The sequence below is a fragment of the Empidonax traillii genome, unplaced genomic scaffold, assembly GCF_003031625.1.
Source record: "Empidonax traillii isolate 1590-97213 ecotype Southwest subspecies unplaced genomic scaffold, ASM303162v1 scaffold67:size1865537, whole genome shotgun sequence".
Lineage (NCBI taxonomy): Eukaryota > Metazoa > Chordata > Aves > Passeriformes > Tyrannidae > Empidonax > Empidonax traillii.
Window position 1 is genome coordinate 1,569,424 of NW_020955260.1, and position 71,386 is coordinate 1,640,809.

At 39.8% G+C, this 71,386-nt stretch overlaps 3 protein-coding genes across 7 annotated transcripts in view; 2 read left to right on the forward strand and 1 right to left on the reverse strand.

Moving 5' to 3' along the window:
• Positions 1-20,922: 20,922 nt before the first annotated feature.
• On the forward strand, positions 20,923-43,327 carry ANXA11 (annexin A11). 2 transcript variants are annotated; one of them, XM_027880302.1, is made up of 15 exons: positions 20,923-20,995; positions 29,931-29,991; positions 31,064-31,176; positions 32,504-32,845; positions 33,362-33,449; positions 33,855-33,949; positions 34,393-34,506; positions 35,641-35,731; positions 35,848-35,927; positions 36,114-36,170; positions 37,064-37,157; positions 37,951-38,046; positions 40,682-40,740; positions 41,316-41,438; positions 42,572-43,327. In XM_027880302.1, exons 2-15 carry the CDS (start codon positions 29,940-29,942, stop codon positions 42,629-42,631), a joined length of 1,464 nt encoding a protein of 487 aa, XP_027736103.1. In that variant the 5' UTR covers positions 20,923-20,995; positions 29,931-29,939; the 3' UTR covers positions 42,632-43,327. The 2 variants fall into 2 exon arrangements, with proteins under 2 accessions (XP_027736103.1, XP_027736104.1); XM_027880303.1 differs by having other exon boundaries at positions 32,504-32,830.
• Positions 43,328-44,257: 930 nt separating this feature from the next.
• On the reverse strand, positions 44,258-57,497 carry PLAC9 (placenta specific 9). The gene is made up of 4 exons (XM_027880304.1): positions 57,302-57,497; positions 46,764-46,861; positions 45,782-45,902; positions 44,258-44,441 (listed from the first exon to the last, which is right to left on the reverse strand). Exons 1-4 carry the CDS (start codon positions 57,357-57,359, stop codon positions 44,431-44,433), a joined length of 288 nt encoding a protein of 95 aa, XP_027736105.1. The 5' UTR covers positions 57,360-57,497; the 3' UTR covers positions 44,258-44,430.
• Positions 57,498-68,490: 10,993 nt separating this feature from the next.
• The window catches only part of LOC114055813 (L-threonine dehydratase catabolic TdcB-like), a 31,224-nt gene continuing 28,328 nt past the window's right edge, over positions 68,491-71,386 (forward strand). For 2 of the 4 annotated variants that reach the window (XM_027880305.1, XM_027880308.1), the window contains exon 1: positions 68,491-68,666. In XM_027880305.1, coding sequence (XP_027736106.1) covers positions 68,566-68,666 — 101 coding nt within the window. In that variant the 5' untranslated portion in view covers positions 68,491-68,565. Of the gene's footprint in view, positions 68,861-71,386 lie in introns of all 4 variants that reach the window. The other 2 variants (XM_027880306.1, XM_027880309.1) reach the window with 1 other exon arrangement.

The following is a 71,386-nucleotide window of genomic DNA, read 5'->3' on the forward strand; positions in this document are numbered from 1 at the left end:
TTGCATTAGCTGTTAACTTGGGGATCTCTAGGGACTCATAAGGGAATTCATTATTCACATGACTCTGCATGAACTAATTTATTTTTTTCTTTGCGTGTCTTGAAAATAGTCACTCGTTAAAGCTCCTCAGTGCTACAAAAGCCTGAAATTTTAGCTATAGATTTGAAACATTGCTAAATTGCATAGCTGTTGAGATGAAAGGGGGTAAGTTAAGCGTTTTGAGCGTACATGTCAATGGAGGCTATGTCTGGGCAGAATAGCAAGCCATATATATTTATCCTTTGGGCAAGGATTGGCCACAATGCAGCCTATATAGACAGAAACAGAGCAGATTTTTCTCCAGTCAGCAAACCACAAACCTTGGTGTTACTCTATAGGACCACACTTCTCCAGTGTGAAGAGGAAATCACGTAATTGTAACAATGTTTGTCACACAGCGTCCATACAGCTGTATGACTGTAGCAAATGAATGCATGAGCACTTGTGTTTTGGAGTTTTGACCACTTACTTTTCTTAAAGTATCTGTTCTTACCCTTAGGTACAGTAGAAAATAGTCAATGAATTTCTACATTTAAATACTTTGGCCAGAAATGCTGCGTCTTTTTCTATACCTACCTTATTCTACATCCTCTGTAAAATATTTCTTGATGTAGTACAAACCTCTTATGACTTGCTGATGTGTTCTTTATCTAAGAAAGAAGAAATTTCTCTTACTTTTTACTTTGCTGTCGAAATACAAGTTACTTATATTCATAAGCAAAACCAGAGTGAGTATAAATCAGTAGTTATATATGTTAAGAACTGAATTTTGGTGTCACTACTCTTACAGTGGGCCTCTGACAAATGATTGTCAGTGTTCCTAAATGACTGCAATAAAAAGAAAAATCCCTTTGCTCCTCTGCAGGGTGTTTTAAGCATTTTGTGTTAGTAAAGCCTGCTGTTTTGAATGAATTTCATATCAAGACCAGAAAATATGTGACGTGACTTGCTTAGTTTTGCAGCAAGTCAGACTTTGGGAATTGTTAGTGTTATCTTCTTTGCACCTGGGATAGCTAATCTGCAGGGAAAAGGCTATCTTTACCTATTTCAGAAGATTGTTAAAACTCCAGATGTGTCACTGTCTGTAAATAAATGTGAGATCTTGTAGGAATACTTTTAGAAGTTTGAGTTTTCACAACTGATGTTTTGGCCACTTTCCCACTTATTATTCAGTGCCCAAACTTCTCTTCTTTAGGGAATTTATTTTCACTGCTGCACCTACGAATCTTTTCTTCCTCCCACTGCCCCAAAGAGCTTGACAAACTGAGAAATTTTAAACCTTTCAGCAGCTGAAATATCTTCTTGGAAATGAAACTTTGAAAAGTATGTTGCTGCTTGGATTAAGAAGAGCTGCATTGTTACTTAGAGAGCTCCCATAAAAGCTGTATGGAAGCATCTCATAGCAAACAATGGATACTGCGAGGGAAATTAAGTGATCCATTGATTTCTTACTACACTTCTGAACTGTTTGTCTGTTTTCAGCTTGTAAATAGTGAATCAATACACAGCAAAGTCTTGATCTCATAGAATGATTGCTGGCATGCAGCAGCATATCTTGTGGTGAGGGAAATAAAGGGGACTTGGGAAGAGCTGTATTCCTATTACTTGTCCAGTCACTGAACTGCTCTATGACATTAGAAAACCCCCTTCCCTTCTTTCTGTTGACTTCCTTTGTCCATTTTGATATTTGGTTAGATGGTGTGGACATTTTATCAAAGGACTATACTCTGTTCTGTGTTTTGCCAAGCTCAGCACAAGGCCTGCCTGTGCTGGTTACATCTTTAGAGATCCATCTCCCGTGTCCATTGCTATAGTCCTATAGGTCAGTTTCTAAGAGCAGCAGTGATCATATTATGTAGTTAGTTTGGTGCTGATAGGATATACAAGGTTTGCCATTCTCCTTCTTGCCTTGAACTTGTAGCTATTTCTCTCGCACTTCGCTTTATGATGAAGAGTAAAGTGCCTCTATAGTTTAAATTTTCCTCCCTACCTTGTGGCTGGACACAAAGAGTTCAAATAAGATTAGATGTTTGGGAAGACCAAGCATAAAACCTGTCACTGAGAACATTCCAGTTTTAAATCAACTTTATATCTACAGTGCCTAAAAGTCATAGGCAAAATGCTGTTGTATATTATCAGGTACACTGTTAACAGTCTGACTGGACAGGCTTAGAGTGAAACAGGGCAGCTTTGTGGTACCCCACTTCAGGTCAGAGTTGTTGTCAGTGAGCTCCAGCTATGCCATGTGGCTTGCAAATACTTCTTTTTTAAGAAAGAGCCAACTTAGCTGGGGGGATTTTTCTCATGTGCAGTACATGCAGCAGATATTTCCTAGTGGGATCATGATTTGGAAAAAATGTGTTATGAAAAGCAGGGAAATAGGTTTTCTTCACTCTCATGTTGGTTACAGTGCAGGGGGGATAGAAGGCAAAAATAAATTGCTCTTTTGAATATTTTCAGATTAATCCCTTGGCTTGGCAAGTGATGCTGAGTATTTTTATGGTGTTTGAAAACAAAAATCTGTGGTGAAGAACACAAAAAAGTCAGAAGTGCTCCTTGAAAAAAAACACCAAATAAAACCCCACAGTCAACAAGTAGAAGAATCGAGATTGGAAATGGAAACTAGAAAAATATGGTGATCAAAAGAAAAAGGGAATGCTCTGTATTGTACCCAGAAAACACAGATGTTTGCCTTTTGGTAGTCAAATGTAGGTGTTCAAGAGATGGCCATCACCCATATATCTTTCTTGCCACTCATATGGCTCTTAAATTTCTTAGAGAAGATTAGTGAAGAAGTTTCATGATGGAATCTTTCCTAGTCCCAACCTCATATTCTTAATTTTTTTTAATCTTATTTTGCTCTGTCTCAGTATTATGTAGCTTTGTGAAGGCACAGAAGACCTGCCGATTAAGGATTTGATAGTGTGTTTTCTCATGAGTGTTTTTTGGTGTATTTTGTCGATGTGTGGGTTTATTCCCATTCAATATACTCAATTTTTGTTGAAATGGACTACAAAAGAAAAAAATCCCTGTTAAATCATAGTCAGTTGTCTACAAAAAGACTTAACTAATTACATGACTACTAAGCCCTACAGACATGGCTGGGACATGGCTCACTTCCCTTGGGCTTGCATTTTAGTACTGGGTTTAACTGTTTTGTTGTGTGTGTTCATATTTCTTGCCTTCTACTGGTGTGAAGTAGCAACTTCATTAAAAATGTACTTGATATTACTACATATCCTAGTGGATAAGAGGATTTTCTGTAGAAAAGTGAATAAAAGCCTCCATCTCAAAATGTTGTGAAGGTCTAACCCTTCACAGAATTTAAAGCTGGAAGAGACTATGGAAATACTCATTCTGATCAGTCCTAGTAAGCAAGATATTCTGCCAAGAATTGTATAATCTTTCTAATATCTTTGGCTAAAAATATCTTCTTGACCTGAAAAACACCTCTGCAACAGACAGGGTATCAACTCCAATGTTTAGTCACTCTCTGGATTAAAATTGTCCTTAGCTGTTAGTTATCAGTTTGGGGGAGGGGTGTTTTTTTTTTTTTTTCCCCTGCCAAATACCCTGCCACAATCCAGGCAAAGAGGGATTTTTTAATTACATAGTGCTTTATTTCTATGGAGGCTCTTTTGTTCCCTAATCATATTGCCTTTTTATTTTGTTAGACTAAATAGTTTGAGGCCATTTATTACTAAGTAAAAAATTATTTCAAAAGCTTTTTTATTTTAGTTTCTGAGGTGTTTTCTTGCTGTTACCCGGAGTAGTCGGAGACTAATTCACACTTCTCTAAGCTGTCTGAGTGGATATCCATAGAAGCAGGACTTTGCCTAGATCTTCTAACTATTGGTTCTTAATAGATTATCAGAGGTAATTTGTTTGATTTTTGTGGAGTATTTAACTGGTTGGGACAGGAATACTGGAAAATGTAATGCAGGGGGAAAACATGGTACCACAGCTGTGCAAACAGTGCTAAGATGTTCTTCATACCCTCTCCTCACTGATTTGCATCCCCACCCCCCTCCATGTGGTCAAAGAAGATGTGCAGAAAATAGATACACTTCTCATGAGGTTTATTATGGGCATAAGTTATTAATGATTGTTTAAAGAGCACACTGAGACTTGTTCTGTTATAGCCCTCAGGGCATCAGCGGTAGTTTGAGTGTCCAAGAGGATTCTCAACTATGATCAGCACGACACATACCAGTAGGTGTATCTTCAACAGAGGAACTGCCATGGGGCTATTTTTAGTGTTGGTATCAGATGTCCTAGGATGGAAAATTGTAGAGCTCTGTTCCAAAAGATCCTACAAAGCCAGACAGGATGACCTCAAAAATATAAGTAGATTTTTAAGACTGTAGCAACCATGAATGCATTCTCAGAAGGATGAAGGGGAATTTTTGCTAGTTGTGCGTGAGAGAGAGGGAGGTGCCTTCCTTAAACTGTGGTAAATCATGAATTCTTTAAGTTTGTTTCACAGGTTGTTTCTTTTTCTCATAGTTCACAGGGTCAAGTCCTAATATCTTCCTAATTTACACCTGCGTCATGTAATCCCCTACCTATTTTAAGCCTTGGCTGTACAGACTGAGCTGGTACATTACTGCCACATAGAGTTCAGTGCCAGCTACTGAATGTTTTTTATTAAAATTTATGCAGTCAGTGGTAATCAAGAGATCCTTACATAAGACTGCACTCACTAAACATGCAAATAAATCAGTGCCAATTATATGCGTGTTCCAACCACTAAAACAGGATACTATTACTCACGTGCAGCTAAGGCTAAAATAATGACTCCGATAGCAGGTTTGTATGTTAACAGCCACATTTGTTTGGGACACAGAAGGCACATGCATATGCAAATGCATAGACACGCACTCCATGTAATTACACTGAATTGCATACTACTGAAGAAGCATATGGTGAAGACTGTAATGAGAGAAGTAACTATGCTGCAAAGCACGACATGTGGCTTCTCGTTCTTAATTTTAGTAATACCTAATCTCTCCGTGGCAGTAATGCAGCAGCTCAGTTTCCACAGTCAGGTGTAACTTCTTGTTAAAGCCAGGCCTGATTACATGAGAGTAGAAAAAACCCTAAAGATCTTTCTTTGAAATTCCTTCCCAAACTCATATAAAAGCATATGTGAGAATGCTTGCTTGGAATGAAGAAAAATCATTATTTGAGGACAGAGCTTTAAATAGTCTCTTGCTTCACCAGTACTATGTAATTGGTTGTATTGTCTTCAAACATTCTGGAATGTGCTGGTGTACGTTTTCTGAGGTTTTTCTACCTATCTTGGATATGAAGGAAAAAAAAATTAACTTTGAAGTCAGAGTCGTAACAATTGAGTGGCTGCATAATTGTAGTTCATCGTAGGAGTTTTAATAACTTAGCCTTGTCATTTTTATGCAACAATTGATACAAATTTTATTCTAATCCAGGAAATGATTGAACAAAGCTCAGATGTTGGTGAATGGCAGCAAAACATTACCTGAAAATGTCTGTAGTCTGATACGTGTGCATCATGCTTTACCAAATGGAATCTGTGACTCTATTTTCTTCTGTTTACAGACAATATTCCATAAGGGTGCTTGCAGGTTGGACTGTGGAGCATCTTAACTCCAGTTCATGAGTTACATTTTTTTACTACTCATAGTATTAAAAGGGGTTACAGGATTGTAACTGTTTGTTTTATAGTCTATCTGGGCCCTCTCTGAAAAATCAACATTTTGAATGTTGATGGTAATGTGATCTCCCCATTTCCTGTTCAAAATCTTTTGCTGTGCTCCCCAGCTGGAATTTCTGGCTCTTTCCTGTTTCAGGGTGTTCTGTGTACGGTGACTGTTGGCATTTTTAAGTCTGCTGTTCCCTGCCCTAAAGATTTTGTTGATAAAATGTTAGCACTTTTCTGTTGCCTAATTTTCTTCCTTCTCCTTTGGCAGCTTTCCTCAGCTATTGGCAGTCCCAGCTCTTTGTCCAAGCTGTCCAGCAGCAGATATTCTCATTCTGGGTACATTTCTCAGAAAGAACAACTTTTGTTGCCTCTCACAGAAGCCCCATAGAAATCCACACAATGTTTCCTTTTCAACTAACAGCCTACATAAATCCGTAGGTTTCAAAGGAATCTTCCTGCTATTAAACTGTAGCAGAGGTGAAAGTCATCTCTTTCACCTTACCCTTGACCTTTCATTACACACCATGTTAAGCAGTTAATTATCAATTTATTGCAATTACACTGAGGACTGATATTTTTTATTTAATTTTTTTTTCTTGCCAAAAGTGCTGTGCCCTAGTCTTGAACTGCAGACATTAGATATCCTGTTCCTCAGTGCTTGTGGAATTATTTCACATATAAAGTGGCTTTTGTACCTAAGCAGTAATAGGATCAGTAGTTGTGTCAATTTAAATGATAATTTATTAAGGACAGGATTAGTAAGAGCTCACTTGACTTTGGGAGTGGAGTTAGAATCTTGCTCAAAATCCCACCTAAATCTTCTGTGACTTCTCTTTAGCCTGTCCTTCTTTCGTTGTGTTCATCTGGTCGTTCAGCAGAGCTTAAAATTACACACAGAGTATTAGGCTCTGAATTAGAGGTTTTATTTTTTTTAAGTTACTAGTGCTTGCTAGTCCCTTGTAACTTTCAAGCTGTCCTGCAAGAACAAGTGCATTACAATTATAGTAGCAGCTGCTACTTTCTCTTTTTCTAAGCATGAATTCTCTGCTACTCTATTCCTATCCCTTTGCATATTCAGTTTCCAAGGGAGAGCCTGTTAAAGGGTTATCTTGAGGGGAGATCTCCCCTACTTCATTGGGCCTTTCCTGACTGTAAACTTTCTTCAAAAACATCAGGAATTGTTTTATGGAATATTCTGAAGCAAGTCCTCTTACCTACATAACTCAGCTTAGGTTTAGTGTGATTTGATCATGTCAGTCTATTAAACACTAGTAGCTAATATGAATGCTAGATTGCTTTAAAAATAAATCATGTCTCACTCCTAATATATCATTAAGAAGGTAAGTAATTCCTGTTAATAACTTGTATCTAGTAAAGTGGCTGCACCACTCCCCCTACCCCTCCCCCCACATCCTGGAAAAAGGATTTTGAAGTTGCTAAGTTCTATTTCTGATCACATAGGTAGAAGTGAGAGTGTAATTTGACACAGATGTTAAGTAAATGGTTTCTTAAGCTTCTACTACTAGGAATTTAGAGTTTCAGTTGATAAGCTTCAAACAAATTTTAAAAGCCTAGAGTATAATAAATTTAGAGTTGAACTCAGGGTTAGAAACAATAGATTGCAAATGCAAGGCATAGTGGGAGATAACACTGAACAAATGTTTATTCTGTTTTTTTACTCTTGTGTACATAGATGAACTATTGATTTTAAAACAAGAATTGAAAGTATATCATGAGCCTACTGTAAAAGAAAATAGGAGCAGAATACTAGTAAAATATTCAGATAGCACCAGATTGATAGGAAATTGTAAATGTTAGAATGGGCTGAGAAACAACTGTAGAAATAAGATGCTTGAATAAGAAATGAACAAAATTGCTTTGCCATAGGTCATGCAGCTTATATGCTGTCATTCTTTTACAGAAAGATAGTTAGGAACTAAAAAATACAGGAGAGTCACAATAATGTCACAGCGTACATATGTTTATTCAATGTTCTGGCAAGGAAATACATATGATGCAAGCTTGGGTTTGTAGGTGCAGAAGGTAGTGATCAAAACTGGTCATTGAATTGTTATTCAGTATCCAGTTATTATATTTGAATAATATGGACAGACTAGGAAATATATGCAGAGCAATGATTAAGAATCCAATTAGCATTTTATGTTATGCATTAGTAGAGCCATGAATAGGGACTGTAGTTTTTTCAAACCCTCAAAGAACTGAAGTCTCCCTGCAGAGAATTCATAGTAAATGCCACCAAACGCTTGATGCACAAAAACATTGGTGAGTTAAATGAGTAATTCAACAGTGGTATAAGACAGACTATCAGGTTGTAGTCAAGAAAGAGAAACTTCTCTGCTGATGGTGAACTCTATTAGACAGCAGAGATAAAAGTGGAGTAATTTTTTCACAAAAAACAGTAGTTTGGTTTAAGCATGCATAAATTACAGTTGAGATCAGTCTAGGCATGGAATACAACTAGATGAAGCAATGATATGTCTTCCCCATCTATGTCACTCCTTTAAAAATACCTCATTATAGGAAAATAGATACAAATCTCTCCTTTGATATATTTCTTCAGTGTACTCTAGGGGTGGAAAGTCACCTTGCTGAGCTGTCAAAGTCCTGGAGAGTAAACCCTTTCCTTACTGTGCCTCATGGGTGATGGCAGACCCATGTGTGCTGCAATGGTAATTAGGTTTTCTAGCATGTGTCCCTTTATCTTTTTACAATCTCTTGCCAGAGCGTACTATTTTAAGAGGTAAGCATGTGCCTGCTGAGGCTTGATCTGAGCTCACTAGCTGGGGTCTTGCACACTACCAAACAGCTGTCAGAACAGAGAATTCGGCTTCAGTCCTGTACTGAATTTCATTCAAGCAGTCCCTGCACAGTGTTCATGGATATGCCTGCACTGAGCTCACTGAGGGATTCAAGCAGGCATCAGATTGTTCCCTGTAGCTGTTTTGCATTGTGTGTGAAGTGAGATGCTCCATCTTTGAAGCTGGAACAGGCTACTGGCTTACTGATGAAATACTCTGTTGCTGGGATCCTCAGAAATACCAGAAAGAAATTATGATGTTTCGATATATTTTCCTCAATTCTTCCTTTGAATTGGTTTCCCAAATGTTAAGTTTAGAGACTAATGTCCTGCAGGATGATGCACTGTTTCTGGCTCATCTTTGTCAATGCTTTCCTTTCCCGATTTTTGGAACAGGCAAGCCAGACTCCTCCAATGCAGAGCTTCCTCTGGGACAAAAATAGCTCAGAAAGCACCGGCAGGGAGGGAGGAGACAGCAGCCTTTACCCTAGTCCCAGTGTGCCTGGGACTCCCTGCTGCCTGAAGCTCCCAAAAACGAAGGCTGCCTTTATCCCCTCCTGCTGTTCTGTCCTACATACTGCAAGAGTTTTCTCACAGGAAAGAGTTTTGTGAATTATGCATAACAGTCCCAATTTTGAGACTATAGGATTCTGTTGATTAGTCAAAAGTCCTTCTTTATATTTGTTTCACGTAGAGAGAAGAACATTATTTCAAGATCATGTCAGGGCAAACCTGACCATTTCAGACAATTTCTTTCCTATTTTTGAGATGCTCCAAATATGCTCTGTGGCCAGACAGCAATAGAAATGTGCATGAGGGATTCATTGTTCTGTTTTGGACTGTGATTCCAACAGTCTTGGAAAAAGTGAGATCTATGTCAAGTCTTCAGGTGTAATTTCAGTGATACTTGGCTGATATAAACCATCTTAAAATTATAACCCTATCCTCAGTTTCATAGATCACCATCAGTTCTTTCAGATGGATGTCTACATTGCATCTCCAATTGAACTGATTAGAAAACCCCAAAACTGTCTTTCTTGATGGTTGTTTCCTTTACACTTCCATTTGTAATTTCCATGCTTTTGCTGTTCCCATCTCTTTAAAAAGATCCTTTTACAATGCAATATCTTAACAGAAGACTCTTGTAGATGTTAGTTCCTTTTCAAACACTATATTTTTCTTCAATACAGCAGAGTTACTGTAAATCATTGGACATTGTTCAACCTCTATATATAACTTGGAACTTTCAGAAAATTCTTTGGGATGAGAAGCAGCCTGCTGATTTAAGCATAGATTAAGTAGCTTGTGGAAGAGGAATAGTGATGCCAGGTTTTAGCAGCTGCTTCAGGAACTGTTGCCTGAATACCTCTGGGTTTGTTGGAAAGGATGTGCCCATACTGAGTCTCTGGTAAATTCATATTACCAGAGTTGATAAGTGCTAATGCAGCTACTCTGACACAGTGAAAATTGACTTGCCTAAGCAATGACCAAAAGACAAAACTTAAATGCTATATTTGATCCCTTTACAATTAGGGATTTGAAAACCCAGTTTAAATCCTGAGTTGGTCACTCTTTGAATTCTACTTGTTTGAGCTCAAGTTCTGAAGGATTCAACAGAAAGATGGCAAAGGTTTCAGTCAGGAGTTCTTTCCTGTGGGTTTGTACTGTCTGATTCTCGCAGCAGCACAGTAGTAACTCAGCTCAGAAGGCTTATACATACAGCTTGTGTCTTTGAAAAAGCTTAGTGTGTTGTCATGTGCAAAACAGGAAACGTGTAATGGTATGATCCCCAAAGGAGCCAATCCAGGGCAAACTCTTCTGACCTTGCAGAAAACACAGCCAGACGAAACTCAGTGAAATGGAAACATACAAGTTAACCACAGAAGTGAAGAAATATCCTCATCTGCATTGTATTGCTTTAACGTGGAAAGTTTTTACATTATAAGCTGAGCAATGAATAACACAGCCTGTGAGCTGATGCCCCTCTGCAACTCTCTTCATGCTGTTTTTCTTCTTAGAAGCAATATTGTACCCCAGCTTGTTTTCATTTTTCAAGCAAAGTGGTATTTTGGAATGACTGGCTTACTTTCAGGTTTACACACTATTAGATATTGTTGCTGTCCCCAAAGAGTAAGAAAAATCTAAATACGGAGGAGAGACATGATTCAAATTAATCTCAGCAGGTGAAAGCTAGATGATTATTTATAACTGAGTAGAGATTTGACTGAGAACAGATATTTTGCTCCAGAAATTCTCTCTTCTGGACCAAACCAGTTCTCTGCTCTAAGTAGTTTTGTACCTGTCAGGGTGGACTCTTGTCCTGCACAGGTACAATAGGATCCAAACCCTGTTCCTAGCAATATCTCAGGCCTTGTTCCTTGAAATACAAGGCCAAGGATATATATAATATTAAACTAGAATTAGAGGAGGAATATACTACTTGAAACCCCAAAATCTACATTCTACTTTTCATAGCAGCTAAAAGCTATAATAATTCTTTTCAAAGGGCCTGGGAATAGATTTAAACTTAGAAACCTTGTAAACTGTGGAAGCTTTTATATTCCAACTATAAAGCCTACTACATAGAAATGTGTTAAATATTTATGGACAGACTAGTATTAATATCTTCCTTCAAAATTTTGGTTATTTCAGTAGTGTATGTCTTCACCCACTGATTGAAAAATATTACTTTAGCAGCCTTTCTGTTAAATACAATGCTGAAGTTATTCACTGCAACATAAACATTTAACTCTGCAGTTTAGTCTGTAAACACTTGAAAGATTGGAATGTTTATCTAAAATGGCCAGACGTCCAAAACTTGCAAAGCTGATCTATTTGCAGTGTTAACAGAGAGCAGAAAACAAAAAGTTTTACTTATTAGGTAGTGAAGAAGAAAAAAATCTCAATTTGACTCCCATTAATAATTACATTCAATTTTGTTGTAGTTTCCTTGGCCGTGGTTTGCCTATCCTGAACTCTTTTCAGAAGATAACTGGTTGGGATTAGGACTGCCATTGGAATTTCAGTGTAAACCCAGGTCCCAGTGAAATGAGGGGAGGGTATGGGATGATGCAGGTAATATTTGGTTTGTATTTTTATTTTTTTAAAGGCTCAGTGAATATATCAAGATAAAAAAAATTAGAGGTTTAGGAGTTGCTTCATGAGTACTTCAATCTTAACTACCATAAAAATGTCAAATTCTGTGAGAAGGGAGGAGCTACTGTCCCAAAGATGTGAACGTAACCTCATATTTTTGTCCTTATGACACTGCTAGTAAATCATCATACCTCTAGGCAAGTAAACAAGATCACTTCTTAGTTCTTGGTTTGGTTTCTTCATATTTCACACAAAACTCAGCTAGACTAGACAATATATTGTAGCTGTAAATTGTTTACTTGGTGCCTTTTTTTTCTTCCTTAAATACACTGAGATGCTGAGTCCAAGCTAATCTGGAACAGGATTCATGTCATCATCAAATCAGCTGTTGAAATCCTCTCATCAAGTCAAAAGGGAACTGGTCACTATACGTAGAGGGTAAGAAGCAGAAACAGTAACAATCCAAACACTGGCTCCAAAATACTAAATTAACATTTTCATAATTCACAAGAAAGTTTAGTTTATGCTGTAATGAAAGAGCAAGTGAAGTTCTGAAGGTCTTACTGTATAAAAGTTAGTTCTATTCTGATAAAAACTACATGATTCTTTAATGAAATTACAATGTAGAAGAAAGATTTTTTTTTTTTAATTATTATTTTTTTTCCCTCTAAACCACAGCCTGAATAGTTTCTGTTTGGCAATCGATGGCTGCAACAACAGGAAAGAACTCAAAGGAGTGTTATAGTTAAACATTGATTTGCAGACATAGGGGAACTATATGTTTATCTGGCATAATTCTTCTCAATGTATTTAAAAGTAATTACTCTCATAGATGTTTCATAGCTGTACCCATAGATATAATTGCTGTAATAACACAAATGGCCACTTGAATCCTCCAGTGCATTTCTAGTGATTAGATGTCTGATATTACCCCACGTTTTGATCTGCTAAATACCCTGAGGTGACTTTATTTTGCAAACCTTTTTCATTTTTGCTATTCGTGGGATGATAGCTGCACAGCAGGGACACTGTCATTATTTGAAACGTCTATGAATATTCACTTTGACAAAATTCTGGTAGACTGTAAAAGGGCTCCCTCTGTTGGGAAATCTATGTGTAACTGTGAGATAAAATGAGAGTTATTGTGTGTGTGTATCTTCCTAGGATACTTGAATTTTGTGAAATCTCAGCAGTTTGATTAATGCTGTTGTGATCAAACAAACAAAACCAACTAGCCACAACTGAACTGTAAATGTTGACACTGCATAATTCTGGTCTACTTACATCTGAGTATCATCTTCAATATTTCCTCTTGACGCATTCTTTTTCGTTCCCTGCTGTAGAAGCAAATCAAAATTGAAGGAAGCAGGAATGTCATGGCTCATATTTGTCAGTGTTAAGTATTTCTGAGGTGAAATAGCACAACTATTTAAAGAAAACAAAAAATACCTTTCCTTATTTCTAGGAGAGGGCTCTGACTCATCATGAAATGTATTAAAATAGACCAAAGTTCTGAATCTTAAATGTTAGCACTGAGCCATCATTCCTTTGTGCTTTGAGCCACCTTAGATAACAGGCTCTGCTCGTGGCAGCTGCTTTGTAGAAAACATCTATTTCTTTTTTTTTATATTGCTTCTAAATATGAAAATGCAAGCCTCTAGTTCAGGATTCAATGAGGCTCCCCCCCTTAAAACTTCAATCAAAAGAGGTTTGCAGGGCTTAAAGTAAGGGGGAGGGGTTGCAAAACAAACCAACCAAAAAGTGTTCAAGGTCAGTTGTAATCACCTAGGACTGGCTGAGTTGGAGAGGGAAGGAAAGAGAATACCTTGGCAGGGGTGAATTACCATTGCACCTGAGCCTGTGTTTTTCACGTTTCCCTGGCTCCACACACAGAGCTGCAGTGAAAGGACACGGTTGGGGTGCTGAGTGCAGCTGCAGGAAGGACTTGTGTGGTTCAGCAGGGCCACCCAAGGCTGCACAGCTGTGCACTCCCACGCCACCAGGAGACTCTCGCTCCCTGCAGTTTAAAGGCAAGTGAGGAAGTATGTGCTGATTCAAGGTAACAACTCAGCAGGCCGTGTTTTTTGGAAAAACTCTGAATTTATCGTCTTCTTCCTTTTACACAAATGCTGCCTCATCGCTGTCAATACCAAGAAGGTAAAATGGATTTTATTCAGTATTTAGTTAAATACTGTGCCATCCAGCTCTCTCAGGATCTGATCCCCAGACTGTGGTTAGGGTGCTTGCTTTTCTTAATGGTTGCAGAATATTTTAAGCAATCCTGGTTAAAAGGTCATCTGTGCCAAAGATGGCTTTGAATGACAGGGTTTTCCCTAAATGTGGGAAAGGCTCCTGGTGAGTCAGGGCTGAGTCACGGGAAGATTATGCTCCTTCTATATATGAGACCTAGTTTAGTATGTTCCAAGAGTTATGCCCCAAAGAACTGTTTCACCACAGCAGGACACTGCTGCAGCTGGAGGCAGGGTTTGAAGAGGTGCTGACCCATATCATTAATTAGGTAAAGGAGCCCCTCAGAGCTTGCTGTACACAGATGACCCCCAAAGGCATTAGATTCAATAATCAGAAGCTCTGACAAGTTACACTTTTATCTACAGTTTCTACTGTGTTTTGGTAACCTTGAGAATTTTTATTAGGCCTTTCAATTTTGACTAATATTTACATAGAAGTGGTGCACATGCAGGATTTTTATGTGGTCCTCCTGGTTTTTATCCTCACATTGAGAACAGATTAATGGTATTTATCTTCAATTTTAGGGAAGGATATCCAAAGAATGGACAGGATAAAATCACCCAGATCTTGATGTTCACCGAGTGGTCACATTTTCAGCTCCATGATTGTTTTGACATACTTAATATATGAATAGGCTACAGGCACTCCTTTTCCCACGGAATCACCACACAGATATGACAGAGGGGCATATAGTAGATGAGGGAAAACAAGGATAGTTCAATATGGTGTATCCTGACACTTAAAGGTGAGGAAAGAAGAAGAGAAGATAGGGGAGAGGGTTCAGTTCTAGTAAATAGCACAAGAAGAGTGAGCAGCTGTGGATGCATGACCCGTGACAGAAGGAGCTAAAAGGTGTCAAAACCAGAATCAACTCTAAATGGAGCTTTGTAAGTGACTCCAAATCCCACCTTCTTTTTTTATCAGAAATGCAAAGTGATGAGAAAATAAGGAGGAGGTAATAATAGAAACATTGCTTTAAGATGGGAGTATTGAGGAGTTACCTTGGAAGCAACAGGATATAAGAATTGAGGTATTTGTTTTCCAAAATTGTTTCCCAAACTGTATGGTGCGATGGCCACACCTGCTCTCAGTTAATGGTACATCATTTGTTGGCATCACCAACAAAGAGGTTTGGCTGAAGCCAGCCCTCCTGTGCAAACCTTGAGAAATTATGCTAAGCTGTATCTTCTCAGGAACCTAAAGAATTTAGGTCAGGTCTTATCCGGAGTTAGGAGGACCAGCCCAAACTGAGACCAGACAAAACTGCTACAGCTGCACACCTGCACATACATCAGAGAGGAGTTTGACTACAGACCAATGACTTTGCACTACAAATATCTGCAGCCCCCAGGGCCTGTTGAGCTCTCCTGCATGGCAGTGGGCTGCACAATGATCTCCCCAGGAGCAGGAATGCTTTTCAAGGTTGCTTCTCAAGGGCAAGAGATCCCTTACCAGGCATCTGATATCTACAACAAGGTAAGTGACATGTTAGATCTAAAGCATACTGTATACAAAGCCAGCTTAATTATTAGAAGTGTAGTAACTAGTAGAGTGACCACCTTTTCATTATTGTTTAGTCATCATTAAATCGTTGTTTAATAACACCTTTTGGTTAACCCTACAGTGATGACTCTCTTAATAGTTCACCTGCAACATGGAAATCATGGTCAGGTAAGAGGACAAAATGTCACTTGCATGACTTCACAAAACACTGGCACTTTTGTTAATAACTTGTTCATGTTTTTGGGATAGCCTTTTTCTTCTAAACCTCTAGAAATAGGGAGCATGGTGTCTGTAAACACAAGGATTGTGAAGTCTCTGATATTGTAGGTGTATGTACTTGTAACAGTTCACATTTTCTCAGTTTATGTAGAAGTCATAATGAAAGTCTTTAATACTTTTATCTGCATTTGCAGATAAATTTGTGGAAAATCCCACAGACATGGGTAATGCTTAAGTAATAGGAAAAGCAGTGCAATACTTTGCCATTGAAAAAAAATGGAAGACCAGTAGTAAACAGAATTAATCTAATCTAATACAACATCTAAACCGTAGATGTTGTAATCACTGGAGTTACCTGCTGCCAGCCCAGAACAACCCCGCTGCCTTGTGCAGACTATAATATAGAGTATAGGAAGTGCTAGAAAAACTGTCTTTATTCAAATTTGACTTATATTTTTGCAGAAATTCTGCTGCAAGCCAAATATTCTTCAGCTGAAAATGCAAATTTTGAAACATGCTGTTGAAATACAATATATGGTTGGGTAAATCTCTTTAGCTTCCTGTGAATTTATCAGAGAACCTTGCCCTTCTTCTGCCCAAGAGAAATCATCTGCTCAACTATTGACCTAATTTGAAAACTCTTTGATTCTGCTGAGTGTTGGACTGCCCAAACTGCTTCACTCTCTACTTCCTGGAGATGGAAGATAAAAAAAAAAAAAAGGTAGGCATGTGTGCTTATGTCATATAAAGCTCCACCCAGAAACTTTGTGGGGCTGGAAAGTCATTTACAATGATGAAGCAAACAGTTCAGAATGTTATTACAAACGGCCACAATTGACACATAAGAATAAATGGCTCATCTAGAACCCATTCAGATGGGGTTCCCAGTCACGCAACTGAATTGCATTCAGATGTACTTTAAAAGGCAAGCAAATATTTATCTATTTCCCCATATTGGGAGCTTGAACTCTGCAGGTGTAGGTGGAGAGTGTGTGCCAGGGCCAGCTCAGTTGGTTTCTGTGAGTTCCTTTTCCTGTTGGCTAACTCTACTACTTAAAATTAAATGTTAATTAGAGTTCAGAATTCAGTTTTACACAAGATACAACTCAAAGCAGAAAATCTAAACAAATGATAGAACATCTGACTTCTAAAAGGCTGAACTAGTGACTTACTCTGAGTGTGTGTGGCAAAGTATCAGCCCACCAAAGTAAGCTGGGTTATGCCCACCAAGCAGTAAAACACAGAGCTGTCCAATTGTAATACTGTAAGGGTTTAATGACAAGTTTCTGTTAATACAAAATAGAAACTAAAGCACTCCCATCTGCTATTCCTTGATGAAAATGTTTATTTCAAGGCTATATTCTGCTGCATGTGAAGGGTAATTGTTTACATACAAATGCATGCTCAACACTCCATAACTTGCACAGCCTGGAAAGTAGAATTCATTCTTATCTTAATGTGAATGCTTTCAGTAATAATGGAAGGTGCTCAGATTGACAGACTCAGAGATCAAAGCTCACAGCATGATTGTTTTGGGGAAAATGCAAGATAAGTGCAAGCAAATTATTTCAGCATAAATCTTGTAGGCTGAAGACCTACACAAACCTAAGGTAGATGCCCTTTGATAACGCAGCCTGTACAGTCCACCACAAGTTCTATCACCTTTATTCCAGACTAGTGGCAATGCAGAGACATTAAACATTGCAGTCTCCCGTTGCAACACCAATGCACCAGGGACTGCAGAAGTCAGTTCAGCTAAGCTTGCCTCCAAGCAATGGATTTTAAGCAGTAGAATTTTCTCAGGAGCGTAACACCGATTGAGGGTAATCTGGACCATTCAGATTCCAGGCTAGAACTCCCAAAAATACACCACAGGCTGGCTGGCTGGTACTCAGCAGTCCTAGGTTGCCTGAAAGACAGCATTATAATTCTTGCAAATTTTATTTTATTTTTTCTTTTGTATTTTCTTCTTGCTTTTATGTGTAAACACTCAGATTGTTTTTTCTTGAGTTTTGGGGTTTTTTTGAGTTTTTACCAGTGGAATATTTTAGCAGTGGAAATGAAATACTGTAAAATTAATATGGAAAAAGGGAAGAGAGTGTCTGTGAAATCGGGAGTGTTGATGTTGGTTATTGTACTAGTTTCCATCGCTCTGTTCTGGTTTGTGTCCTGTTATGGCACAAATCCACTTGGAAATGTACAAGGTTGGAACTAAAGTTTGGAAGGGGCACTAGGAAAATGCAGTGCTCGCAGGAAATGCTGCTGTGATTTTTGTGGGTTCTCCCACAAAGTCTTCTCTGTTTGAATTGGTACTGAGCCAATATCAGCACAATGTCACTATGACTATGCTTGTGCTTGAGATGACATGCCAGCTCTCACCTATCCCAACACCAAGGGTTCTAGGACTCATTTCTGCTGTCTTATCCTGATTGTGGCATCACTGTCCACATGCATTTGATTTGAAATCCTAATACAGTGACAGTTTCTAATATCAGTAAAAATAAACCTCTGTTCAATTGCATGGCACGTGAGGTTTGGGTCTTCTATTGTGGTTAAATGCCAGTTTAAATATTGAACCTCAAAAGGCTGAAAAAAATTAAAAGGGTATTAAAACTTGCTGGTAGGCTTCTTGTAACTTTAACTGGTGAAAAATATCCTTGTTTTCCTCTCTGTATTAGCTGCACAGCATGGCTGCCACAATTACGTTAGGAACTCTGTGCTGCAGTGGTTCCACTTCCAGGCTGGGTTTAGGATTCCTAAACTGAACTGATTGAAAACCAGTCTTAAAAGGTATGTATACAATATAGATATAAATACATGTAACACTGTATGTTATACTGCACATTTCTGCACTTCTCCTCTTGTAAACTCTTAAGGAAAGTGCCTGCAGTTACATTATGCTCTAGAGAAGTAGTCAGTCCAATTGTGATTTAATATTTATCTCACCAGTAAACTGTTCTAATGTACTTTTGAGATTAAATGTGTTACAAAGACATAGAGGACAGCCCTACTCAGAAACATTAAGGCTCCTAGATCTACCCTGCTGGTAGGAAACCACGATACAGTTAAGCTGATCTAATAGGGTCAAAGAAAGCCTGGCTGGAAGTGAACAGTGGAAAGGAGAGGGTGACCTTGTCCCTTTTTGGCAGCAACTATTCCGTGAATGTCTCTGTGGGAGTATCCAATGTAATGCTGCTGAAGATGAGCAGAAGTGGGCTTTATGCTGCCCATAACAAATTTTGCAGGGAGAGGGATTTGCTCAAGCCAAAGTTCCCAAAAAGCGTGGGCTAGGAGGTTATCATTCCTGTGGAAAAATTTTCAAAAATAAAATACATTAAGCAAATGCCTCATTCCCTGACTGTCTAAAAATGACAGGTAATGAGGTTTACGTACACTGGTTCCCTTGTCAGAAGAATATTCCATATGCTGCCATAGCTAGTCCAGTTTTCCATTTATGAATGCAGCATCAAAAGTGTGGGACTTCCAGTCACTGAGGCTGGATAAATGGAGGGATTCATAGAAGTAAGCCAAATCTGGACCTTGGTTAAATCCATGGAACATGGCAATTGACTTCAAAGCGAGCACAACCTGGTCTGGAACGAATACCAGGCTAGTTGCAGCAGTACAAGCTTCTTCATACATCCCTTTCAGCCTAGGCATGATACTCAAAGGGCTTTTCTACATGAAAAAATAGCAGTACTGAACTTGCAGAAATACAGGTTTGTTTTTTTTTTTCTTATCCTGCTGGAAGAAGAAGGAACCCTTTGTGTAGGGTCACAGTGTCCTCATCCAATGGGAGTAGCAGCTCCCCTGAATGGCTCCTAACCTGTTTCAGTCAAAATTACTCTGGTTAACAGAACTCTTCTGTTACAGCTCATGTGGCCTCTTTTGGCTAACACAAGTGAGAGGAGTTAACTCCCAAGAGAAGCAATACCAGCATATTGCGAGGACAAAGATCCCTGGCCTTCATTCGATGTGAGCTGCTTTGTGGGCACGTCTTCATTTTTCCATCTGCATCAAAACCTATGTCGATGTTTAGCTTTGCCTATTAATCAGAAATGTATTTAGATCAGTAAAGCTTAAAATAATCTGGGTATAACATCATAATTCGTGCTAAACCACAAAAAGCCGATGTGCTGGTTTTGTCTGAGGTGGAGTTTACATTCTTTCTTCACAGTGGCTAGTATGGGGCTGTGTTTTGGATTTGTGCTGAACACACTGATAATACAGAGATATTTTTGTTTTTGCTGAGCAGCTCTTACATAGAGCCGAGGCCTCTTCTGCTTCTCACCCCACTCCACCACCGAGGAGGCTTGGGGTGCACAAGGAGCTGGGAGGGGTCATGGTTTAGCTGACTGCAACTGACCCAAGGGATATTCTGTACCACATGGGGTCACACTCACTATATGAAGTGGTTGAACAGCAGGTATGCTTTGAGAAGCTTGAACGCATCTATCCAAATTAGTTTCATTCTAAATGAAATCACCTGTTAGAACGCATACGTATTAAGGAAGCAAGTGTTGAAAAGGAGGTTCTGGACCCTGTTTGCAAAAATCCCAGCTGCAAGGACAAGTTCATTCCCCACCCCAGTTGTATAATGCTCTGATTCAGTCAGATAATGCTGTGCTTGCTATTTTGATTAGTGTCTTGGCAAGCAAAATGTAGTTGGAAAATGTTAGTCCTTTTTCTTTTTCCTTTTTCTTATTTTGTTTTGTCCCTCTAAATGCTTCCATGTGAGCAACTTCACTCATCTTGAAAGAATGCATGTAGGAAAAAAAAGATGTTTATTGAAGCCTTTAGCTAGCACTGCTTGTACTAGAAAAGGTCAACATGAACGATCTCCTTCCTCTAATTTTTTTGGTAGAATTTTACTCAAGGAACGCGTAGATAACATATGACAAAACGGGGGTTTCTGTCCCACCCTGCCTGGAAAGCATGTTTTCTGAAAGGTCTTATGAATTCCTGGTGAGAACGGTCCGGTTTTGGGTTTAAATGCGATGTTGCAACCTTGACTTGAACCGTAGCGTCCTTGGTTTCAGCCGTGTCACCTGGTCCCTCCGGCTACGCTGTGCCCTCAGGGAATGCCCAGGATGCCCACGGGACGGGTGGAGCTCCTTTCCCCACCAACCCTCCCCCGTGTGTTTTGTTTCTTATCAAACGGGCCCCTCTCCGACCTGCTCTGCTGTGTTTCCAGTTTCCAGCCGCGGCCCGTGCCGGGCGCCTCCCCGGCAGGTTCCGCACCGCCCGCCCTCGCCCCGCGGCGGGGAGGGCGAAGGAGCCGAGGCCGCTGCGGCTCCTCCTCCTCCTCCTCCTGTCGCTGCCGGCCCCGCCCCGCAGTGCCAGCGAGCAGCCGGGACGGGCGGCGGCCGCAGCGATCCCGAGAACCCGCGGTAGGTGCCGACCTCCGGGCCGGGAGGGGACAGGGGGCGAGGGACAGCCCCCCGTGTGTGCGGGGCCGTGCGGTGTCCCCGCAGGGACGGGGACCTTGGGGCGGCAGGAGCCGGGGCTGGCTCAGGGGCCGTCGGGGCGTGCTGGAGCTCCGCGGTTGGTGGGAGACGACTCGTGTTTCCCAGGGAAATGGGGTGGTTTCGGAGGAAGAAGGGGTGTTTTGCTGTTGTGGCTGCAGTTCGGTACTTTGCCTGTGCCCGTATCTTATCTCGAGCTAGTAATTTTGATGTGTACAGTTAGAAAGCAGCCTAAGATGGTAGGCTGGATATTACGCAATGCCTTTTTTTATTTTTTTAATTTCTCCCCCCTCCCCCAAAGGTCCCATTCTGCAAACTGTAGAACTTTACTACCTCTTGTACTTTACTACTTCTTATACGACATGTGCTTAGAGTGCTTTCAAGACACTTAAGCGTCTTAAAACCAAAACTCTTCAACTCCTGCTACGTGTGTGCAACAGAAAAGCACACAAACATCTTGAAGAAAGGTGAAGTTCCTCTCTGTCCCCATCCTGTTTCTGGGCAGTAAGGGAATATTTTCGTGGGGTATGTCTTCCTTTTTTTCATAGATTAATGGTAGTTCCTGGAAGCTGCTTCCTGATAAGGAGGGACAGCTGAGGGGCAGCGTTCTAGAGGGAGTGGCAGAAGCACGTAAGGCAGCTCAGCCTAAAACGGAGCCAGATGCACTGGGGCAGAAAGACTGAGCTAAAGGTGTGGAGAGAAAACAGAGAGAAGAAAAGTGCTGGTGCAGTGTGTTTGATGAAGGAGCTGGTTATTAGGATTTATGCATCTAAACGCCTGGCCACCATAGCAGGTGGGAGGTTTATTCTCTTGACAACCCCCAGCACAGTTATTTTCTGTTGAGTGAGTCAGTGCTTTACTGGAGTACTCGTGGTAACATCAGAAACGGTGCAAAACTAGTGTGAGTGTATGGCTTGCTGTAAAATGCTTCCCTATAGCTTGGCTATTTCTATAATTTCCTGTTTTTCAAGCTGCTGTGACAGTCATGTGGACCACTCTCCTCCCACTGATGCAGCAGGATAATTTGCACTGAGCATTGCTTCCCGTTTCACCTGTGGCCCTGTTCCACTGTATTTCTGTTGAATTTTTTTCTTCCTGAAAGTGCTTCTGTAGCTACTTCTTGTGACTTTCCTCCCCGCGCTCCCAAAGCACTGGGAGAATTTGTTGTATAGAATACCATAAAGATTCAGCAAGATTTTGAAGGGCGTAAAGATTTTATGTCAACAATATTTATGCATCTTTCTCTTGTCTGACCTCATACCTCAGTAGGTACCTTATGAGGTCAGAGGCCAAAATGTCTCTATGAATCTGTACTTACAGTTTCTGGAGGAGCCATCACATTCATTCATATGCTTTGTCTCTTCTTTAGTTTGTTCTCTATAGTCCCCAGAAGTTTTGACTCATTAGACTGGAAGTTCTGTGAAATGTCAAAAGTCACTAAAAGATATAATGAAACCAGCAGTGGGATGAATATACTTCAGGGGGGCCTTTATGCATGCGAAAAAAAACATTGTAAAGATGTAGTGTTAGGTAACAACTTAAAATACTGAAATTGATCTACTACAAAAATTCAAGCCGAGAAGTCTGTCTGCTTTGAAGTTAACAGGAGATGTGTTTCCTAGACCTCCAGCAAGTTTCAAAAGATGGAGCTTCCATAGAGTCTGTTCAGTAATATTGCATTAATCAGAGCTTATGTAGTTCTCGTTCTGTGATAGAGATCTGCGGATAAAAAAAGGAAGCTGAAGTTAAAGCAGAGTTGTAATTGAAAACAGCAGATGGTTTAATTGTGGCTACAGAAATAGCAGGGCTTTTGAACAATTTGAAAGTTTCATTTATATTTAGCAAAGGCTCTGTATAATCATCTATAGAAACTTTCCTGTCAGATTCAAATTGCAGTTAAAGGCTTCCATTACATTAAATATACAACTGAATAATGGCACCAGTGTAATTTCTTTTTTTATTTCATACATTTATGTCAACTACCTTAAAACATGTTTCTTATTGGATATATTTTAAAAATGTATTATGTAAACTGTTGGAAATAAGGACAGAGACTCATTAGCTGTATGTAGCGACTTTTGAGTTTCTCTTGAGGAATGTGGTAAAAGACTTTTTTGGAGGAAAAAAAAGAGAAAAAGCTGCATGTTTACCCCTCGGTGAGCAACACTTTCATCTGTTTAAAACTGGAGTTGTTGTCACGCACAGAAGGGAAGGTCGTCCCTTTGGTTTTGCCAGTTTATTTGAAAGCAGGTGTGTCTGATGTAAATGCTGAATTTACTTCAGGCTTCCTTTCCAGCCCAAGCTGGGAAGAATGTAATGCAGTGGTAAAAGTCATAGATAAGCAAATCAAAGGACAGCAATAACAATAGAGCTTCTATTGTTGCTCCGTGTTTGTTCCAGATTTTATCAGAGCTCACTGCATAATCTTGATAAGAGGTTAGATCCTGGGTGGGGCAAGCCTGGAGTTACTTATGGGTCAGAGTAGGTAGGGACTCACTGGTGTCCATGTAGGACACAGTTTTTATTATGTGCTTGTGATGACCAAGCCACCAATCCTGCCTGTGCTTAACAGCTGTTTTTTTGTTTGTATGTGTGAAATTGTATCCGTACTGTTCAACTGTCATAGGTGCTGAATGTGGACCAGGCTAGTGACTAGATTGTATAAAGTTAGACTGAATAAAACAAACACAGCCCCACTACCTGTACAGTGCAGAGTGTCAGTGCTGTCCGAAACGTTCTTTTCTAAGATACACAAAGAAAGGGAACTAAGTCCCTGCCAGATACTGGCTCCTTTTTTCCCCTCATGGTTTCTCTGATGGAGAGAGGAGATACTGTCTTAAAGGAAGGTTAAAAGTGGTTTGGTTTTTTGTTGTGTTTTGTTTGTTTGTTTGTTTGTTTTGTTTTGGTACAAAGTGTGGGTGGTGGGATTTTTTAAGGGCATTAGGGAAGTGTCACTGATAGGTCATTCAGTTCTTTAGCTCAATTGTTCTCTTGAGGAAGCACAGGACTTCACCACTTCCTTTCTTTTTTGCAGTCATTCATTCAGTTTATCTGTAGGAGAGGTGAGCATCTAATTCAGGCTTTTGGATCTTAACTTCTGGCAGTCTTAAGAACTCTCAAACAAGCCAATCCCATATTAAAAATCTAAATGAGTTTTAAAGCTTCTGAAGGCCTCTGTTTGTGCTAAAACTTTACTGTAGACATACAGTCAACATGCATGTGAAGTGATACTCGCTGTGATTAATTTCTGCATCCCAAAGACCTTTGCCTTGGGTAAAAAAGCATATTAGTTTCGAACTATGGGCTTGCTAATTGCTCCAGATTAGGTGTTCAAGTTACCTGAAGCAGATAGCACGAATATCCCTGTTATTGTTGCTAGAGATAACAACTTTAGACTTGGAACATTGCACTTACTGTGTAATCAGTGCACCCCTCTATATTCTGAGTAACTGGTTATTGGCTGTACTCGGCAGTGTTTTAAAAATACTCGGTTTTCTACTACCTAGGAGAATAAATGCATCTTACAAATGTTAGGACTTAGAGGGAAATACTTATTTTTCAGTAGTACGCTTTGAGGCCCAAAGCATGCTGATCTCAAGTACAGACTGGGTTTGAAGGCCATTGTCTTGCTTTCTTTTCACATTGCTTGCTTATGGTTGTTGTGAAATACCTGTCTTTCTCTTTTACTACCCTAAATTGGTTTTTTCTTGAATAAGTCTGTTCCTGGAAAGAATTAATGAGCTGTAAATCAGTAATTCCTTATAGTGTGAAATGAACCGGGGCGTGTCCATTTGCTCACTGATGAGTAGTAATCTTCCTGGTGTTGCTGGACAGCTGCGTGTGTAAGCCTTCCTTGTCTAGAAAGCATGAAAGCCATCGCCTTTAAGAAAAAGTTGATGTATTTGCACACTCGTATTTACCTCTTTTTCATCTGTGGCATCCCGAGTCTGTCAGCCTGGTGTGGGGCGTGGAGGTTTTGTGCGCAGGGTATGGTGCATCCATACAGCCTTTAGCTAAGGTCCTGTGCAGATCCTGCCAGTGTGCCTGTCTTTGGGAGTCGTCACTCAGACAGCTTACTGTTATTTGGCTTCTTCTTTGCAGCCCAAACAGCGTAAATATGGCAAGTATTGTCAGAGGACTTTTGTTGTCCTTTTGTTCTGCTGCCTCGCAGGGCTGGGGAACGCTGAAGCCCCTCCTGCTTTTGCAGTGGGGCTACTCCCTGGCTCTGTGATTCAGGCTTGGGCACAGCAACTAATTAAAAATCTTTGGTGTGAGATGAACAATCAGGTGTTTTTCTAGTAATTGTTTTAGCGAATTGAATGTTACACTGCTGCTTTAGTTCACACAGTAATTGGTATGTACCTATTCTGACTTGCACAAATGATGTAAAAATTTGTTCTGGCATGGTGTAACTTAAAATAGAGCATAAATCCCTGAGGCGTTAGTCAATTGGAAGCATAATTCAGACTATTTATAGCATGACTGGTTTTTGCAACAAATTATTTCTATGACAAGTTATGAGTTTGAAATAGAACAATCTCATTCCCTTATTTCTTAAAACATTTCATAAACTTAATTTGGTATTATTTCTTGCTTCTTGTATTGTTTGGAGAGTATATTTGTGTTGTCATATATTTTTTTTACTTGTATTGTAAATATTCCAAGAGCAGTATTGCAGGAGTGTGCTGCAAAAGGAAACACTTGGATCAGGGCAGAGTAGGAAGCCAGAGTGAAATCACTCTCTTGGAATTAACTCATGTTTTTGCTGCACATGGATATTGAAAGTCCTTGCAACTCGATTAGGTTCCTTGGGTTTTGTTGCCTTGAGCATATGTGTAGGACTTCTGTCACTGAAAAGGTTGCATGAGTGTTCTTATTTAACATTTTTGTAGCTTGGTTGTGGTTTATGTGTCTGTCTTCGCATACAGCTTTTCTTTGTTGGACTGGCAACTGCTCTCCTTTACTTTGACTAAGTTTTTGCTAGTGCTGTTTTCTGATGCTCTTTCCTGTTCCCTGCTTATGCCAGCAGGTCAAAAAGTGCTAGATTATCTTCCAATAAAGTATTTCTGTAATAGTAGTGATTATGATGACGTGAATTAGAAGGATCATTGAAACTGGCAGTGCTCCTGAGTTGCAACACTAACAAGCAATTGAAATGGACAGTTTAAAAAAAAAAAACCCTTACTTGAATTTGTTTCTGTTTTGCCATCTATTCAGAGCTGGTTTGCTTTTTTTTCTTTTTGAGGAAACTTTTCCTATAGGAAGTGGATGATATGTTAGTACTCTTTAAATATATGTTCTTGGATGAAGTCCAGTAAAGGTGAACGACGAGTGATAAGATCTGTGTAAAAGAGGTTTCCTGGGTGGCATGAACTCAGCCCTGTTGGAAGAGGAACCCATTCTACTAAATAACTTTTTTTTTGATAGTGAAAGGAAGGATAGACAGGGAGTCACATACACAGAAGACTTAATGAGAAATGAAAATTGCAGGGCCCTTTATCTGTCGGGATGAAAAATATTTCACCTGGTACAAGAGAGAACAACTTGTATGCTGCAGTGCATGAGTCAAAGATAAATCTTGCTCAGGCTCATGAAATAGCAGTTAGCTGGTATGATGCTGACTGTGGCTTGTCCTTGTCTTGCAAAAGCACAGTGGTGTGTGCCTCGGTTCATATCTGATGAAAAACGACAGCATATTGTAAGGTGATAAACTCTGTTCTGCTGATTTCACAATCAGGGATCAGTCTTGGAGCAGGCACTGTAATTTATAGCTGTAGGCTGCCTTTTCTACTGTATCCTGGTAATTAACCTTGTGGAGGAGTAAAGGCCAAGGGTTTCGCTTTACTCGATGTTCCCTGTGAAATGGGCATAATTAAACTAATTATTTTTGACAAATAAAGGTCATGGTTTTTCATCCGCTTTTTGTCCTCAAATTATTTGAACCTTGGCATAGCTGGAGCCTGAACAGCAGCCACTAAATAAATTCCAGCAATGGGCGTGAGTGCAGTTGCTGAGCTTATTTCTGTTGTACCTTGAAACAGAAGTTTTCTGGCAGCCTTACAATTTTATTCTTTGCTTCTGCCATCATTACGTGTAATTTGTATTTCTGTTAAAAATTTCTCCAGTTGTAGTCCTTTTTCTACTGTGCCGTGTCTTAGAGAAGCATATTTTCAAAATTCCCATTGAAAGTATATTACAGATTTAATCTCTTACGAACAGGTCTGTTTCCTCTTACTTTTGCCAAGCAGTAGGAAAATGCTCAAGAGCCTGAGCACTTCATGGCTTGCAGTGATAGCCATCAATGCATCAATGTTCACTGTGGGAGTAAAACCTCAGGTCTTTATTTAGAGTCCTGAGGTCGACCTCCAGGACTGAACTGGAAATGGGGAGAGGACCTTAACAGTATTTGTTCTGTATTTCCTTCAGGGCACTCCTTCTTTCCATGTGTGGTTTGGTTGTTTGGACTTTTTCCTCCTCATATGCACTACTTTTTTAATGACTGAGCAAACACAGACCTTGCTGTTCCTGCATCCTCCCACACACTATTTGTGTAGCAGGGTGGATTTCTGTATCTTCTGTTTCCTGGCCTGTGTCACCACTTTGTTGTCAGCAGCCAAGTGCTGCTCGTCACTAACAGTTTTGGTAAGATTTTGTGGATTTAGCCAGCAGAAAGTTTGGAAGATGGGATTAGAAGATGAAATGGAGACAATGTTGTGGGAATGGTTGGGAAACTTATCTTTCTATGTTAATATTTCTTAAGCTAGAGTGTTGGCCAACAGAGACTCGGTGAGCTACGGAAAAGGTGGTCATCAGGGAAGTTTGTGAACATGAGAAGTCAGTGTCTTTGTGGATCTAGTTTGCCTGGAATCAGACCAGTCTGGGAAAATTTTCCCTTGGAAAGGTCCTGGATAAATTCAGTGTTTGAAAGAAGCAAGTGGAACATTTTTAGAGAGAGAGTAACATTTTTTTTCAGATTGCTAATGAAACTAACCATTACTTCTCAACCTCAGCTTTAATTGCCAAAAGGCTCTTTTAATCTTTTTTTTTCAATTTAAAATGAACGTTCTACATAGGATTAAAAGCAAGCAAACAACCCTTCTAAGAAAAACAAGGCCTATGCCACCCTCTACCACAAAACAAACAAACAAACCAACCTTTTGCCTTAAATCTGTATCTAAAGCTTTATTCAAAAGGCATCTTAAAATTTTTTTTAATATCCTATCATTATTGTATTTGCATGTGAAGCTAAAAAAATAACTAAGAAAATAATTATGGTTGCCCCCCAAAGAAATAAAATTCATTTCAGTGCTATAATAATTTGTATCTAAAAATGTACACATTGACATTATGCATGCTAAGAATCTAGGTTGTGTGTGGGGTTCTTGTTTGTTTTTTGAGTGACTTGGTAATAATTGTCCTTTTTTATTTTTTATGCTTTATTATGTCAAGACTGTTACTGAGTTAGAGAGGATCTGAAGTGCCAGGCTGCCTTCTCTTGATTTTTTTTTTTAATCCTTTTTTCTTCTGACCTCTTTCCAGTCCTGTACACCTGTACCTCCTGAGAAGCTGTATTTGCTTATTGAGTCTGTTAGACACTTTACATACTGGAGTAGGTAAAATAGGGTTATAACTTTTGGTCTCCTCTGCTCATTGCAGTTTCTCTTAGTTAATTTCTCTCTCTTTAAATTTAAATTAGTGCATGCAGCATGAAGTCCAAACAGTTTTTAAATAAAGTGAAGATTCCCTAATTGTATTTTCTTTACTTAAAAAAAAAAAAAAAAGTATATTTTTCCATTCCACTGTTGCTGTGCAAAAGAGCCATGCAAAAACAGAAAGGGAAGTTAACATGATTATGCAAAATGAAAACAATTCCACAAGAGCAGCACTACTCCCCCAAACCAAATCCAAAACAAAACTCCACAGCTGAAATCCAAAACATGGCAAAACAAGCCAGATGCAAAAGGTAATGCTTTAGGGGAAAGAGGGAAAACAGAAGAAAGGGATAGTTTGCCCAGCAGTTCTAAAAATAGACAATAGGAATTGTCACTAAAAATAACCTCTAAAAAGTGAAGATTCAGTGTGGATGTTTTCTTCATCTGGAACAGGCTCCTTGAGTTACTTTTACCATTGTGCCTGGGAGTTGTTTTGTTGAAAATAAGGCCTTTGTATTCTGGAAGACAGTTTTAATTTTGTCCTTCATTTAACTGTTCTTCCTTTTTGACCTCCAGTTCTATTTTGAACATCTAATGACTGTGCACTTCTGTGCTGACAGAGGCACTATGCATTTTGAGAGATCCAGTTTGTTCTAGTGATCTTATCCTATCACTAAACCTTCCATATTTTATGACAGTGCTGTAAGCATGAAGGTGTATCCCTTGTGCTTCTTACTCTGACCTTGCACTTCAGCAGATGTCTGCATTTAGATGCCTTCTAACACTTCTTACACAGTTACTCACTTGAGATGTAGCTTGTTTGTCAAATGATTTTCTACTCTTGATTTATCAGACTGTTCTGTATAGGCTGCAAACTTCTGGAGATTTTAATGGCTCAATAAAGGAAGCATGTTCACGTAGTATATCCTTAACAATAGAATAGACCAAGTAAGCAGTAAGTAGCAACTGGAACAAATAAGAAAAGTAGTCTGAGGAGTGACTCTGCAACTGCATAGCTATCTGAACGTGTTTATTAGTCCAGCAAAAGGAATTGGTAAAGAGGTTTCTCAGAGAGAAGCCTGGGCAAAGTGGGCAGTTTTATGTCTTAATTTTGGTAGTTGGCTACTGCATGCATATTGCCTCTTAATTGTGTGTGGTGTAATGAGAGAAGCATTCCAGAAAATAACTGTGTCACACATGTTTTTCAGATCTTTGCAATGAGTTACCCGGGCTATCCCCCAGTGGGTGGATATCCACCAGCAGCCCCAGGTAAGTTGCTTAGATGAAATAAACTTCAAGTGGTAGTGGTGGTCCCATCTGGAGAGAAAAGGTGGCATGGACGAAGAACAAGACTGCAGGGTGTTTTCTTGACTCACTAAAGCTTTCTGTATGCTCTTCTTAAGTCCTATTTCATCTGGGCTGGGGATTCTGATTTATCTAATATGTGTGCTCTGCTTATATAAAGTCCATTTTCATTCATCTCAGATGAATCACACAGCACTAGGAGATGGTCACAGTTTGAAAAAATTCAGAAAGTGTCCAAGGATCTGTTGGTACTGAGTCGTGAAGGTAGCTGGTGAGAAAAACAAGTATGGGGAGGAATCAGTCACACTACTTGAAACCATATCTCACAAAGAATTTGACCTTAATTCACTATTCTTAGGCAGATTGCAATCTTAGGTTGCATGTAAAAGGCAGAGTGCTGTTAAAAAGAGTAGTGATCATCATAATACCAAGCTGATGAAATATGCAACTACTGCTTGGTTATCAGGGTTTACTTTACAGTTTTTAGTATTGTTGGTAGAAAGGACTGGAGCCATGCAGTGGCCAAGGTGGAGTTAGACAAGCTAACTCAGGAAGGGGAAGTGATGTACCCTGAGAAGCCACACTACCAGGGAGAATAAATTCTGTTTCTCAGCAGAGTATTCTAGCTTAATTTAGACCATACTGCTGTGTGCAGCCAAGTTTGGACAAGCTCGTGTGGACATCTCTCAGATTAATAGCATCAGTGGAATTAATAATGTCTTCCTACTAGAATACCCTAGACAACTTTGTAGTTTAAGTGAAACTACTCTCTAGTAAAAACATGGTGTTTATAGTATTACGTCTTGAGTATTAACCCTAAATAGGTTTATAGTTGTTTTAAATGAGACCTTACAGATTAGGACATGACTAGAAATATCCACTGAGATTTCTCTTTATATAATAATTGCACTGCTACCCTGCACCTCTTCAGTTGATTTTCTTGTAGTGTTGAACACATATTACATTGGAAATTTAAGTGGTAAGAAGTTTAAAAAGGTATAGTATCTTGTTTCAGCACAGCTGTGTTTGTTTTCAGGTAGCAGTCCTTGGGGTGGTGCTGCCTATCCACCTTCAAATCCACCTCCAATTGGTCTGGAAAACGTGTCTGGCTATGCCAACCAGTTCAATCCCAACCAGATGGCTGGAATGGTGAGTTTGCTTTCATTTAATGTGTTTTACTGTGACTTCCTTAAGTGGAAAGTTGTGTTTCTGACATTGTCACTGAAAAGTTTATCACTTCAATTCTGTGCCTTTATGTCTGCTTAGGTGTTGAACATTCAGCATCATCTCTTGAAGCTGCAAGCTATTCCTTGTTTTAGGAAAACAGAGCACTAGTTAAATGTTGATTTAGTCTAGCTTCAAAAGTCGTGGACATAAAACTAGTATAACTTGGCTTTTGCTGTGTAGAGGAGTAGGGAAAGAGACTATTAACACAGAGTATGCTTTGTTAATATATTCACATTGGCAAACACAGTGCAGATTTTGCCTATTACCTGGATTTTGCCCAGTCAGAGTAAGGAGGTATCGATGACTCATCCTTGAAAAGAGTGTAGGATTGACTATCTCTTATAAGCACTGATGTTTAACAGATGGAAGTAAAAACCTTTTACATTGATTGAAGAAAATGCAGACATTTCCAATGTGATTTTTTTTCATAGAAGAGAAGTGAGTGACACTTCTGACAACTTTAGTCTTCAGAAATCTGTTACGCTGCATAACGAATGCAGTTTGTAGGAAGACATTTGCATTATAGATGCCTTCCTGAGGCAGTGATTAAATGAAGTGATTTGGCAGCCAGAAGGCAGAATGAGTAACAAACTATCTAGGGTGCAGGTGGCAATATCCACAGCAACTAGCTTCTGATAATACTGCAGACACTTAATGTCAGTTCTGGTCCCTCTTTAGAAGAGGGGTTGAGTGTGTCACATACGAAGATGATGTTGACGTGATGTATCTTTGTGGCAGTTTCTGCAGAAGTCTCTCCAAATATAGTTTGTGAAATCCTTCAAGTCGTAAACTACTAACACATGAAGTGTCTCATAAAACAGCCAAAGGTTGCCCAGAGGAAGACCCTTGCACTCAGGGGATGCTGTGATCGTGCAAGGCAGCCATGGACAGAGAAGGATTAAGCATAGTTTCATGTTGCTGGGATTATTTGGCTTAAGTTTTTAGAATCAGAGGTGTGTGGCCATGGGTGTGCTTTGGTGGAAGTGATGTGGGATGCAGTGGCAGTTGTGTATCTGGCTCTGCTTCTTGATGCATGGCAGCTGATGGTTGCAGTAAAGCAAGAGTCAACTGAACACGGGCAGGTTTTTTCCATGCTGCTTGCCAGTAAGGCATGATTAGTGCAAGGTTCTTTTGCAGATGTGGAAGTGTCTGTGTTGGTGAGGGGGGAGGTTGTATGTATTGAGCACGTTACTGACACTCAGCTGTTTGTACCTCTTTCTGTCTCTTGCTGCATTGGCTGTCACTGCAGGCATCCAACCTGGCAGGGACCTTTGGAGGAAACGCACCACAGGGCATGTATCCTTCAGCACCTGGAGGTTATCCACCAGTCCCTCCAGGTGGCTTTGGGCAACCTCCACCAGGGCAGCAGCCCTCCTACGGGGGGTATCCCCCATCAGGAATGCCAGCCTACCCAGGATACCCAGGCCAGCCCACGCCACCCCCTGGTCAGCAGCCTGGGAGCTACCCAGGACAGCCACCAGCAGCTTACCCAGGGCAGCAGCCCGTGCCAAATTATCCACCAGGTCCAGCTGTGAATCCATCTATGCCCTCTTACTCAGGATCTACAGGGCCTGCAGTCTCTCCTGTAACAGTAAGAGCATTCACTGCTTTATATATATATATATATATATATTTCTCTACATTTTCTTCATTGTATTAATGTAAACCAATCCTCAGATTGAAAATAAAGTTATGAAAAGAAGTTTGAGTGAAGAGAGGGAGAACCTTTTCAAATGGAACAATATAGATGTATATGACTTGAAATAAATGGTATTTTACTACATGATTCAAGAAGAAAGATTCAAAGTGAATTCAGATGTAATGAATCTTGCCTTTCCTAACTTCATGAAAGTATTGACAGTTGTATGTACAGTATCATCAAACCTTAATTAATGGACAACGGATTTAATATCAGTGAACCTGCTTGACCTTGCATTATTTTGTGTTTAGAAATGAGCAATTTTTTTTAGGTAGGGTTGATTTGAGTTTTCTGTATTACTTTTCTAACAAAAAGAAAATTGGTAACAGTGTGCATTTTTCCAAAGTAGTAAAACACCATATTTAACTGTTTAATGCTAATGTGCAGCTCAACTTAATCTCATTTTAGCATGGAAACCGAGGCACAATCACTGATGCACCAGGTTTTGACCCTCTGAAGGATGCAGAAGTCTTAAGGAAGGCCATGAAGGGATTAGGTGAGCAGTCTGTGGAATTACATTTCAGTTAAAAGTAGAATTGCAGCTTGATTCAGCACTGATCTTTCTCCATTGTCCTGCATGTACTGAGTGGGATAGTTCATGTCGTTGTCCTTGGTTATCAGAAGAATTATTGGAAGTTCATTTAGGCATAAACAACATAATGAGTTTTGTTTCCTTTTTTGTTGAGTTGTTTTTTTTTTGTTGTTGTTGTTGTTCTTACTGTGTTTGATTGGGGATAGAGCTTAAAGTTCTGTGGCCGCACACAAGAGTAGATACTGTAGATGAATTAAAGGTGTACATGTCCTTCAGCTGGGTTTAGAAGAGTTAGGATCAAATGGAAACAGAAAACTGAGTCCTCACATGACGTGGTGCTCATTCTGTGGTGTCTGTGTGCACGTGCAGGAACCGACGAGCAAGCCATTATTGACTGTCTTGGAAGTCGTTCGAACAAGCAACGGCAGCAGATAATGCTGTCCTTCAAAACAGCTTATGGAAAGGTAAATACATCATGAGAACAGAAGGAAGAAGGAATAAGAGCCTGCATTTCTCCAGTGGAAGTCAGAGGGCTTAGTGTTTGGAAAAAAGGGTTGGAAAGAGCTTTAGGGGAAGATGGTTCGTAAGCCATAGCCTGCTCAGGGTGCTACTTTTTACCCACTCTTGATTCTTCATGCAGTGTTTCAGATAAAACATGTAAAGCAATTTCTCTCTTAAATGGTTACTTTGGCTCTTTGATCTGTGCAGTCTATTTAATTGGACCTTAATTACCTCAGTGTACATATTACATTATTCTGGTTTTAGTCTTAAGTGGAACAGCTTTACTTCAAAGATACATTATTGGTGCTTGTGCAGAAAGAATTCTAATTAAAAATGCATATTTTTTATGTTTACTTTTGTTAAGTTTGGTCTTTATGTATTTTTCCTTGTTTTTCCTTGTCATTAGGATTTGATCAAGGATCTCAAGTCTGAGCTATCAGGTAACTTTGAGAGGACAATCTTGGCAATGATGAAGACACCTGTGATGTTTGATGCTTATGAAATCAAGGAAGCTATAAAGGTTTGTGTAGGAGATACAAATTTATAAGATAGAGGAAATAGTTGAGCTGATAAAATCTTTGGTTGCCATTTAAAAGCTTGGACTTACCTTCCCTCCTCTCTGTCAGGATGTTCAACCCACTGTTTGACTGTTCTGTACTCCGTTTCTTGGAGATATATGGTAGTAAAATGGAGAAATGTTATTCCCTCAGGCTAAGGGTAGAGACTTATTAAATAGGTTTGTGTTGTAACAAAAAATATATTAATGAAGAAATGCTCAAAAAAGACAGAAACCGAGTTCTAACAGTCTGTGCTGTTCACTTGTTTACATAGTCTTGAGTGAGGCACTGAGGCAGCTCTCTTCTAAGCCAGCCACTGTATGGAGAACCTTTATCTCTGGGATTTTTCTTAAAGCTGTAAGAGAACTGGTTATAAACTCACTCAAGGGTTTCCAGAGACTTTACACTTGGTACTCACGAATAGTTCAGAACATAAGGTTCGTAAACATTTTGGTCAGCGTGTACCCTTTTTTTATCTTTTCTCCCACCTCGAAAGTGTGTTTTTCTATCGCATGCTGAGCCTTTTCTAAAATATTTGTTTTGAGTAAAATATAAAATATAAAGTTTTGAGTACTTTATAGCAATAATACTATTTTATAAACGTTTAGATTTTTTTAAAGAAAACCAGGTCAAACGTTTGTATTTTAAGACAATGTTTGAATGAAGGTCAGTACATATATTTACGTGATCTTTGGTCACAATAATAAACTATCTGTGAGGATGAAATAATATTAGCTGTATTGTAATTGCAACTGCTGTCTATTAGTTAGTGATAGTTACGTGTTGAATTAACAAATTATTCTTTAATGGTAAAAAAAACGGATTCTTAAAATGTCTTAAATATGGGATGAAGGATGACATTTTTAAAATGAAAGTTTGTTTTCCTAATTTCAATTATCTGTTCAATTTTGTATCTTTAATGCATATCTGTGTCTTAGAAACATCATAAGTAATATTTAAATTACTTGCTTTGTCTTTTTCTATACAAGGTTATATTCTGAATTTTTTTTATATAATTTTATTACATTTCTTTTATATTAGGTTGTAGAAAAAAGATGAAAATCTGAAATCTGTTTTCTCCTCATGCTTTGTTTTAGGGTGTTGGCACAGATGAAAATTGTCTCATTGAAATCTTAGCTTCTCGCAGTAATGAGCATATTCAGGAACTCAACAGGGTCTATAAAGCAGGTTAGATTTGTTCCATTCAAATTTTCTTTTTTTTCTTACTTAATCACTGACTGATAATATGAATTTAGGAAATGAGCAGGGATATGTGATGATTCATGATTTCATCTCTTTTCCAGAATTTAAGAAAACCCTGGAGGAAGCAATAAAAAGTGACACATCTGGACACTTCCAGAGGCTTTTAGTTTCACTTGCTCAGGTACTTACCTGCTGGGATTTTGAAATTTGGTTTGGGTGTGTTTGTAAGTGGGGGGATTTCTGTTTGTTTGTTTGGTTGGTTTTGTTTTGGTTTTGTTTGTTTGGTGGTGGTGGTGGTGTTTTTTTAATTTGAAAGTAGCCCATTAAAACCCATCAGTAACACTTCTCAATCTTCTAATTCTTTCAGGGAAACAGAGATGAGAGTACAACTGTTGACATGTCTCTTGTCCAGAGAGATGTGCAGGTCAGTAGAAATGCTTCATCACTATTAAGTACAGTGAACTCAAAACACTGAAATTTGACTGTGTGGTTTCTGCTTACTCTTAGTTTTGGACACCTTGTGACTTCTCTTATAGTGCTTAAGTTTCAGTGGATGGAAGTGATATGAAAAGCCCTGACGGAGCATTAGAGCCATGTAGGTGCATTACAGAGATGAAGCTCTTGGGAATAGAGTCCATAGGATATTTTTCTTCCATTCTCTCAGCTCTCTGGCTTTTCCAAGTGTTTTATGATGCCATTGTGCTGTTTATTAAGGAAATTGCCGGAAGAGATTTGAGGTGCTATGTGTGTAGATGAAATTTTAATTTATTTAACAACCACTTTAGCTTTTGTGTGTTATTTAAGGAACTCTGGATTTTTGCAGCAAATGACTTAGTAATGCTTGCCCAGTGACTTTTTCTGTATGCTCCATTTCCCCACATAGCAAAGGGAAAACACTGGTTCATTTTAGCATACTACTGTCACTTAAAGAGCAATGTAATTAGCTTTCTTCATAGTATGCCTTAGCCAAAAGACAAGAATGTCCCAGAACACACCTAGAGGTGTAGAGAAAAAGCTAGATGTAAGGACTACCAGGAAGAACAATTTTCAGGTACTTTGTAAACAATTTCCCTTCCTTTAGTAATCTGGCGCTCTTGTGTTTGAGCACTTAAACATCAAGATAGAAATGCAAGCAGAACATATCATAGGCAAGTTAAAATTAGTCGCTGTTTATTGCTTGCTCCTGTTTTCCAGCAGTAGGTAAGTTAAGAAATAAGTATAAAAAGTGGAGAGGCTGTAAGGAAGCAAATCTGTAAATCAGCTGTTCAGCATGACTACGTTTCTGAGTAGTGAAGTGTGAATTCCCTCTGTGCTTAGGAGCTGTATGCAGCTGGGGAGAACCGTCTAGGAACTGATGAATCCAAGTTCAATGCCATTCTGTGTGCAAGAAGCAGGGCCCACCTCAGAGCAGGTAACGGTGTCCTAAATAAGCAGGAACTTGATTCTGTTGCGTGTAATGGTGAAAATGTACAACGCCGCTCTGCCCCTGAATTTCCCCTATCTGTAAAGTGAGCACAATGAGATATCAATGAAAAACTGAGTGAATTCTGCTTTGAAAAGGGTGAACAAATGCTACACGTTGTAATCATCTTTCTTAAATATCAGAGCAGGTAGAGGTCATACTTGTTCAAATGTTTCTCTGACAAAAGAATTGACAAACTAGAGTTGTTTCAGCTTTGCATACTTGTATACAAGTATACTTTGTATACAAGTATACTTTGCATACTTGTGTGTGCAGAAGACACTTGCAACCTTCCTCTCTTACTTGTTAGTATTAGGTGTTACATCAGTCTGTAGTGGTGGGAATGTTTTAGTAACTACATAGAACTTTTAATATGTTCTGTTGGGGTATTGAGGTGCTTGAATGGAGGAAAGGGGTGTGTATGAGAACCTGAATATTTTCTTCTTAATTTTATTGACACCCAAAGCCTTTCCTAGAAGAATTTTCACTATTTCCCTTACAGTGGTTTTCTGGTCTAGCCCTTTAACATTAAGGACAAAACTAGACAAGCTACAAGGAGCAAGATAAGGTGTAAATGGAACAATATACTTGATAGCACAGTATTAGTCTTTGAGATGATAAAACTTATGTATATTATAATATCAAGCTGAGAAACATGATTTAAAGTTAAACCATCCAGCATGTACCAGTGCCACCGATTTTTGCAAAGCTAACTCCTGAAAGCTCTCTTTTCTATTAACAGTCTTCGATGAGTACCAGAGGATGTGCAACCGGGACATTGAGAAAAGCATATGTCGTGAAATGTCTGGAGACCTGGAAAAGGGCATGCTGGCTGTAGGTATGTGCCATCTTAGCAAATCCATTTCTGGTGTTCTGCTACAACTGAATTGGCTCAGATGGCATCTGTGGCTTCAGATAAGGATGTTCTTGTTGGTACTAATTCCAGTTTCCTGCTTTTCGTGTTGAGCTTTCTGTGAAGTCAGTTGTGGTTGGTGAAGCGGGGCACTTAATTCACCACAAAATGACAGGTCAGGCTTTTGCCACAGGCAACTACAGAATTTAAATTTCACATGTTAAAATGAGGAGAGAATTATTAACTGTACTTGACACTGTTTTAAGAAGTGAAGAGAACCTGTACCAACTGCTGAGTCAGGGTATTTTCAACTACTGAGAATGGAGTATTTGGGACAGCCTTGGAAATCCAGCAAAATATAGGCATTGACTCTAATTAGTTACCTCTGCCTGTTTTTAATAGAAAGAAAACTTAAATTTGATTGCAAAGGGGTTACTTTTTTTCACATTTCCTGTGTTTACAGATTTGTTAAATCTTTGTTTTTAATTGTCTCCAGTACTGAGGAGTGAAAAATCTTACCTCACATCTACTGTTGTCCCTTCAGAGCTCATCATTGATTTCCATGAGGTTGGGACAAGGCCTGCAGTTGTTGTGGGGTAGTTTTATCTGAGATGTTTTATTTTAGATATAATTGTGAGCCAATTTCTCATCCTTTGTCTTTACATCTCCATTTTGTTTTCTGTTTATTACTGTAAACATACTGTGGTACCTAGAGCTCCTCCTTTAAAAGTGTTTTTCTTTGGTTTTGAATATGATAGTGATGTAATGAAAAAAACAAACAAACAAAAAACCCAAACAAACCAAAAACCAGACATAACCCCCCGCTAAAGCACCTACCAAAATAGGAAAAATGAACTTCACATCACTTGCAAATGAGATACGAGAGTTTAGGAGACCACAATTTTTTTCATTGAAGTTTGCAACAAAATCTTGCAGAATGGGAATCGATTTTAAAAGCCTAATTTTTTTTCACTCCTCTCTTGTGCATATCTGAACTGTGTAACTACTGTTCTTACTCTGCTTACCACAGTGGCACTATACTGGTCTTTTAATGGCCCAGACTGGATCTGGCTCATTGTGTGTTGATACATTTGCAGACCTTTTCCAGGATTCAAAATATGTCGCCTCAGAAAGTATTATTAGAAAAACAAGCTTAGGGAAAAGTGGTATATCACAGTGTTTTTAGAAAAAGATTGCCTTGGTAAAGAAACTTAATTCTCAGAGTTTGGAAGTCATTTGACTTAATAGAGCTTTGCAGTGACTTGACAGGTCTCCATGTAGATAGATTCAAAACTGAGACTGTATCTTGCAAACAAGTCAGTAGCCTTCAGAGCAAGGCTTGTCATTAATATTCACTGAATAATTCCCTTTATTGAATAGATTTTGTGGATTTTTTTCTATTTATATGTGTATACACATATATCTAAATCAGTCAATGATGTTAATATCATTTGTTCTGTGAACCTTATTTGCAGGAAAAAAAGGTTTTCTAATTGAAAATATTTAATTTTGCTTTCTTTAAAGCTTTCTGGATTATACAACTGGTAACTAACAATAACATCTTTAAACATCTTAAAGTGCAAGTGTGTTGTTTTAACTAAATACAGTGATACAGAAATCTGCATTTCATTTTGTCATTCATTTTTGAATAATAATAGATGTATCATTGACAATTGTGTGGTGAGCTGCTATCTCTCATCTACATTTTCCTACTCAGAAAAGTACTTCTTCCTGTATAGAATGTGTGTTGCCATGAAATAATATTTAGGTTTACCCCTTTGGTTCTGTATTGATTTTGTGTGATTGATTTTGATACCCTTCTGTGCTATAAAATGTCAAGTGTGGTCTGTGTTTATTTCTATAGTTTGCCACACATTGCATGATTGTTTACTTGTAACCAACATTGCACCAGTGTGTAGATTTCAATTCTGATGAGAGAAGGAGGATTCTTTCATTATCCTGATTAACAGGACAGTGATTTGATTTAGGTTTTGCTCTTTCAGACTTCTAATGAACTGTGCTAATTAAATCTAAAATCCAGTCATTACTAAATGAGCATGTTAGGAATTTTTCAGTCCTGATGAAGTTGGTGGCTAAAATAAAACTTTAAAATTAGGGTTATGACAGCTCACCCTTAAGGGGAAGGAAACACCTAAGACTCTCTGCTATCGTAGCTGTCTACCCAAGTTACATTAGGGCATCACTCAAATTGCCACACTTTGCACGTGCATGGCTTGAAAATTCAGAACTAAGAAGCTAGGAGTGCTATGTGTTCCTTCAAGTCTTCTGCCACCTTCTTATTCCCACTTTTTCCTTCATGAACAAGAATCTGGTGATTAGACTTTTGAAGGTTCATTGTGGCTGCTTCACACTAGATGGTTTCTAGTGACAGAAAAGCTTGCTTTGAGCCATGAAGTGTCAGTTCTTTAACTTTTAACTGCAGCTATGGTTTGGATTAAAAAACATTTCAGTGACTAACAGCAGGAGTGGAAGCTGCATTGTATCAAGTGTATGTTTATGTAAAAGTAAAGCAGGTGACTATGTAGGATAAACTGAAAAAATTACTGAGTTCTGATTGAGGAGGAATGCCTGATTTCTGTAATACTGCTTCTTTTTGCAGTTAAGTGTCTCAAGAACACACCAGCTTTTTTTGCAGAGAGATTACAGAAAGCTATGAAGGTAGGTGCCTGTGACAAGTTACATAAACTTATACTGTGGGGTTTTTTTAATTCTTGTACAGCTCATTGGAATCAACTGTTCATCTGAAGGGATTACATTTTTTAGTGGGTAGATGACTAAGAGGATGCAGTCATTATTATGAAAGACTGGAAAAATCTAGCTAATTTGATCCACCTAACAGAGAGATGAATACAATCATACAGAAAACAAAGTCTTCACTTGGTAAAACACAAGTATGCTCAAAACTGATTGAAATTGGTATCTCATAAGTAGGGAGGTCTAGGAGAAATAAATAGGCCATTAAACTCACTAAATTTTCCTGTCCCCTTGTACCACTGTCAGTCCCCTTCTTTTTTTTCAAACTGTTCCTGTGCAGAGAAATTACCTAGTGCCCTACCATGAAATTTAACTTGTTGGAGCATGACAGGCCAAATTCTTTTCAAGGTTACTGAAGTCAGTGGGGTTATGCTAGTAAACAGGCATTTTTGGGGGGATAATTTATTTTTATTAGTGCTGTTTCATACAGCATTTCGACACATCATTAATACATTAAGGTGATGTTTTGTTCGTTTCAGGGAGCAGGAACAAAAGACAGGACTCTGATCCGAATCATGGTGTCACGCAGCGAGGTTGACCTGCTGGACATACGTGCAGAATACAAGCGGATGTACGGCAGATCCCTCTACTCAGATATCACTGTAAGACTTGCAGATTTTATCTTCCCTGCCGTGCCATCCTTCCTGGGGGATACTGACACTGAGTAGCTGTTAACTGCTCTGAGTGTAGCTGGCTGTGTTGGCTTGCTGCATTCCTCAGGAGAGTGGAGTCTGACATGCCAGGGAACAGACAGCACTTGCTTTTGCGTGGGGGTAGGTGAGCTAGAAATGGGAAGGAAACTAACAGATAAGGAAGGGAAGAGAAATTGGTCCAGAGAGGTTTCAAAGACCTGGTTTCAAGTCTGGTCTCTGTCCCAGTCCTGAATATAATTCTTATAGAAGCCACTCAGTCCTCCAACTGAGTAACAATGGTGCTTTACTTCATATGTGTGTTGAAAGAATGTAAAGCTCCTAAAAGTCTTGTGGAGGATTGCCCTCTCTTTCTCTTGAAAATTCAAGATTTTGGAAATAGACAAAACTTCAGATTGTTTAGCACTTGATCCTTTTGCTCTTAAGAGCTGTAGCAACAGTCAAGAGGGTGCCTGGACAATGGGAGAGTAGTAAAAGCTGGAGGAAGGTGACTGGTGCTGCCTTTATTTACCTTGTAATGAGGATGCCAGATCTATTAAGCCCCTGTTTATTCCTTCTGCACTTGACACTGAGGGGCTGTAACTTGGTGACATTTGGAAAGAATCCTGCAAAGATTCTGAAGGAATAGGTGTGTACCAAATGTCTTGCTTTGCTTGCCAGCACCTGTATGGTGTTGCTGCCATTTGCCACAGAGGATTACCCAGCAGGAGCTTTTCCCAAGTGTGTAACTCTGAAGATGTGCTTCTACAACAATAGTCGCATGTCCTGTAACCACCAGTGTATGAGTGAAAAGCAGTGAGACACTGGTGGAAAAACTGTGCATCTTTCCCTCACACACTTCTCTTTTGTTCTGGCATTCAGAAACAGAACAGACCATACCCATTTAATGGATTGAACTTAGTCAAAACCTGGTGTCAGCAAATATGGAGCATGCAGACACATGGTTATGTGTATGTAAACTCTGCTGCTTATTTATGTAAAAGTAGAACCAAATCATCCCTGGAAAGAAAGTTCTTAGTTCTTCAGCCCTGGCTTCACCTCTTTTGGTTGTTCTTCAACTTTTCTTTTTCTGGGTTTCTTTCCAGGGTGATACTTCAGGAGACTACCGGAAAATCCTACTCAAGTTGTGCGGTGGAAATGACTAAATGGAAAATTGAGCTTTTCTTTAAAAAGCTACTCTTTTCATGTTTTTGCTGTAAAGCATCTTTGTTTCTTCAAAAGTAAATATGTAATTACCTGTTTCTTCTAAAGCAATTGCATTTTAAAAGATAATATTGCATATATCTTCAGTTCAAAAATAGTAGGTAATAAATGCCAAAACCGCCCAAAATACCAAGCTTATGTGCCATCTGCTCAGGATTCTGTATAGCACTCTCAGCAATCCATGAATGACAGGTCATTATTTCTTTTCTGCTTATATCATGCTGAAATAATGTTTGTTTTATAAAACAAAAATCACAGTTGTATGATTTAAGGTGTTGTTTTGTATAAACATTGCATGCCATTTGAATGCAAGTTTTATATATATGGTATGCAGAGTTGGTTTCAGGCTGTCTGACTCCCTGATATGTGGAGATAGCAGCTTGAGTTTCTGTGTCTAATTAAGACACAAAAGAAGTTTTAAAGAAGTTTTGTCAAGTTCTGTTTTCTTTCCTTGATTCTTTTCAAGGAAGATAGGTTCCACATTTCATTCTTGTGAAGGCAGCCTGTCACGAGGCAGTAGTAGTGTTTACAGCAGTAAGGATTCCATGGTTAATGTTTAAAGGTTTTGCATTGTGCCTTAAGTATATGTATGTAAGAAGAGATTATGAAATTAAAGCTGTCTAAATCTTTGCAGATTATGCTTTTTGGTGTTCATGTTGATTTATTGTGGAGGATTGACTCACTTTATGTAACTTTCTTTTTCCATAGAAGTTCTCTGCTGGAATCTACAGGATTATTCAGAAACTCTTGTGTTGATGAGAGTTTGGGATTTGTGTGCTGTTGATGAGCAATTGTCTGTACATGATAAATGTAATCTGTAGTTATTGCTCAGTATTTGCATTTTTGCATGTTGTATTTTATCTTATTCCTGGAACTCTGATTTTTTTTATTTGCTGGCACCGATGGCATCTCTCCAGCTTGTCGTTCTCAAAGATAGAAACATCTAAAGGAAAAAAGTACAAGGAGGGGAAGAGTTTTTTCTAACTAGGTCAGTGAGAATAGCCTGCTTGTTAATCAAGAACATGCAAACTCCTCTTATTTCATAGGCATGCACTCTCTCTATTCTGTAAGGGGCAGGCAGGTCCTTTTTCCTAGAAGAAGTTTTATTGCTGTTTGTCTTGAAAGAAAATGGTGATATCGTGCATTTAATTCTGGATTGTATTGTCACTGTGGCAAGTGTAGAGATTATAGAATATGGTAGCCGTGTGTCCACATGACAGATTCTGACCAGGATGTGCTGACAGGACTCCTGTTTCAGTCAATGGCAGCAACGTGACTTATGTGCAAAGCCAGACTGCTCCATCCACTCATTTCTGTCAGACAATGTGAGCATGTCCTGAGTGGAAACTGCAGCTGAAAATGTATCTTCATTGGTTGGCACCAATACCAAGAGTTCATTTCTTTGCCAGGGAAGGAGGAAACTTTTAAATTCAGGCAAGTTTGTTAGCTGTGCTCTAGTCAGACGCCACCTGATCTTGTTTTCTTACTGACAATGTTGTATTAGAAATGCAGTTTTGATAAAGTAGAGCTGTTGAAATATTTAAAATATAAAGCTTTGAAACACTGTCTAAAAGCAAATACCTTTTTATTATAAAGCACAGGAACACAGAAGGGAAACTACAGCTGAGGATTGTTCATCCCTGCACAAATTCTGGAAACACAAGCTTATTAAATGAGCAAAAGTGCAACTGTTGATGACAACCACACTGTTACATTTGGCCGTGTTCTGTCTTTGCAGTGCTCAGCTGGTATCTGTATAAAGAAGAGTTGGTATAATTATTTTTGGTTATGAGATCAGGATCAATCTTTGTGGATAAATCTCATTTAAAACGTGCCACTCTAAAGTGGGGAATTGTCACTTTGATTCATGAAATCATAGAAGGAAGATGCAATCTGTAATTCTTGAGCCATTTGGCAGTTGTTGCAAGCCCCATCTGAGTAGTACTTACAATAGATATGCTGCAGATATGCTGGGGTTGACCCAGGAGTTCCATTTTAAGTTCACTGTTGCACTTTACTGGAATTCTTTTCACTTTTATTGGAATACTCCCATTGCAGGGGAGTAACTTAATTACTTAGTTATTTATTGCCCCTCAGAGAAAACTGGAAATTTTAATGGGTAACAAAGTTGATGAGGACATATCAATCATGGTGACCAGATCAGTGTAGCCAACTGCAAGAACTAAAAACCAACATAAACTCTACTGTCTGCTTCGAGCCCACCTTCTGTCATGTAAGTGCACTATGGCATGCCCATGTACAGATATCACAAATGAACAAAAAAAACCCAACACTGACAAAACTGACTTCATAAACATTTCTGTGGATGCTTATACCTTTCCACAAGTGGTTTATTTTCCACCAGGAGTGTGTCTTGCCATGTTAAATCCACTGTTGATATTTGGGCAGAGAATGAAGAGTACAGAGCAGCATAAGAAGCTGTGTAGAATAGGTAGTCTCATCCAACTGATTTCTGTTGTGGTTTAATTTATTCCAAAAACATCTATTCAGAAGCACATTTTGTGTGAAGGGCTTCCATGTCAAAGTTGAATTTAAGATATCAAAATGGTAATACCTCCAGTACTTTTTTTAATTTATTTTGTTGCCTGCCTTTTATCTTGTGACACATGAAGGTAAAGAATCACAGCATCTTAAAAGTGTAAGAGACTTGAAGATTGCTTAGTCTGTCCTATTGTTCCTTGTTTTATTCTCTCTGGCAGTGAGGAAGAAAACAGCTGTCGCTGTTGTGGCAGTCTTGGGAATTTTGGGGGGCTACTTCAATTTTCTTTAGACTCAACATAACCAATTTAACAGCTTCTCTGTGTAGCTCATGTTATCTAGCTCTTTGATTGGGTTTTTCTTTGATTGGTGGTGGTGGTCCCCAGCGCCTCCCTGTCCCCTTTTCTACCAGCCCTTTCTTTAGTGGTTGAAACCTGGTGTTTCAAACTGGACCCAGTATTTCAGCTGAGGCCTCAGCTATCCTAACTGAACAAAGGAATGAGTTCACAACTTGGGGAAGAAAACATGGCATATTTGGTAATAACATATGTAACACTTTTTTCAGCTTAGGATATACTCAGTGAGATACTGACCATCAAAAATGTCTATAAGTGGAGTTCCTGGAATGATGGGGATGTTTGATGTTGTCTCGTTGATGATGTTGAGGAGTGATTTGACTTCTGATTCCAGGTGCTCCACTGTTTTTATTACTTTCTGATGGAAACAAAGGAGACAAATGGATAAAAGGAGATAGTCAAAGGGTCAGGTGGAAAGAATGTGTAAACCCAATGTCCCATAATGCTAACAGCTAGTTTAATTTATATTGCGCATTGCAGCTTTAAATATTTGTTGTGTTCTGCTGGCCTCTAGTGGCACCAAATTTTAGCACTTTGTTTTGCAGGAGTTACATTACAGCACTCCTGCATGAAGAATAACCCATCATTTGAATTCTTGGAGGGAGCTTTGCATTAATTTGTTTTTTATTCTTTATTATTTCCGTGCCACCATCATCTCCAATAAAAGAATCTGTGTGGACGATGAGAGGAGCTGATGGGGTGTGTAAGGAAGAGGGCCGAGAGAGCAGAAGAGAGGTAACATTGCTATTTTGAGAACTGATGGCATGGAATTTGGCAACTGCCCAGCTGAGAATAGTTAGCTTGTATCTTGGGAGTGCTTAAGACGGCAGGGGAAAAAACCACAAAACTTTGCAGCTTTCATAGAATCCCAGCCATAAAATTCATTTAGCTCCTAAGTGCCAGCAGGGGTGAGCAGAAACTCCTCTGCCAGTCTTGAAGGCACTTGCAGAACCACATCTAGCCTGAGATTGTTGGATTAAAGGCACAGTTATAAACATTTTAGAAAAGTCTGATATATAATATCAATTTGGAATTGTCAAGACTATATGTTTCTAGACATAATGGCTTTATAGATAGTTACAAGCTATGACATCTGAAAAAAAATTGACTAGAATAAGGTAATGAAGAGATGCTGTCTAGAAATATCATTCTTTTTCTTTGGTCAGAAGAATAGGGCAGAGGTCTGCCAAGGTTCAGGAGCCAGCACAACCCCTCTTACCTCTTCAACAATATCTAAACGTTCGTGGATCGTGTCATGTTCATCACACCAGCTTCCCCTTCCCAAACTTTCAGGTAACACGACAGGATCTGCAGCAGCTAGAAAAACAGACACGGTTAAATAGCAGGAGCTTTTAATTAGCAGTTCTTGCCTTTTCGACTTCTGAAGCTAAACAGCATTGCTTATGAGGCAAATGAAGGAACTGAACCTCTCTTCCAATAACTACAGCTCTGTGTCTCCTTGCCTGCGAGTGTCATGGTTCGTTGGAACAAGATGTTTGCTTTTGCCATGTTTTGTTTGTGTGTGTTTGATATGTTTTCTTTTTTCCTACCTGTGTGGGGTAAGTTTATAGACTGTATCTCTGTCTCTGCAAGTATAAAACATAAGCATTGGGAAGATCTGCCTCACACAACAGTTCCTCTTGGACTTTCTTCAGAAGCAGCTGGTACGGTAAAGCTTTGAAAAGTAGCTAATTTTGTCCACTTTCCAAATGAATACTGATGATGGCTGATGATTACTCTGTGCCAGAAAGTTGTCCCTGACAGTCTGACTCGGCAATATGAAGAGAAACAATGAAAGTGTGTACAGCTGATGTCATTTGCTGACCAAGTCACTCTTATATGCTGCTATATGCAAAGTCACTTATCTCTCACTGACCTGTGTTTACCTCTCAGTATTCAAGAGCTCTTGCTCTTTGAACTTTTCATTCTGCTGGCTCAGTTCCATGAAAGGTCATTACCTACTGGTATCCGTGCTTTAATGGAGCCAATTTCCATAACTTCTGTGCAACATTCAGTAACATTTCGATTTTTAAGCCTCACTAAGGTGATAATGTATCTTGCCCCATGTAAAGCTGGATCGTGCTTGTTTGAGGCTTGAAGCAGCTATGACTGTGAGAAAGCAGCAGTAACTCATTCTGTCATTTGATTGTAACAAAGTGAAAACAATGAGCTTGTGTTATAATAACAGTAAGAAACACAAGAGCAGCAACTTCAGTACTTTCTTGCCAGAGCAGTGGTTTGGAACCGCTGCAGTGCTTCACAACAAGTCTGTGCCAAAATTTCTGGAGTGCAGGTGTCAAATGACAACAAACACGTGTTAGTAAGGATTGTAATCACTGCAGTTTAGTGGGATGAGAGATGTACTCTGAGTTGGAATGGCATCCTTGGAATTGGAGGGTGGAGGGCAGGGAGGAGGAGAGAATTAAAATGTGACCTGGTATACTGGGCATTATGTAAAAATTTGTTTGGCAGAGGTTTGGTTGGGGATTTTTTTAAAGCATTCACCAGGAGGTGGTGCTGTTAGGATGGAATCCCAAAGACTTCATCTACTGAAGGGTGCTGAAATACAGCAGGTACTTCAACAACAGCTGCTTTACAGTTGCCCTTTTTTCCTCCTTTGCTGCTCGTGGTAGTGGTTTATGAGTGTTGTTACCATCTAGCTTAGTAGTAGTGAACCATGCTAGTTCTCAAAATTTTTATTTCTTTACAATTTTTTTCCGTCATGACTGGAACAGTATGGAGAGGCTGAAATTGTGGTAGAAATACAGGTTACAAAACAATGGCCAGTGTATGTCTACAAACCTTAGTTTTCCTAATTAATAGGATAATAGTAAGATCTATTTTGCTGTCAGAGATTAATAGTATTTCCACCTTGCCAGTATTCCCAGCCCTAGCTCTCAGTGTCAAGTCTGATAGCCCAATTCAGCTGTACACTGAACTGCCACTTGTCATGTTAGGGACAGAACCAAGGGCAAGCAGAAGGCATGGTGATAAGGTAACTGTGGATCAGTTGGCTACTGGGAGCATTCCCAGATCTAACTACAAATGAACTGTGAAAAGAGACAGCAGAAATCATTCTGTAGACTGAGAGCAAATGGAGGAATTTAAGAATCCCCTAGGATTTGATTTTTCACTATGTCACCCTAGATGTAGATGTCTGGATTACAAGGGCATAGGTAAAGTTTGGGTGAAGGCCAGCACCAGTTTTATGCAGATGTTAAAGGAGCTTTTGGCCAGCCATAAGCTACATGCTAGGCTTGCTTAGTTTCGTCCTTTCCCTAGAAAGGGAACTGCAAGAGGGTTAATGTTGGCTAGCTCAAGTTAGTGTTGGCCACTTCTCTGACCGTGTACCTTATACCATGCTCATCCATTAAACAAAGCTCAGACCTCTGCTGTAGGAGAAGCAGAAGTGTGTCTTGCTCAAGCCAGATGGACCCAGAAACTCTGGCTTTTTGAAATCACCTAAAAGCATGGTTGGCACTCTACTGGGGCTTCTTTCACCTTGTTCCTGATACAAGACCTTAAATCTGCAAAGTGACATTTTGAAGCAGGAATTTTATACGGTCTTGCTCAAATTACTTCAGTCATTCCTTTAGCTTAGCGCTTCTGTTCAGCACAGACCTGAGCGTTGCGACAGCCGATTCTCTCGGCAGGTGTCTGTAGGTGGGTAGGTTAGGTATGATGGGTGGCTGCCATTTTTCAAAGCAGGTGTGCCATGATAAGTATGTACAGCCAACGTAAGGTGGTTGCATCTCACTGTGAGGTTAGTAAAGCACTGCACAGCTCTGTGTGTCTTTAGAGACCTAGGCAAAGGGGTTGCTATGAGATGCAGGACTCAATGGTGCTTGGTTCCTTGGGCTGGTTGGTTCTGAGGGGTGGTTGGTTCCTCTCTTCTGACACAGAGGAAGACAGCTTTCTGGCACTAAGAGCACTGATGCTGCCCCATCAGCTCTAATGGGCTTACCACAGGAGGACGAAGTGTCTGGTCCTAGTTTGACAGGGCTGTAAGATGCCACTCAGAGACACGGAACTAGTGCAGCGCATAAAAAATTTGACAAAGCCCAAGCCTGTGTCTCAGGAAGCACCTCATAGGTGATGTTAGCAAACCTACGAGTTAGTATAAGCCAAACATATCTGTTTCCAGAACTCACAGCATGGAGCTGGCTGAGGGCTGACCTAGCAGAAACCCTGTCAGGACCCGCACCAGAACAGGGTACTTCAGGTAGGTGGTTGCCTGCCTGGCTGGGCAGCCAGTGCTTTGTCAGCAGTGCAGATTTCTTCTGTTTTCTGAGTTCTAGCTTGAGGCTTTAGCTGCTCAAAAACCTCACTGCTGTTTTATTGTCTGGCTTTAGCTTTTAACCCACAGCTTTATCTCTGGGATGGGCTGCTTGCAGGACACATCCGGTCCCTGGTAAATACAGCACACATCTGGGTCACTGTGGTCAGGCAGTTCAACCCAAGCAATAATTTCCACTTGTTCAAGGAGAGTCACATGTTGCTTATGAGGATTGCCCTTCTCTGTATTGCTGGTGAAAGAAAATGACACAATCTTCTTTTGGCACTGACCTTACTCCAGCAGCATCTCCACATAATGGTAACAATCACTGCGTAAAGGAAGTGAAGAATGGAAGGCTGCAAGCCATGTAAGCAAAAGACTAATGGCCTTTTAGGATACTTCCATGTGCTTGCTTTCTCAAGTTGCTGAAGAAACTTTTCTAATGTAAATTGGAATTTTTATTTGTGTTTCAAATCATATGCATAAATGCAGAAAACTTCAGTAGTAAGTTTTAGTGCTAACCACTTTTAAAAACAAGATGTTCTTTGTATGCCATGCAAATTACATATTTTCAGTGTGTAGGTGTTTGCAACTTCTGACAGCTTAGGCAAGTGTGTAGGAGGCATATTTAAATGTCTTAAATCTCTCATTTGAAACTTAATAGATTGTTTCATGCAGACAGTTGTAACATTTCAGTATGGCAGAGAGAACATTACCTTTCAGTTAATGTCCCATCTGCAGATTTCCACCTGATGTTTCCTGCAAGTGAGCTGTTTAGTTAAATTTTTGAAGTCCATTCTATTTGATGTATAGGTGGTTATTTTCCATCAAGAACCAGAACTCTTGTTCAAGATAAGAAAACCACCTGTGCCTTTTTTCTTCTGATTAAGTCCTCTGTGCTATGTTAATGGTACCCATAAATCTGGGTAGTTCTAACTGCCCTGTGCTGTGATGCAGTCAGGCACCAGCAGGGAAACGGAGCATCTCCAAATTGGTTGCTAATAAGGGTATATTTAATAGAAGAACAGGCTTAAAGTTTGAAAGTAGCACGATGAAGAGTAAGGATCTATGTACAATGGTCAGCCTGACCATACAAAGCCTGATCTTATAGCAAGGGATAGATAGAGCAATGAAGTAAAAATCAAAACAATCTTAGCAAAGAGGTTAAGAGCAGAGGCCTTAGACTGATAATATCTCTCAAGTAGAGAGATAAGCTCTAACTGAGCTCCTCTGCCTCCTGTACATTTGATATATTCCCCCAACCCCACAATATATTGCTTGTACGTGCTCCCTGAAGATATCCCCTTCTAGGACTGTCAGGGTTCTGTGTAACCAGATGCTAGTTAAGTGGTTCATTTTTTATCATCCATGTAGTTGCTAATGGTAAACATCAGAATAAACCTGAGCAACTGTCACTTTTGCAGTCATTTTCTGCTGTTACTAGGACTGACAGAACACAAGTATGTGATCATACAGATCTGGTAGGTCTTTATAAGTATCCTTTCTAATGACCCATTGCTGGTCAAACTGAAGTTACAGGCTCGATCGAGAAATTACTGGATTGGGTTCACTGGTCTGTCTTAAAATCTGTAAAATTCCTTTTGCCTCATTGTATGATCAGTGTGGTTTTGAAAGTTAACTGTGCAAGTTCATGTTGTGCTCAGTGGGGCGGGAGGGGTAAAACAGAGCAGGCTACAAGCCAAGTGAAAGGCACATGAGATTGAAACAGGAACCAGATGGCAGATGAGGAAGCCTGAAAACATGCGATAGAGCAGGGGGAATGAAGAACATGTCTAGCTCTTCAAGAAAACAGACTATGCTGTGTGTTCTTGTTTGCACTGCCTTAGGTTATCATCATAGCAGTATCATTTTATTCCTGGAGTGTATAGCATAATGTGGCCAGACATCTTTTGATGAGAAAATGAATGGGGGTAGTAACAGATTTATCTTCCAATGGGAAAAAGGTCATGAACTTGAGTATCAGGCTCAAATGGTGAACCCACTAACCAGTTTGGGAAGAATGCAACAGTCCTCTGAAGTGATTTCCTGATGCTTGTTTAAATTAGTCTTTCTCTAAATAAGTAATTACTGGATTCCACTTTAATATGTGCACATAAATTTGAAATGTTAAGTCAAGATTTTACACAGTTTATAGAAGTGGTTGGTGAAGATAACTTTCAGCTGAATTCAGGAAAGATCCAATTGCTTTGAACCTGAATTGATACGAGTACTATCAGTACTAGTGCTTTCAGACTGAAGACCATGTTAAGCTAAGACTGTTGGTCATATTTTATTTTGGGGGCTGTTCTTGAAGGCATCAAACTTAGTTTATGTCAACCCTTTGTTACATTGGCATCCTTAGATATGGAAGTACCGAATTAACTTTCTGTAGCACTCCCAGTTTCATTACCACCAGTGTGCCCAAATTCATTTTAAACTGTGTTATATATAACTTGAGCCATATCAAATTGTATTGTTAGGACATCAAAAATAATTTATTTGGATAGCAAATGTTGTATTGAAAATGCTTTTTAATACACAGATTCCCTTCAAGTTCTTAGCCACTCAGGATCATATCTTTAACTGGACTTAGAGCATGTTTCAGGCAGCAATCCATAAAACACTAATACTTAGCTGTGATTTAGGCACCTGTGAACCTCTTTTTACAGTTTAGAGTCTCTATTTGCTTAAAGATAAGGGAATTCTTGCCTTTAGTAATTGCATTAAAGACTACAGGAATTGTAACAAATACGTATAAATGCCTTAGCATTTATACACTGCCATAGGTTACTATGCTTCACACTGGAGATAACTGCATGGGTTTGCTTATATCTACATGCAAATATATATGTATAAATACATGTAAATATGTAAAGGTACATATGCAATTGTTAGGCTCTAGCTTTTATGACAGAACTACATTGCAGATGTCATATAGGGCAAATCTGGTCTGTCAGTGGGAGATGGAAGGTAGGCATTGTATATTAGAAAGAAAACTGACAGTAGAAAGATCTGAAATTTAGGGGTTGTGGGAAAATTGATTTATTTAGGGGTTTTTTTTAAATTATTTCAAGAATGTGCACTGAAAATGTTTAATGCCTGATTGGGGATTAATCTGTAATCTGTATGTTCACTGAATACTTCAACTGCCTAAACACCAATTTTGGAAAGATTTCAGACATGGAACAAAGTCCAAGGGATTTTCTAGTATTCAAGATTCATGAGCTTCTGATAATGAAAGCATCATGAAATAAGTGTCTTCCATGAAATTAATTATTTTTAATATTCATTTTAGAAACTATAAACCATATCAGAAGGTCAAGTTCCAGACTTTCAGACCGGGTTCATACTCTGTTTATCAAGATGTAGAATATGCTACTGTGAATATTATTTCAGATCCTGGATCAGTTAAGATTGTACTTATTTTAATTCTTTTTTTTCCCTGAAAGAGAAGGACCAAAGGGGAAATCTCATGCATTGTGGAATGTGTTAGTGAAGGTGGGTCAGGTATCAGCCTACCAGTTCTCACATCTCTAACTAGTCTGTCCCATCCATCTATGTGTGAGATGTCATGATATGATGTGTTCTAGTCCTACTGTGCATCTCTTGTGCTTGTGAAATATGCACAGTCAGGAATGGGACTTGATAGAAGTTGTTGTTTACATATTTCTGTGTAAAACTACCTCCTTTGGAGGGAGCTTTTGGTATTGTGATCCATGTAATTCTCCTGTCATGAGAGTTTCATCTCTCATTTACCCAGCAGTGGAGACAGAGTGCACAAGGCCGGGGATAATTTGTGCTGCCAGTGGGCACTGGTTTTTTTCAGGCACATCAGAAGCTGGGCCCTTGCCATGGCTATCTGCCAGAAACAAAATTGCCTCTTGAAAAGCTACTTTCCTCTCTCTGCTGCGTGACCATATCTATGATTGTAAGAAGCACTTAAGTTTTGTATATTTTCACTCAAAGGAAGAAGGATAGCAATTAAATGTTCCTGTGAGGGAGCTGTTGGCTTGGAGTACAATTCCATCATGATGATCTTCTGAACAAGCAGGCAGGAATATCCTTTTGCTGCTGCAATGGAAAAGGACTACAGGGAATTGGACTGATAAGAGACATGAGCTGCATAATTTGCAGGTACGTTACTCTAATTCGTGCTGTAACTTACAATGATGCTTTGGGCTGCAAAAAAATTTGCCTTTGTTATGTGTTTATTTCTGTGTGAATATATATTTGTCATGGAAACTAAGTGTTAGAAGGATTATAGCCAGTAGCTGTAGAGGACATACTTATGTGTGGAGAGGGGGATGAGCTGGTCTAGCATGAAAAGGTGCTCTGTCTTAGTATACCCAAGAGCCCAAGTTGTGTAGAATTAGTGAGGGCTGGCTTGAGACTGGAGGATGTGAGATGCACAAATATTGGATGCCACCATCAGTTTGAGGATGAACACCATATCAGGGAATAAAGAGTTTTTTGACTTTATGAGGACATGGCTTTTAGTCTATGTTTAGTAATAGGAGCTACAGCCATGGGGAGTGGATAAGGTGAATCTGTGACTTATTAGTCCGTTCTGTGATTGTGTAGTTTACATATGTCTAAGTCATGCTAGTAGAAAGAAATAAGTACCATGAAATAATATTGCAGGTTTTTTTCTAATACTTAAGTCTAAAAACTTTCTTGAAGATATTTTGTTTGGAAGACAGTTCATGTGTTTTGCAACAGCTCAGGAATTGGAATAGTGAGAGAAGGGAAGATACATAACATATACATATATATTTACATACTAAATCCTGGCATTCATGGCCAAGACTCACAACTGTTTCAACCAGAGCAGATCAGCTGCATTTATGAATAGAGCCACATCCTGCAGGTGAATAGCAGGAGTCCTAAACTAACTTCTTCTGAAGTTTGGTATTATCTTTTTTACACATGGAGGTTACAAAGTCCTCAGAACTTAATAAATTCCTTTTAAGTAAATGTAACAAAAGATAGGGCATGTAAAATCTGCAGAAAGGCTCACTTCTGTAGAGAACCCCTATCTTAAGATGTTTCATGGTCTTAGCAAACACACCTATTTCTTGGTACACTTTGTTGTGACAAGCTTTATGCCTCCTTCCTAGTTGGATCTCAGAGATGAGTTTTGCATTGGAGACAATAATGCTGATAGGTTTCTATGAGGACAAAAACCACCTAGAACGTGGAGTATAGGTCATAAACTATTACTACTTTGTTAGTAGAGAAGTACGAGTCCAAGTCTGATTTAAGGTAGGACATCTATCATAAATTTTTACTGTGGCTTTAGTTCTACAATGAATTGTTTTAATCTCGTGGAGACAAAATGCTCTTCTGTGAGAGGGCAAATGGTGAGTTTTGGGGAAAGCTGGCTGTTCTGAAGGGATTTTTTTCTTTCCAGTGTCTAAGCAATAGTCTAGCTTATAGATCTTCCCAGCTTTGATATTGAATGTAAATATCAGAGGATTCAAAATATTCTGATAAGTCATAACATGGTAGCTGAATGAAGAAAAACATTTATACATTTGGTTTACTTTAACTTGGAATTAAAACCAAATGAAGCTTCTGCTGTTTAAAAGCAAATCACACCACAGTGTGGAAGTATTGAGCAGCAGTGCCTCCACTGAGGCTCTCCTGTTGCTGCCTGCCTAGCAGAACGCTCGGAGTTTGGTTTGCTCAGCTGAATGGCACATGTCAGTGGGGCCGCCCTGCGTGCCAGGTCGTTGTTTACCCGAGGACTCCGGGTCACCTCTCTGCCATGCCTAAACATGGGGCAAAGACTTTGCTGTTGGGGTGCTGCACCCCTCAGAACAATTTGCCTGGAGGTTTTTGTAAGAATGGAAACACATTTAAGTGGGGCAGGCATTGCGCCCCAGGCTACATTGTACACCATGTTTGGGCAGCATCCCACAAACTAACCCAGCACCAAGAGCAAAGCACTGTAAACTGTGGCCATTAGGCAGGAGCACGGGGTTGCCTCCAGAAGGGCTCCTGTGCCAGCCTCTTCTCCTGAATGATTTGGAGGCTGAGCTTCTCGAATATGAGGTTGTTTATATTAATGGCTGAATTAAAATGTAAATTCTGGTTTGGCCAAATCCAAATAATTTCTAAGAGGAACATGCAGAAGTTAGGATGGGGGGATCTGCAAGGAAGTCAAAAGTTAGATCTCCCACAAGTCAAAGATAGCAAAGGAAAAGGGGGAATGATTTTCTTAAGCCTGTCTGCCAGCAAGAGTGCTCCCCTGGCCAGGAGACACACAGAATTTTCTGTCTTACACAAAGTATGCCATTGAGACAGTAAACATGATTCCCTGACTGAGGAGCTACTGTCTGGCATTATATTGGGTACTAGTCTACACTGCAGTTGTTATTCAAGTACTATTTTATTTAGCTGGATTTTATCTGAGTTTGTTAATGATTTCAGCTTAAAGCCATACTTTAGGGGGGAATAAATATAAACATTTTTCCAGTTTTTTTTTTATTTTTCTTTAATTTCACATTTATTTTGGTGAAGCTTGCAAAACTCACAAGGAGTGAAAACAAGTTAGAATGCTTTTGCTGGGGCATTGATAGTTCATCGCTGATAAACATTACAAAGCCAGTTAGGTGGGAGGGAGTCAGGGCAAGGAAGAGGACCAGGACTTGGGGGCAGAAAGGGCTAACAGTTTTTCAGGAAATGTTTTGAATGTAATAGGATCTTACTACCCTGCCATGAAATACAACCCTTGTGTTGTCACAAAGTAGGAGCAGAGGGAAAATAAATCTGGGCCTCAGCTAGAAGAAAAGATATAGTACAAGCAGGCTGGGAAGCCAGGTTTGTGGTTACATGGGGACTATAAGCCCTTGAACTAGCCAAACTGAATAGTTTTCGGTCACACTACAATGTGATTACAGGTTATTCCAGCGCTAATCTCTTGTTAATGAAAGTAGAATTCAGATGCAGGCTTATCAGATGTTCTGTGTTTGTACTCACAAGGCATTTGGAGAAGGCATTACGTGCCTCAAAATCTCAGGAATAAGTAATCCAAAGCAGAAGAAAATAAAATGTGGTGCTGTTACCAGCAAATTTTAAAATCTTTTTCTAATCACCTTGAACTTTAATCTCATTTCTGAGTGGGTTAGTTAGTATGCTAATAAGGCTGCCAGAACAGTAATGATGGGGATTCAGGGCACTGGCTGCCACACCTCAATGCAGTTCTGAATTTCTGAAGATACAGTGATAATGTCTCCTGTAAGAAGTAGAAAGTCTCTACCAAAACCATATGCCTACACGGTAGACTTCAATAGCATAAAAATGGAGTTTTTCCTGTTAAAAACAATATTCTCACAGAATTTTGGCATGTGCCTGTGTCACCTTCATATAAAACCAGTATAGTGAACAATTATTTGCCTCCCTCTCCCACCCCATGCAAAGGCTTTAACAATGCTACGATTAAGCTATAGCTTCTGCTTTGCAGGTTCAGAATCACTTACCTAGAAGATCTTGCTCCTGCAGGACTAAAATAAATGCCATTGCCCAAAGGAAAAGCATAGTTTCAGCCTCTCTGGGCTCTGCTGTAGCTCTGGTGGAGAGCCCTGCAGCCTCCCTCCCTCCCTCCCCAGCTGTGTATCCACTGCTCGTCCAGCCGTTCGTGCTGAGGTTTAGCCAGAGTTAGGCGGAAATATGCCCAGGCTGAGCCAAGATTCTTAAGCTGTTCTCTTCTGCTTCCCTCCTTTTAAAAAACACCCTTCCAGCTCCATGCACAGCCCAACTATCCAGGCAAGCTGGCAATGGTCCAGTCTCCCCAAAGTTGTTTTTTTGCCCTTGTATTTGTTTACACAGACTACAACTGGAATGCAATAAAAAGCTTTGGATCCCATAAAATACAGCAAGTGGGGCAAGGAAAGGAAAGAAGGAAGGAGGAGGAGGAAGGGGGTGCTGGTTATTTATTTCCCTGTAGGTTTTCGTCTAGGGCGGGGAAAAGCAGGAGCATTGGAAACACAATATCTTCACATCTTGTGAGCTTATGAATGTGCTCATTTTGAAGAGTGTGGAAACATCTTTCCTGGGCAATACATGGGAGGTGGCAACTGTCTGTGATGCTTTCTGTTTGGGCAGTATCATAGGAGCTCCTGAGGAGCCATTTGAGCTCTTCTCAGTTTGGCAGATTTTTGAAATAGATTTGGCTTGGTAACATCACATGCAAAAGTAGCACAGCTCATGGTGGTTTGAAAACGTGTGTGATTTTTAGCAGGATCTTAACTGAATGTTGTTTTTGTCTTGTGGGTTCCTGGGTGCTGAGTGGATAAGCATCAACCTTTGACCCCTCTAGACTTAAGGTATCTCTTTCCTGGTATTTGTCCTCACATTCGAGTTACCTTTTTCAAACAATTTCAAGGAAAAGGTGAAAGGCCATTAAGGGATCCTACTTAATGCCAAAGGCTACTGTCCAGGATAAACAGTGTTTTAACTGTTGAAAATAAATCCTGCAACCTAGAAGAGATTTCTTTGGTCATTATCACCTCCCCAACAGTCAGAAAATCAAGTTATTTGAATAACTGAAAGTGAGCCTGTAGATATGGTATCTTAGAGTTCAAAGTATAATCATCCTTAGGGACTACCATAACAACTTAGATTGTGAGTTCAGTTGCAAGGCAAAATAGCCTTGGTAATAGAGATTCTGTGATTGGAACTTAGCTGGTAACTTGGATGAGGAACTGAGCAAAACAGGTCACAGAACAACCTTGGTGTTTACTGAGTCCTCAGGGTTGGTGTGAATGAGTTAACATTTTTATGAAATGAAAATTAAATTAGCGAGGAAAATTGGAGTGGCAGTGTTTTTCTGGGTGTTTTGGCTTTTGGCTTAAATCACTATGTAGCAATACTGCAATTGGTAGAATTCTTGTTTTGAGAATAAATAAGAGATCATGCGTGCTGAAAAGTTACATAAATCTTAATTTTGTTATAAATGGGTCTTTAAAAGGGAACTGCAAAAGGTAATGGTGAGTCCACCCTCAGTTTTGCCCTGTGTTTGAATATGAGGTGCTGATGTGGTAGGCTATGATTTTTAAAGTGAGACATTCTCTATGTGTTGCCTGTGCTTTGAAGTGAGGAGACTGGGGAGCAGAAAAAGGATTTTTATGAATAGCTAGCTGCTGTTTTCTGAATGTGTTTGTCCTTTACCTTTGTCCTTCCTTAAGCAGAGTCACCCAGTGCATCAATGCACTCTCTATATTGCAAAGGGAGCCTGTGTGGATGCTTTTCCCTGTGCTCTCTCTGCCATTCCCTATGCCATACTATTAAAAAGCAATGAACATTCATTGAATCAGTTTTCCTTTCAACACACTATAAAAAGAAACAAGGCAATTTCCATTCCAGACCACCTTTCCTGAGGCCACTCACCCCCTTTACAGCACATTTCCTTGAGGTTCCTCCTGAATTGCTCTCAGGCTTCTGGAACAGTTCAGTCCCTCTAAGGCACTTGCTGCATATTTTTGCATACTGTGTTATGTTTGACCATAGTGAGGTGCTGGTCTGATAGCCATGGAGAACTAAACAAAATAGTGTGGGTTTTCCTCTAGTATTATGCTCCAGGGGTTGTTTCTGTAAGCAGAGAGAAGTTTTTTTCCACTGCAGGGAAATGCAGCCAGAAGGAATATTTCTGCCAAATGGGATTCTGATTTCAGGAGGATTACCTGTCCTGAGATTTTTAGTAATGTTGGTTAATTACCTCAGATTACTTTTGTTATTTATAAATGCTCAAAATGAAGCTGCAGGGTAAGACAACTTAACTAGCAACCTAAGTATAAAAAATCCCGAGTGTGTGACAACACCCATTCAATTGCAAAGTAGATTTTTCAGTGTAAGACAGATTTGAGAACAGAAGAAAGAATATTATACAAATGCATTTGGTTTTGGAAAAGTTAGTAACTGATTATCATCAGAGAAGGCATTCTTCAGCACATTCATCTTGGAAATGGTCATATATGTGAACACAATGAGATCATACAAATATAGGTTTGCACAAAATCCAGCTGTTGAGATGTTCCCAAGATACCAACAGCCAAAAAAAGCATACCAGTGAACAGGGATGTGAATTTCTGCCAGCAGGCAGTTTGGTGAAAGGGAGAGCAAACATAAGGATTAAGTCTATTTTGGGAGGTGCTTTTTTTGCTTGTTTTTTGGTACAGTCTTTCTGTATCACTTTCTTGGACTAGTCAAATCCTTGGCAAAAGCAATGAATAAGTGCACAGTGATCCCACAGAGTGCACAGGGAGAAGGAACAGAATAAATAAAGGATATGTGTCAACAGAGGACATACATGCCATGTGAAAAAGATCATGTTGTTATTGGGCATGGAATCCTGCAACATAGGCTGACAGAGGGTATAGCTGAGCAAACACTTGGCAAAAGTAGGAGTGTACTGTACTGTGGTCCCTTGGGACTTTATGTGAGACACAGAGAAAATTAAGTGGAGATTAATTCAGGGAACAAAAATACTGGAGAAAACCCATCCTTCTAGGGAGAGCAAAGTGCCTTACCCTGAAGAGAAGGAAATGAAGGAGAATAATCTCTACCCTGGATTTAACACTGGTGGATGATGAAATCAGTGCAAGGTTTGTGTTCTGCCTACCTGCCCCTGAGAGAAGATTTCTCTCTATTACAGACTGTGGAGATTCCTTGAGTTCTTATCAGAGGCTTAATTTCTGTCAGCTGCTCATGACCAGTTCTTGCTACCTGGAGGCTACTGAACACCTTATATAAAATGAGGCCTGTTTCGTGATCAATTTAGAAGAGATCAATTATTTTCACTCCCTTAATTCACTCAGTTTCTGGCTGCTGGATTGGAACAGTAGTTGAACGGATGTAGAAGCAGAATTTCATTACCTGGAGAGGTTGATTTCCACAGAGGAGATATGCAGCTTATTGGCTGCTTCTCAAGGCAGATGAAAGGCCTCTTGCAGTGGTGATTTCATGAGAATGAACTCGAGTTTGGCATTTAAAGCTTTTGATAGTAGTGACTCTTAGCACCACATCCCTGACAGTCTCCACAGAGCCTCCATCCCTCTGTTGTTCATGAGGCAGATGCTGTTGGTGTTAGAGGTTTCTTGGGCTGCAGCCTTCAATGTGTGAATACCTTCAGGTTCTGTGCCAGTGCGATCCCCTCTCTAGTCTCTTACATATCAACTTGTACTTGTGTTTATTACCTTGATTTGCAAGGGATATCAAAAAGCACAATCTTTGATGCTGTAAAAAACCCCCATATCACATGGTTCATAGTGTGAGGTACTGTCAAGGGTGTACTCTGTCTCTGTGCCCTCCCTGGAGAAGTTAGCAAGTGTATGTGTAATGGAGCAGACAACTCTGGTCCAGCCTTCTTCAAAACAATACATTTTGTACTATGCCTAAAGCCAACAGTGAGTCAGCTGTGGGAATTGACTCTCTGGTGTCGTCTTGGTGCCAGCACACTGAGCTGGATTCTGTTTGCCAGCATTAGGTAACCATCCGATGGCTTCAGGCTGTTTTCTGAAGCTGTGGCTTCAGCTTCCTGAGCACTCATCTGCCAGGAAACTGACTCAGAAACCTGAAGGAAAAGGTGGGTCACATGGAATATTTGTGATTTATGTTTGTTTCATGTTTTTCACTAGTTGTTATGTCCCTCCATTTTGACAGGTTTCAGGCTGGCCATGCCTCAGGACCCCCTATGAAATACGGTGTGCAGTGTGCCTACCCATTTTAGAGAAAGAAAACCTTTGTCCTTACAAAGCTGGATTAAATATATTCCCAGCTAAATTAGTGACTCAGGAACAGACTTTTGACTCCCAGTCATGGATTGCACACATGGTGCTCTGATAATATGTGCTATATTTTCTGTTATACAGGGCTGTGTCCCTTTGCTGTTGTAACTTTATGTCCGCCCATCTGAGTCGCATAAAAATGTGACATAGAGCTGTGAGTCCGTGGTGAATAATATTCGAGGAAAATAATACTCATGGGGGAAGTACTTGATTATTCCCAAATTCAAATTACTCATCTAGTGTCTTTAGCAGATCAGCATTGCAAACCACACCAATTAAAGAGGTAATTACTTGAAACTGAACCAACAGTTTCATTCTGTGAAAGAGCAGTAAATATCTGAGAAGCTATTCATCTGCCAAATAGCACCTTGCTGAACACGAGTCATGACAAACAGCAGTATAACAGAGGTTTGTTACTTAACAGCTCTGTACCTTTCTCTATTAGGGAATGCATCAGCCATGTATGTGAAGCCTTTGAATATTGGTAGTATTTGCCATATGACTGGAGATATTTAGTGAAACAGAGAAACAGCTGGAAATAAATCACATTTTTGATTGCTCATCAGCCTATTCTCCTTTCCTCTTAATTACCACGAAGTCACGGAAAGGTGCAAGGGGAAGAATGACTTGCCAGAAAGAGAAGCCAAGCTAATCACTCCACTGCCATTCCTCTGAAAATTTACAGTACATGTATAATTTTACAGCCAATGTAGTAAAAATCCCTGGTTAAGACTCCTTTTAAAATATGTGTGTCAGAGAATATACAGTCCTGTAGCAGGATAGTGGTAGTTCCTGTGTTGTTACAGATCCCTCACATCTTTACCTGCAATTATTCTTCAAGTATGCTTGCAATACATGCTTCCAAGCAGAGAGTGAGCAAGAATGTGTATGGATCTTTTTCATCCTGCTGCCTGTGTAGTTAATCACATGGTGGATCCTGTCCAACAAGATTCCCCAACACTACAGCTAGTTATTATTGTATGGTACTGGCTTCTCACCTCTTTAATTCCAGCTGCAAAACTGCATTAAAAGACAACTTGAATACTTTCATAATGCCACTGCTTGATAGGAAAATTTGTGGTAGTTGCCATAGGGAAATTGTGTAACCATAAGGAAGAGAAGTGCCCATGAAAAGAGTTCTACGAAAAGGTGATCCAAGGCATGAAAAATCTTGTGAGAGTATGAACAAATGAACAGATTAGCCTGATCAGCACGCTCCACAAACTCTGAAGGCAGGGCATTAATTCTGATTGTTAGAAAACAGATGTGAACTCAACTACTGTCTCCAACATATTATTTTTATTTTTTTTCCAGTGAGATCTTTAAAGTGCAGTTGGCCCCATGTTGAGGGAGGAGGCTGATAGTGATTACACTTGCCATCACTTTGCTGCATCTGCATGCATGATTTAGTTAGTGCTAGTATGAAACAAGCAGGAGCGAGAATTATCACCTGAAGCAGCATGCTTGTAGGAAGTCACGATGGCATGGATGCTGTTTCTAATGTCAGATTTTAAGATATCCTTCCTTGCTTTAAGAGACCAGTTCACTCTAAGGAAGTTAAAATATCTGTTACAATATTCTGTCCAGAAGTAGCAAAGTGCTGTCGATTATCTGTCCCAACCGTTCTTTAATTTAGACCCACCGCTGCAACTTATTGTAATAACAGAAATCTTATGTCTTAATGCAGATGTTAATCTAAGTAATTCTGTATTTTTTATTTCTGTAAATGCTATCTATTTTTTCCTTCTTGAATACTACTTTTTGCCATCTACCTAGCAATGAAGGGATGACTTTTCATTTCACAGTAGTGACTGTCTCTGCTTATTAACACCGAGAAAAGAAGAAATAGAAGATTAGAGGATACAAGACATGAAAGGGGAATGGAGGACTCATTGCATGTGATTGAGGAATGAGAAGCACCAGAGGTGAGGACAGAGGAGCCAACTGAATCATCAGGATGCTATAAATAATTCCAAATTAATCTCTTTATCCCTAGGAAAGTGAATTAAGACAAGCTGATAGGGCAAAAGCTGGTGGTTTGAATTTAGAAAAAATTATAGCAGTCCAGGGTGCACAAAGTGTTCTGATGGTGTTAGACACCAAGTCCAGGAAATGACTGCTGGAAGGGACTTGATTGCACAGCTTTGATGGAGTTGGTGGAAGGAGAGCGAGGGAGCAGGCAGAGAGGGAGGGGAGATGGTGGGAGCAGCCCAGCAGAAGGGCAGGGGAAGGGACAGGGGGAGCAGGCTGAAGAACACGGGTGAATGTCCCCTGGCAGCTGGGGAGCTGCCTCACAGGTGGCCAGAGAGGTGATCTATTTCTGGCCACCAGGTTACCCCAGGGCCGCTCTGTCTTTGACTCAGGCGGCTTCTTCGCTTTCCTCTTCCCAGAATAGCAGTGGACAAAGCTGTGGGCTGGGCTGGGTACAGCCCAGGTGAGCTGATCTCCGGCACAGCATGAACTGCAACCGAGAGTTCAGTGTTTTAATTAGGCTCAGCAGGAGGGGAGGGAAGGGGATTTAGATCAATGAGTGTCTCGGACACAAGTGACAGAGCCTGACCTTGACATGCTTAGTCTGTGGGTAGGCAGAGGAGTTCAGTCAGTGAGGATGCTGAGAGGGGGTGGGAGTGGCACTCCGGCAAAGCAGTGATTTATGTTCAGCAGAAACCATCATCTGTTCTTCACTGCTGTTGGATATCTAAGCAGTTACATGCTAAAACACCTTTGAAAGCTTTTTAAGCCTCTGAAAGCATCATGGAGAAGTTATCTACAGACTGTGGCATGTCAGAATCTCTTTGGGAGTAAGCCTGTTAAAAAAAAAAAAAAGTTAATTGTGTTTCAGCTCACATTCACTTGCCATTTGAATGCTTGGTGGTCTCTGTTAGTGAAAATAACTTTAATGATTACAGTAGTACTTTGGAATGATGTGGTACCACTGTGATGTTCTAATGTGTCTGAAAGAGCAGGAGTGAAGCTGCACAGTTGCTGTGCTCTGCACAGACAATCCAATATGGATTTTCAGTGACTCCTTGGGTGGGCTTTGGCTGACCCACTTTCACTCTGTGTGAACATAACTGCGTGACAAATACTTTAGACCCAGATGGACAAAAAAACCACTGGAGTCAGTGATAACATAAGGTATCTCATGTTATTCAAAGATATCTAGATGCACTCTTTGCTCATTAATATAATTTTGTGAGGGGGCTTAGAATAGATTATCGGATACTTTCATGCATCTGCAATGCTAATCCACTGCCTCTGCATGTATTAAAAATGTTATCCTACCACTTGAAACTGAGATAAGCAGATACCACAGAGTTAAATATCCCAAATAGCAACACAAAATGTTTTCATGGTTCTTATCAGTTATTTAGTCTCAGTAGTAGAGAATGAGGGGTTTTTTGGTAAGAGGAAAACATAAGCTTTGTGCTGGAATTCACAGTTTTTGCTCATCTGATGCTATTGGTCCAGCATCTTAGAACTAGACCTCTTATGGATATAAATACAGCTTTGAGAACATAATTTTTGGACCTCTAATGTAAACTTTTGCTTTTTGTCCTGAAAAATATCATATCCTTTCTGCAAAACATTTACCTGATAAACAGACACAGTCTGTCCTACATAGTAACTTCAGACAAAGCACACCCAGGCTTCCCTCTTGCCTCTTGCTCCAGCAAATACGTTCTTTGAATTCATGCCTGCCCTTTCTTTCAACTGCTGCGAAATATAGCTTGAGGAAACTAAATCTGTTTCCATGATTTCAGTCTACCTCGTCAGCCTTTTCTCAGCTCCCTAGAGATAACAAATTGGAATGTGAAATTTTGCTGCCATGGGTCAGTTGCTATCTGACAAATACAAACACTGGGGGCTGAAACTCTGGTCTGCTCTATAAATATTGATTTATGAAGAATTTGAGATGGAAGTCATATTAGTATCCTAAATTAGAAGGAAATTTGAAGCTTTTTGGTGTCTTTTCCTTGGTTGTGGTTTTTTTCTTTTTTTTTTTTTTTTTAATTGGCGATTCTTTATGGATTGTCTGTATTTATTTATCGATACTGATTATTATAGTGGTTTACCACCGCATTTGCCTCAATACATTGCATAATCCTAAATGATCAGTTTGGGATTCTGAGTTGCTCTTCTTTGAGCAACTTTTATTGCTTTTCTTGGCTTAACTGCAGACTGTCTCCACCCTCTTTCCTTCTGCAACTGATCAAATTCTGTAAAGAATTCTCTACTTTGGATAGACTATCGCTTCCCACCCATGCTGTTCTCACTGAGGTTGGAAATGTTATTAATCTAATTTAATGTGGGGAAAATCTTGGCTAACCCTTCAAAACAATCTTTCAAGTCTTGTAATTCAATAAAGTCCTTATTTACAATAGCAATAGCTATTTCTCCTGGTACTGTCCAAAATGAGTCCTCTCTTGTTACAAGAGAATGAAGCTTTGTTTTCCGTTTTCACAGCAAAATGGTGCTATTTTATTTTTCAGTTTGGGAAAAGTGCAGCATAACACTGCTTAAAAGGTTTTCTAATAAAAGAAGCAGCTGTTATTGTCCACATTATGCTATCTTTTAATGGCTTTTGTGCCAGGGACCGAGAGAGGAAGGCAGGCAGTCATATACAACCTGATGAGTGTAAAAATGTTATTCTGAAACTTGGATTTTCCACTTCTTTCCAGTCTTAATCATGCTTATTCTTACACAGCAACACATGAATGCTGAATTTCAGTTTTGTGCATTGATTAAAGTTTGTGGATTATTTCTTTCTTTGGACTCAGAATTATCTAAGTACAAGATAGTGTTGTGTGATGATGTGGATAAAAACATGTCTCAAGAACTGCCATTTCAGATGTATACAGTGCTCCTGACCAAGGGTGATTTTACTGAGGTCTCAGTTAGATATGTTTAAAGCTGATTTCCTTACACAAACACACAAAGTGTGAGTGGTGGCAATATGGAAATTGTAAATGGAACCTTTGGAAAGCAATACCGCACTGAGGTGTTGGCTGTCTTCCCTTAGGACCTCCAAAGAGCAGCTGGGAGGAAGCAAGAAACTCTAGATTTGAAAAGAAATGTCATCTGGGGTGACCTGTAACTTAGTGTTGTCCTTGATGGTTTCATGGCAATTATCTTGGATATCACTTGACCATACCAGCAATGCAATTATATCTCACCTATCCCCTCCGTCCCCCCATATAAAAGTCAAAGCTGAAAGTAGCTTTTCCTTCCTGTGGTAATTCTGGTGTTTTTCAAAGCACTGTGGACATGTTTGAAAGTAGTAAGGGCTTTGAATGAGTGTTTGACATGGGCCTAAATCTACAGCAGAAATTTCCAGATATCCTTTTTCCCTAGTGGGCTGCTTGTTTGGGAGTGTTTTAGAAGGACAGCAATTCGGTGCTTCATGTACTTTTCTCCTGCAACAACTTGGTGAGTTTTTTTCCGACTACTTCACGAAATGGTCCTGAAAGTTGTTTTCCTCATTCTACATGGTCTGTGAGTGTCAATCACAGATCAGGGCCTCATTTGTGAGGAACTGAATTTGTGTCAAGATGAACACATCAGTCTGGACTCCCAGACAACCAAAATCTAGGCACTACCATTTTCAGTGCTTTTAGGTTCCATTTCCTGCCCACCATTGCAGTTCAGACATGTATGAACAAAGTAGTAGCTCCACTCAGCTTTTCTCTGTGATTCACACAGAGTGAACTTAACTCGGGAGTAGGGCTGTAAGTGCTGGCAGCAATGTGCTGCTGGGTTGGGGTCATCTGTAGCACATGGCACGATCACAGCCTGTGCATCTACTGCCTGGAAAGGGAAGAATAAAAGGGTTTTCGGTGGGAGAAAGTAGAAAAAATTGTGAATCTGGGGCTTCATCAATACTGATGAAGTCAGGGGACCACGGGCCTGCCTGCCATGCCAGTGTAAGGAAGGCTTCACCAGCATAGCTCAGACTTTTTTAGAGATCCCAGAAGACTATTTGATCATTTATTCTGACTCTCTCCCATATAAATCAGATTATAGTATTTCTCACAATACCCTGTGGGGAGGTTTAGGTCATAGCTTGGGTTAGATTTTATTATGTGTCTGTTCTCTGTCTTGGAGATTAGGATTTTGTACTGTGTCGGCAGAAAGCAGAGGATATTGAGGGTACACTCATTCCTGGAAAAGGACACCTGGTCCATCTCCAAGCAGCCTGGAGACTGTGTTCCATTAGGACTACATTCTAGAGGAGAGTTACCACAGAAGGACCCCCTGCCCCATCCCCACTGCACAGCCATTCTGCATCTGGAACTGTTCCTTTTGCTAGTGCACTCTTAAGACAATGAAAAACAGATTTAGATGGGGTTTTACAAACATACATATATATACACACACACGCACATATATATATATGTTTCTCCAGTCTTTTCCCTAGATGATCTTTTCTATCTATATGATCTCGATATCTATGTTTCTCTGTTAAAAGGACTTGTGCCAAGAGAAGACCCAAAGGAATAAATTGGTTTCCTCTGTGCCTCAGTCATGAAGAGCCGTGTTCCTTGGTGCTGCCTTAAAGGATCCCTGCAGTGACTCAACCACCACAAGCCTGGCACCCCTTTCCTGCCGCTTTGCCCATCCCAGTGCCTGCCACTCGGTCGTGGGCCCTGCAGCAGGTCAGCATCCACAGCTAAGCAGTAAGGAACTAAAGCTTCAAGTGCCCTGCTAACAGAGCGTCACCCAGGCATAATCCAGGCCCTGACTCAAATTGACAAGGACAGGCTGGGCTCTGAAATAATCTCTTTAAATAGCAGCAGCCATGTCTTTCAAAGGCACTTCCCCCCACAGCCAGCGCTGAGAGCTGCTTACAGCACGTCACCTGCTATTTCCCACCCAGGCAGTGCAGGGCTGACACTTCTCACAGGCAAGTGTGTCCCCTGCCAGCAGTCTCCCAGCTTTGCTTTGCACCAGGAGTTACAATGAATTTTGCAGCACAGTTTCTCTACTCCAGGGTGTTAAAAAACAGAAGTCCCAGGGAGCGCTTCAGGGAAGATGAAGAATACGACCCTTTCTGGCAAAGGTTGGAGAATATTGCTGTCTGACTTAGAGCTAGAGCTCTCCTTTATCCCCCTCAGGGGTCACGGTCAGCCCTTGGGGTCCACCCAGGGCCAGGCCCATGGACATGACAACCCCTGGACCCCTCCTGCCTCCTTATGGTGTCGTAGTTGGAGTTTTGCTTCGCCTCGTTGCTTATTTAGTCGCTGTGCTGTATAGGTAATGCTTTCTTTTTCCTTTCCTTACTTTCTAAAAAAAAGTATAAAAAACCCAAACAGGAAATTGTGATTTTCCAGTATCTCCAAGGGTTCTGTGGATATGAGTTGCTCTTGGAGTCATCCACTGGAAGAAGGGGAGATTTGAATACTTATAGGCCATGGAGTTCAGCTTTTTTATTTCTTCATGAGCACAGTATCAGAAATAATCTTAGAAAGGCTAATGGACTGCTGAAAATTTATCTTGGGTTACCATTTGTCAGATCCTGTTATTACAGGTGTTCTGTGGTTGTCCTTGTTATGGTGCTTATGGTGGTCTTGAATTCCTGTTTTCAGGAAGATGCAGATGGAATTTAAGAGTAATTTAGTGCCCTTGTGTAGCATGAACTGAGGGTGTGCATCCACGTGGCATGGTTGTGTTGTGCAACCTCATTCCTAACCTTTTCTGTAGTTGTTTTCTCCTCCAGTTTTATTATCTGGACACCACTAGCAAGATCACAACCTGCTTTTGCCAGATGTAGTACAAACAAGAGAAAATTCTTGTTTCCTGCATCTTCCCAATAGTCACAGATGTTGCTAATATTTAGAACACAAATTGTTTCAGTGGGTTCAATGCTGTTAATAAACCCTCATGGAACACCAAATGGGAAGACAAGATCACATTTCTGCACTGCCAAAATGGCTTGCCCAAAGTTGCACATGATGTGACCTGTTCTGCAGTAAAACTGTGAATCTTAAACCAGTCCTTTCAGCACAGGACCACTCTTTCCTCTACTTTGATTCGTGCAATTTGTTCTTTATTACAAGTGCATTATGGAGATGTGTTAGTCACCAGAAAACCTCTAAACTCAGAATACATTCAGTTTAGGGAAGAAGTTTAAATACTGCCAAACATGCCAAGCAGATGCCAAATGCTGTGCAGTGTTTGATAGTGATCATTTGACATTGACAGCTGTGAATGTCATTTAAGAACTTTTGAGAGGGATGGGTCTGTGTGAGGGACAGTTGGTTACCTCTGCTTCACCACCTTCTATGAGGGGTGGCCTTCTGAATTGTTCTTGCGTGCAGACTACTTTTTCCAATGTTATGTATTCAGCAGCTGACACCCAGTTGCCACTGCCAGCAGTAAGCAATGACATTTATATAGTGTGTACAGAAGGCTGGCAGTGGATTATGACCACAGATGAAGGCAAATATAGTGCTAGGCTCAGGCTCTGGTAAATCTGACAAACTAAGGAGAGATTTTTATCAGAGGTGATAATGCAGCTTGGTTATTCCTTGCATGAACCTGAGCTTGCTTTGTTGCTGGTGTAGCATCACATGGTTTTGTCAGACCTGTGTACAGGGAGTAGAGTTAAAAAGGCCTGCTTAGTCTCAAGGTTTGGTTATTATGCACCTATCTGTGCTGGATGGTCCCAGTGCATATACTTTTGTCATACAGGCTGGTTACTAAGCCCTGATCTCTTTGTCTTTAAGACACTCTAATAAGTCACCCTGCGGAAGTCTTAGGCAAGTCACTCGATCTGTCTGTGCCCCAGTTTCTGTCAATAAAGTTGAGATAATATGTGCTGAATTTGTCTGTCTGTCTAGAGGAAGATGTTGGTGATTCCTGTGTGATTTAAGAACCCTGCAGTGCAGGGTACTCAGACGCTATATAGTGCAGTAACCTAGAATTCCTGGCAGTGAAGACGACATCTGTTAGGATGCTCCTTGCCATTTTTATCTTAGCAAGCTTCAGTTTTTCTACCATTTCTCTTTCATAAAGTTCCACTTGCACAAGTTGCTGAGATGCTTTTAATAATTGCTACTATTGCAGCATTTGAATGTTTGGAGACAGGGAGAAAGTAGAAAAGTTAGGATGGAACAGGAATGTTTCAGAGCTTTTGAGAAAGGAGATTGCAACAAACAAGGACGGTATCAGAGGAGTGCTTGGACATGGAATTATAGGGATTAATGGAGCTGGGGAAGTTCTGGGTAAAAGGGATTTGGATGAGGGAAAGGGACTTCTCTGTCATATCCTGGAATTACCTCTTCCTCACTCCTGTGAGAGGAAATCCCAGCTGCAGTCACATTGCAGTCATAAGCCAAGCAGGTTGCTCCCCCTGCCTCACCCCGCACACATGACACGCCTCTGCTCAACACTTGGAGGAAAGAGACAGAAGTGACTTTAAAGAGGTCACCTTTTGTTGTAGTAAGTGTTCTGAACTTGCAGACATAAGACCTGAGCCCATTTACCCAGAAAGCAGATGACAAATATGTCTAAAACTGTATCTTACCAATGTCTGTTGGTCACAGTCTCCAGGAAGGTGTTCATGGCATCTGAAGATGATGGCAACATATAGGTATGAGCTTAAAAACCCCCTACGCCCAAAACATAAAAGAAGGAAATAAAAAGTCCACATATAGAGAACATGTGTATATGTGTGTTGATGAGTTAATTACAGGCTAGCCCTTGTTCACTGAGACAGTTTGAAGGGGTATTCAAGCTTAACATTTTACCACTGATCAGCCCAAGCAGGGCATTGGAGTT

Bases quoted from the DNA above. Each gene is read 5' to 3' on its own strand.
- ANXA11 (XM_027880302.1), top strand. From the start codon at position 29,940: ATGAGTTACCCGGGCTATCCCCCAGTGGGTGGATATCCACCAGCAGCC. The intron at 36,171-37,063 runs GTCAGTAGAAAT...CTCTGTGCTTAG, and splicing joins TTGTCCAGAGAGATGTGCAG to GAGCTGTATGCAGCTGGGGA. The intron at 38,047-40,681 runs GTATGTGCCATC...TTCTTTTTGCAG, and splicing joins AAAGGGCATGCTGGCTGTAG to TTAAGTGTCTCAAGAACACA.
- PLAC9 (XM_027880304.1), bottom strand. From the start codon at position 57,359: ATGCTTTTCCTTTGGGCAATGGCATTTATTTTAGTCCTGCAGGAGCAA. The intron at 46,862-57,301 runs GTAAGTGATTCT...CTGTTTTTCTAG, and splicing joins GCAGGAGCAAGATCTTCTAG to CTGCTGCAGATCCTGTCGTG. The intron at 45,903-46,763 runs GTAAGAGGGGTT...TGTTTCCATCAG, and splicing joins GTTTAGATATTGTTGAAGAG to AAAGTAATAAAAACAGTGGA.